The sequence below is a fragment of the Bidens hawaiensis genome, unplaced genomic scaffold, assembly GCF_021521415.1.
Source record: "Bidens hawaiensis isolate Kalapana, Puna unplaced genomic scaffold, B.hawaiensis_p1.1 tig00005851_1, whole genome shotgun sequence".
NCBI lineage: Eukaryota > Viridiplantae > Streptophyta > Magnoliopsida > Asterales > Asteraceae > Bidens > Bidens hawaiensis.
Genome location: NW_027491385.1, coordinates 1 through 62,849, shown reverse-complemented (window position 1 = coordinate 62,849; position 62,849 = coordinate 1). Strand labels below are relative to the sequence as shown.

Sequence of the window (62,849 nt, the reverse complement as noted above, 5' to 3'; positions counted from 1 at the left end):
ACTAAATTATAGAGGTTCTACTATAATACTTAATGCATAAACGAACTCTTAGATCTGAACAATTTAACCGCAAATTTCTAATAAGTCACAAGTGTATACATAAATTAAATTTAACCATCAAATATATGTGATAGTGTATATGGTTATAAAAGCATATACAGTGCTATTCCAAACAAGAAAAAACATCGGTTTATGAATAATAGATATATTGCTTAATAAATGACCGGACTCTAATCAGATTCGTACACTCTGACCACAATTTTTGTTTTTTGAGTTTTAGTTCATTTAATTTACCGGAAAACATAACTAAACACTTGAAATACATGCTTCATCTTAACTTTTTTTTTTAACAGCAAAATTCCACAAATATCTTGCATTTGCTAAGATTTAAACCAAAAATCGTACATTTGTAAGGAGGATACCATACCACTAGACCATTATTGGTTTTTTTATTGTTAAAAACGTCAATACTAGCTATTAAACTGAATATCTTAATTTGTTTGAAACGAATTATTCAATTTTATGAGTGTACAATTATATCTAGCATTTATTGTTGTTCAAAAAAAACACACTATCGAGCATTTATTATTAAGATATTTTTTATATATAGAAAATGATCATTTAATTATATTTAATGTAATTTAATGCATAGAAAAGTGTAATATTGTGAACATCCATTATAAATATGGTTCGAGAGGAATACCCTTACAAGGAAATTCATGTCACAACTGTTGTATCCTTCAAAATCATCTTCTTCTCTTATATCAGTTTTGCTACTTGTGTAGATCTTGATACATTTGTTCTTATTAGATCGGCATTCTTTTTCAGAAATGATATATGATGTCTGATTTGTTTTATTTATCAACTTCCACAAACCGTATTCCCAAATCTAGCCATAACATGTTGATTGGTCAAAGCATTACAACCACGAGTTCATAACCTTCCAACGAGGGTCACTGGGTGAGGTCTTCGCCACACTACACGTTGGCCGACCTCAAACTAAACCATGGCTTGAGTGTGAAAATCTCATCAGCTCACAGTTTAGAGAGAAACTGTTCACATGGTTCAGTTTAAGGTCGGACGAGTAGCAGCGTAGAGTGCTCAACTGTTTCATCCATACACACTGGGATGACTCTAGTAACTTGGCAAAACAACTGTTTTGCCCATCTACTTATGTCATATACGCCTACAAAAAGCCTAGAACCGGATAGTGATTGTAATATGCTATCTAGGATAAGTTCAAGCAACACAAGAAGCTGAAGAAACCCTCATAAGCAAACTCTGTTGGTGTAGAGAATGAAGGTTCTTTCTTGTGGGTTTAATTTGACACATTTTCACTGATTTGTCAATTTAGTTGTATGTTTTGGCTTGTAAAATCTTAGTATTTTTTTTTGTTACAGTAGAAAATTCTAGAAAGGTGGTTTTGTGAAAGTATGTGGATTTAATTTTGAAAATGAAGGTTCTTTTGATTGTGCATATGATTTGATTTTCCTTTATATAGTGACAGAAAATATAAAAAGACTCAATTTCGAAGATTCTATGTGTGGAGCCACTGACCGGTAGGTCAAAATCCCAGAAATTAAAATTTAATGAATTGTTTTTGTTCTAGTCACAACCATTATGAGCATTAAATGAATAAAAAGGACTTGGGGGGTACACCAAAATTTCAAGAGCGGACTTGGGCCATTTTGATGTAAAAAAGAAAACACTAATCGTACCAAAGTCAATGTTTCTAATATATAATTTTATAGTGGCAATCGATACATGATACCTCTATAGTCTATACAAAAGCTAGTAGACGTTTTAAGGTTGGTCAACCTAGGATGTTACAAATACAACATAGTTCAAAAGGAATTCACTTTTCTAACAGTAAATTCAAAATGTTGGATACTGCACCACTTTTTAATTCTTTGCCACACTGCAGTCGCGACATAACAAGATGTAAAAGTATGATCCACCAAGTCCATTGCCGCAAAATCAATTACTACACATATCCGGACCAAAAAAAGATCTTTCTTTTTATCAAATTATCGCTTGTTGGAAAGCACATTTGAAGGGTCCGCCAAACAATTGCGTTCACCTTCATCGGAACCCAATTATTCCATTTTTAAGATGCTTTTCGAGCAAGGAGGATCAACCCTATATAGTAACTTCTTCATCGAAGTAACAGAGAAAGACCCCGAAGCATCACCACCCCACACCCAATTGTTTTCCCCACCCTTAAAACTGAAATAATAAAGAAAATCTAACAATGCGATTAGTTCAGTTACCGCTTCCCCAAACACGGAGTGAGTTTTCAGTTTCACTTGATCAAATAATTCTCGTCATTAACTTTAACAAGATCGGCCACCACACATGACTTCGCCACTTCTAACGAGGACAAAGTACTTCAAACTATAATCGGTTAACCCAACATCCAAAACCGAATATTAGACCCATTACCCACCCGCCCTTTGATGGATCTAGTTAACGAAGGCTGGACGGTTGCCAACAATTTTTCAATCTTGACAATTCTATCCCATGTGCCATTTAATTGTTTGTTGTGGGAAATAGTCGGCCAAGATCTAGACGAGTGATGAATAGCCATTATAACCTTTTCCATTTTAAAGCATCACCACCATTTTGACAAAAAGGCTAAATTTGACTCTTTGAGATGACACAATCCCCCCCCCCCCCCCCCCCCAAATCTTATTTAGCATAAGTTACTCTATTCCAAGCAACCCAGCACGTTTTCGCCTTGTCCATATTTACTCCTCAAAGAAATCTCCTTCGTTTAGCCTCTAAGATCTTAACTGGGTATCTAGCTTTTATCATTAAGGTATTTTTTATATAAAAAGAAAAAAATAATCATTAAATTAAATAATAATAAAATTCATTTAATGCAGGAAAAAGTGTGATATTTCGTACAATAACAGGGGTGTATTTCAAATATGTGGGATCGCATAGGGTTAGATACGACGTACGTCGACTATAAATCGGGTTTGAGAGGGATGCACTTACAAGCCAATTAATTCATTTCACAACAGTTGTGGTTTGTTACATGTACCTTTCAATTATCATTTTTCTTCTTAAATCAGATTTGCTCTTTGCCCATACCTCAATACATGCTTTCTTCTTATTAGATCGGCAATCTATTTCATAACTGATATATGATGCCTGATTTGGGTTATTTATCAATTTCCTCACCATGTATACAGAACTCTAGTCATAACATATTGATTGATCATAGCATTACAACCACAAACCTCCATCGGGGTCATTGGGTGAGGTCTTTGCCACGCTGGGCAACCTCAAACTAAACTAAACCACGTTAATAGTTCTCTCTAAATTGTGAGGTGATGTGCTTTACACAAGCGAGCCATTTTGAGTAATATGTATATTCAAATCAGGAAGGATGATTTTTATGAAAAAAGGGATAGATGTAAAAAATCATGTTAATTTCCTGATATAAATGAAGATGTTACACTAAATGGCTCAAGTGCGAAAAGCATATCATAAGTTAATAAGTGTGCTTTTATCTTAAGTTACTTGTGTCATTATAACATTATAAACTACCAGTTCAATGACGGGTATAAAACTAGTTGTTACTTGTTGAAGCTTAAAACACGTAAATAATTGCTTGAAATAATTACATGAATAGTCTTTGTGTTATATTCATAATGTGGGTTTAGTAAACTAGCATTACAAGATGGTATGATTGGGAAATAAATGGTGTTGAAAGGTGAAGTAAGGGCTTAGGGCCACCCAAATAACTAAGGGCTCCGTTTCAAAATTTATATATTTATATACTAGCTTTAGAACCTTTGTGATGTACGGAAAGCTCAAAAGAAATATAATTAACTATAGAAATTAAATGATTAAATTAAAAAAAAAAAAACTATGTTTTATCAAATTAAATAGTTTACTAAGTCCAAATTATATTTTCTAACGGAATATGTATACGAATACGAGGTGCATTCTCACGCAATTCCTTTATAATCATGAAAAATATGCATTTAGTGATTTTATAAGATGTAATGATATTTTTAATAGAAACGAATTTTAACAAAAGATGATAAGATGTTTCATTATAAAAAAAAGAGAACATCATATATAAAATTAGCATGACTAAAATACGTTTTTGTATTAAAGATTTGAAAGAGATGGATAAGAACCCATGGGATCCATGGAGATTAAATAAATATGTAAGAATAAAATTTATCTTCTTAGAACTATTCATCTCCTACATTTATAAATTAATTTAATAAAAAAAAGTAAATATGATTTTATTAAAGATATAAATATTTTAGTATAGCGACATAAATATCCTCATATTTTAATCTATATTATTTAGGTAATTAGTTATTAGATTAAATAATTGATTGAAATGTTTTGTACACTGACATAAATATATATTCATTTAAATTAGGACAATAATTTGAGCGAGAAGTTTTGGCTAAAAATAAATATTCAAGTGACATGTGTCTCAGTTATTTTACTTTATTAGAATATAGGAGGATAGATATTGAAAAACAAATAATCTATACTAATAAAAGAATACCACTTTGTGCCACTTCTCACTCTCTCATCCCTCCTCACAATTTTAAACCCATTTTCAATATATGTTTCATTTTCGGGTCCCGCATGGGTCTTACCCGACTCAACTATTCATTTCTGGTCTATATATTGTAATAACCTTATTTGTTTTTATTCAACATAATCGCAACCCTCCCTGATTAGAAACCCTAGGTCCGCCTTTCTTTCCAAAATGTCTTCTTTGTATGATAAATTTTAGGGTTTCTTACATACTAATTAAACACAAAGAATCTTGACGTACCTTACATAATTCAATGCTACATGAAGTTAGGCCTTCAAGTGTGTTCTACGTATCTCGCTACAAGAATTTAGGGCTTGAGGTGTGTTCCTCAACGCTGGATTTGTTAAGATTTTTGGTATATACTTTTATAAAATTCGGTGATCGATAGTTGTTTAGAATATTTAGTATCTGATTTCATTTTTTATTAGTCTAATTCACTGATGGAGTTACACTGTTTTGGTTATAAGTTTGTTATAATAAACAATATAGGGTTAATCCATTTTACTCTATTATGTTGCTAGATCACGTGTAGAGATAAACCCATTTTACTCTATTAGCATATTTGATGGAGTTCATAATCTTATGTTTTTGGATTATATGCTCAAATACTTATATAATCTTATGTTTTTGGATTATATGCTCAAATACTTAATAGCTTCACTTTATAAGTATTGCTTACTTAAGAAGGTGTCACAAGTTATCTACTTATACTTTGCATTGAAAAAACATGTAGTACTTGGATGTTGAATATTAACCTTTTACTTCTATTGATACGATTTTGAGTATTGTTTATTTATTTAAGTTTATGTTGATTAATAGGGATTTGGTGGCAGTCTTAGAACCAAAACTTGAGGTGGTTTTCCTCCAACAATATGGAAAATCTGAAGATCAATTTAACTCAGCCAGATGCAAACCCACCCTAGCTCCGCCTCTACAGTTCGGAAGCTCTGTTGATTTCCAAGGTAAAACTCATGAATAACATACTTTCGATTGTTTTTGTTTGGCGATTCGCTTGATTTACAAACATTTTAGTACGAACGAACCATAACTTTTGAAATATTAGGGTTTTTGAATGGTTCGTTTTGATTTACGTAACATATCGATTTAGTACCTTATGTTTTTTTACTTCAATGGTAGGTAGTAAATTAATTTGATTTTGTCTTTCTTTCAAGATACGTAAACCCTAAATATATTTGTTTGTAGCTTCCTTCAGTGATTGATGTGGTTGCATTGGATCTATGTGAGGATGTTTTTGGCATTTCGTTTAAAAGGTTCTTATTGGCCCATGTTATGTAAACCCTCAATCTTGAATTTTTGGTATATTTCGTCAATCTTAATGCATAATTTTGAGTTCATTGTAAACTATAAGCCAAGATTTTGATTTAATATTTAGTGATTACATAAAAATATGTATAATTAATTGGATTTATTCTTATTTTTTAAAAGTTATACAATTTATGGGAAAAAAGAACTCTCAATGTCAAAAGCATAAAGAAAGATATACAGTTTCTTGGCCTTAATGGGTTATGTTGGGTCGGATTTTTGATAAAGAAGATTGGAATCTTCTCAACCTCCTCAGAAACGGCTAAGTATGGAATTCGAGCAAGCCCAGACGATCGAGCATGGTTTTTACTACTTCGAGCAAGGTTCTGAACCTTAAATGGTTGATTTTTCTAAGTGTTAAAGGCTTCGAGCAAGCTACACTTCAACGAACAAGAGTATTCTTCTATCTAGCATGGATTGCCAATCGAGCCAACAGCTTGATCATACAAGTTCCAGCCAAGTGTTACGAGCATAGGATGATCGAGCACATGGGGACGAGCATGGATGCAATAAGAGGATGTCACGTGAATCAAAACAAAGACTTCGAGCACAGTTCAGTTACCGAGCAAGATTTACATCCGAGCATGCTAAAGATTGCTGAATAAGAAAAGCTGAAGACATCAAGAAGAATGAGCTTGCTCGATGGACTTATTCGAGCAAAGTTTGAACAAGTCAAGAGGAATGAAGCTTACTCAAAGGGAATATGTATTCTTCGAAAGAGAATATATTCCAAGTAAAGTCTGCTCGAGGATACTCACCGAACACACCTAGTATAGGAAGTTTGCTCGAGCAAGGTATGTACCTTGCTCGAGGACTGTAACACTTGTATTAGATTTATCTTTCATTATGTAATAACTAGGACTTATAGAAGGAAAGTCAGAGTCTATAAATAGACGTCCTAGGGTACCTTTAGGGCACGGATTTCGAGGTACGGATTTTGAGAGCCGCCGCCGTTACACAAAACCCTAGACATTCCATTCACTGTTCCTTTGACGTATCATTAAATATAGTGAATCTTTGTCTTTGAATAAGCCTTTACTGATTATCATTTACTGTTTTGTGTTTGATATCTGTTCACAATACTTCATTCTCAATCATTGGATATACTGATTCCGTCGGGATATTCAATCGGTCTTTTGAGTATTCGAGTCGGTGTGTTCTTGTCAAACATTTGCTAAGGTTTCACCCGACGGACGGTCCTGACAAGTGGTATCAGAGCTCGAGTAAGCTCACTGAAGACCACGGGACTGAGGGTATGTGAAGAAGCTTGAAGATTCACTGTGCTCTGCTGCTGAAAAAACTCAGATCTGGTGAAATGGAAGACCAGGAAGTGTCAACCAACAAGATTCCGAGGTTGCTTGGACAAGAGAACTTCATAAAATGGAAAGTGCTATTTGAAGCTGCAGTGAACTATAACGACTCGGAACTTTGGATGGCTATCACTGAAGGGAACTATGCTCCTTCAGCAGCTCCAACCAACAACGCTGCGGTTGATTTGAGAATGAAAAAGAGGGATGATAAAGCACTGTCAATACTGAAGTTGGGGCTTTCATGGGAAATTTTAACCACTGTAAATCATCATAAAAACGCAAAGGATATGTATGATGTAGTGATTGAAATGTTTGAAGGAAACACTGAATTGAGAGATATTAAGAAAGACCGACTGAAGCAGCAGTTGGACAGATTTAAGTTTAAAGAAGGAGAAAGGTTGAAGTCAGTGTTACAAAGGTTCATGACCATTGTGAATGAAATTAGGACCACTGATTTGCAGATTTTCGATTTTGAGCTTAACAAGAAGCTTCTGTCATCTCTGTCTGGCGAATGGTATACTGCAAGCAAGTTTATAAAGGAAAAGGCAAGTTTTCCTAGCTTCAAACTGGATGATGTGATTGCCTTTCTTAAGGCTGCTGAGCATGAAATGATTGAGAATCATATGATTCGAGAGGACAAGCCAAGCTTTCAAATGAACAATGCTCTTGTGGCACCAATGGGTAATCTCTCAATCAAGAATCAACAGCCTATCATTGAGGAACCATCATAAGCAAACTCATCTTGTAACAGTCAATTAAGATTCAATGTGCAGCTGATGGAAGATGACAATCAATCTACTGGAAATGGGCAGTCTACTTTTGCACAACACAATCCAACTCAAGGAACAGATTACCAGGCATTATTCTCAATGTTCACTGAGTCTTACCATGCCTTTGTGGCCAAGAATCTGATAAACACAAGCATCGTGCAAGAAGACTTAGAACAGATAGATGCTGATGATTTGGAAGATATGGACATCAAATAGCAAGCGGCTATGTTGGCAGTAAGAAGCAAAAGGTTGTGTAACAGAACTGGCAGAACCAGTTTCAATGGACCAAATGAAAGGATTGGATTTGACAAATCCAAAGCCATCTGTTATAACTGTGAACAACCGGGACACTTTGCGAGGGAATGCAACATGCCAAGGCAGTCTGGCAATCAAGTTAACCAGAATCAGTTCTATCGGAATCAGAACCAAAACTTTCAGCAGCAAAGGAATCAAATGCCCAACCAAAATCCCTATCAAAATCAGAATAGAACCCAGCAACAAAGATTTCAACCTCAGAGAAATAATCATATGCAGGTTCACACAAATCAAAACAGACCATCTCAAAATGGTGTGAACCAGCAAAGGGATCAAGGGAATGTAGCTGTTACAAGGGTGGCTCAGGATGGAGAGTTTGACTAGAGTAATCATGCTGCTGAGATGGAAAGAGCAAATGTTGCATTCATGGCCAAAATAAATGACAAGGCTGAATCTTCCAACACTCAGGTACATTCTGATACTTCTATTTCTGATCTTCTTGCTACAATTGATGAATTAAATCAGGAGGTTGGAAAATGGAAAACTGAATGTGGAAGGAAGGATGTCTTTCTGAATGTGTATGCGGATAGTGAGGCTACATATGAAAGTCAAATCAAGGGATTGGAGGATGATTGTATGGTATCATATCAAGCTCAATCCAAAATGAGAATTGAGATAGAAGGACTAAAGAAGATGTTTGCTGAAGAAAAACTCAAGAATGCAGAGTTGTTGATTGAAATGGAGTTTTTGAAAAACCTTGTCTCTACAGGAAACATTATTGGTCATTTTGACAAAATGACAGAGGAAGAGAAGTACAAGAAGGTACCACCACCTTTTTGTGACAGTTGCCCTTTGAAAGTTGATAAAGAGAGCAGAAGTGAGTATCTCAAACAATTCAAAAATGTGTTTGATGATAAGTCTGAATTTATTAAGCAGTATGATGATGTGATTGTAGATCAGGATGGAGAATTTGTGATGAAACAGACTGATAAGTCAGAAACGGTGATTGATGAACAACCTCAAGGAGAGAAAGAGAAGTGGAGTGAATACCCCAATGAAGAAAGCAACTGTAGCTGTGGAAGCTCTAAGTCATCAAAGGAGAAGAAAAGTGACAAAATTCCTCTTCTACCTCCTATGACATCAAAGGGAAGAAAGCACCAAGAGAGAATGAGAAGAGAGCATGTTCCATTTGATATATGTGCTAGACCACAGCCAGTTATCAAGAAGAGATCAGAATCACAGCCAGTCATCAAGAAGAAAAGAGAACAATCAATTAAATCCTCTTATGATCAGAGTCATCCATCAATCTACCCAGTCTTTTCTAGTCATGAATTATTTGATGTTGGTGATGTGGATAATGCTCCAAGAAAAAGATATCCAAAAGAACAAGAGGGAGGTTCTTCAAGAATGCCATCCAAGCTGAAGAAAATTGTTTTTGTCAAAGAAAAATATCCACAAGCAATTGATCTCAGCAAGCCAAGTAAGATGAATTTCTCCAACACTTTGAATCCAAAGACATCTTTAGGATTTGACTTCCCTAAACCAAGTGACAAGATCAAGGACAAGAAACTTCTTGAAGATTTGGGAAGCTTTGCTAAAGTGTTCTGCATGAAATGTGATGCATATGGGCATCACACTGACACTTGTTGGGTTCTTGAGGATATTTTTGAAATTCCAGATGTGGTTAGTGGCTATGACATGAAAAGCTACAAAGAAATGTATGAGAGATACTTGAATGGAAATAAAAACCCATCTGAAGATAGGCACCATCAGCCTATGTTGGAACAAAGGCTCAAAACAACTTTGAAGATCAAAGAAGATGACCAAATCCTGACAACAACAGACAAGAGGTCACCAAATGAAGAGAAAGCAAAGAGGAGACCAGGTGTTCTAATGGTGATGAGAAGTTTCTGTTGAAACAAGGATTTGAACCAAGAGGATTCAAGTGGAAGGCAAAGAAGGAAGTAGAAGAAGGGAAGGATAAGGTGATTGAGGAAGTTGATAGTAACATTAAAGTGTCTGCAGTGCACTTTGGATCAGAGTCCGACACTGATGAAGATTGTGAAGTCGTGTATGAAGATCCACCACCTGTCCCAATCCCAACTTCTGATGCATCCTCCACTATCTCTGAATTACAAACTGATGGAGTTTGTAACTCAGAATCAAACTGATTCCTTTTGTGTGTGTGCAGGAACAGTCCATGAGTAGCAATGATCTATGGTATGTGGACAGTGGATGTTCAAGGCACATGACATGTGACAAGTCTGCATTGATTAATTATGTGAAGAAATATAAGGGACCAGTTGCATTTGGGAGTGATGAAAATGGAGGAAAAATTGTTGGAAAGGGAACACTCACAAATGGCAAAGTATCCTTTAAGAATGTTCTACACGTTGAAGGACTACAGTACAATTTGCTGAGCATTTCTCAAGTGTGTGACAAGGGATACAAAGTTGCCTTCAATGATGAACATTGCCTGATTTTGAAGCCAGAGTTTGTGATTCCAACCGAAATGATTATGATGATGGCTCCAAGAAACGGCAACCTCTATGAACTGAGAATGAATACTGCAACTTCAAGAGGTGGTTCATGCTTTGTATCAAAGGCAACTGAGAATAAAATTGTGCTATGGCATAGGAAGATGTGTCATGTAAATTTGAAGAACATGAACAAACTAGTGAAAGTTGAACATGTTGTTGGCCTTCCCATAAGAGAGTTCAAGCTAGAAGAAAAATGCACATCTTGCCTAAAAGGAAAACAACACAAATCCTCACATAAGAGCAAACTGATAAACACAATAGATGAGGTCTTGGAATTACTTCACATGGACTTGTTTGGTCCAGTGAGTGTTCCAAGTGTTGGGAAGAAGAGATACCGCCTAGTGATAACTAATGATTTTTTAAGATTCACTTGGGTATATTTCATGGGCACCAAGGATGAAACCCCAAATTTGATCAAATCCTGTGTACTCAAGATGGAAAATCAACTTGACAGGAAAGTGAAGGTAATTAGAAGTGACAATGGGTCAGAATTCAAGAATGATACTATGAGTGAATTCTGCACTTCTAAGTGTATTTTTCCAGCAGTATAGTGCTCCTAGAACCCCTGAACAAAATGGTGTTGCAGAAAGGAGAAATAGAACTTTAATTGAAGCTGCAAGAACCATGATTGCTGATGCCAACCTTCCTGTTACCTTCTGGGCAGAAGCAATAAATACTGCATGTTATGTGCAGAACAGGGTTCTACTTAACAAGGCTCAAAACAAGACTCCACATGAAATTCTCTACCAGAGAAAGCCTTATGTGAAGTTCTTGAAGCCTTTTGGATGTAAATGCTAACTCTTGAACACAAAGGACTACTTGAACAAATTCCAGTCCAAATCACTGGAATGTTTCTTTGTGGGCTATTCATCTCATTCAAAAGCTTATAGAGTCTATGTGAAAGAGCACATGGTGGTCATTGAATCATCTGACATCATCTTCAATGAAAACCAGTTCAACAATACTGATGGTCCAAAATGGCTGTTTGATCTTGAGAAAATGATCAAATCATTTAAAATCTATAGTGAAGACATGGATGATAGTATGTGCAGAACCAGCTTTGAAGAAAAAGAAAAAGCAAAACAAGTTGATCTGAACAAACTATGGACCTCAGTTGCTCCTTAAGCAAATGGTTTTGACTTTGGTAGAAACATCCAAGAAGAAGATGAAGTAGAGAGAGTTGGACAAGAGGCTGCAGTTGAAATCTCAAATGAAGTTCCAAGTGTTATTGAAAGTGAGCCCATCTAAAGTCAACAACCCTCTCAGACTGAAGAAATGTCTCAGTTGCAGACCCTGTTTGATTCATTGCAGCTAGGAGGAAATGAGGCATCTACATCAGGACTCAATCATGTTCAAACCTCTGCTGAAAATTAAGACAGATCTGAAGATGAATCTGCTGAGATGAATATGACAAATCTAGAAGTAGAAGTGTTTGTATCACCAGTTGTTCAAACTACCTCTGTAGAAAGAAATCACCCTGCAGAGAACATCATTGGAGACCTACATGAAAGAGTTACCAGAAGTGTATCTGAAAGAGAAAATATCTGTCTGTATGCCTGTTTTCTATCCCAAGTTGAACCAAAGAATATCAATCAAGCTTTAAAGGACAACAGCTGGGTGGAAGCTATGCAGGAGGAATTAGCTAAGTTCAGAGACTTACATGTGTGGGACTTAGTGGACAAGCCCAGAGGCAAGTATGCAATTGGTACAAAATGGGTCTTTAGAAACAAGAAGGATGAAAAGGGGGATAGTGATTAAGAACAAAGCTAGATTGGTGGCTCTAGGGTGTCTACAAGAAGAATGAGTAGACTTTGAAGAGGTATTTGCTCCTGTTGCAAGGCTAGAGGCTATCAGGATTTTTCTAGCATATGCAGCATCAATGAACATTAAAGTCTATCAACTTGATGTAAAATCTGCATTTCTGAATGGGAAGATAGATGAAGAAGTTTATGTCACTCAACCTCCATGATTTGAAGATCCAATTCATCCAAACAAAGTCTACAAGCTCAGCAAGGCACTTTATGGACTACATCAGGCACCAAGAGCCTGGTATGATGAGCTTTCTAACCATCTGTTAGAACATGGTTTCTGTAGAGGGACCATTGACAAGACTTTGTTTTACAAAAGAAAGGGAAAAGATTTACTACTGCTGCAAGTGTATGTGGATGACATCATTTTTGGCTCAACAAATGAACAAATGTGCAAGGAATTTGAGCAAGTAATGAAGTTCAAATACCAAATGAGCTCAATGGGAGAAATGAATTTCTTCCTTGGACTGCAAGTGCAACAGAAAAACGATGGAATTTTCATCAATCAATCCAAATATGTTCAAGAGATTCTCACCAAGTTCAAGTGCCAAGACTTCAAGACAGTGTCAACACCAATGGACACACATGAGAAAATGGTACCTGATGAAAAGGGGGAGCCAGTAGACCAGCATGAATATAGGGCCAAGATAGGATTATTGATGTATCTCACAGCATCTAGGCCAGATATTATGTTTGCTGTGTGTGTCTGTGCAAGGTTTCAAGCAAACCCCAAGGTGTCACATATGCTAGCAGTGAAAAGAATATTCAGATACTTGAAAGGAAAACCAGACTTAGGAATTTGGTATCCAAAGAACTCTTCCTTTGATTTGATGGCTTATACTGACAGTGACTATGATGGTTGCAACATGAGTCGAAAATCAACTTCAGGAGAATGTCAGTTTCTTGGGAACAGACTCGTGTCATGGCAATGCAAGTAACAAACCACAGTGTCAATCTCTACTGCTGAAGCGGAGTACATTGCTGCATCTGCTTGCTGTGCACAGGTTCTGTGGATTCAAAACCAACTGCTGGATTATGGTCTGAATTTCTTACTCACACCTATTTTAATTGATAATACTGCTGCTATGTTCATTGTTAAGAATCCAGTCCAACATTCTAAGACTAAGCACATTGAAATTAGACATCATTTCATTAGGGATTGTCAGGAAAAAGGGCTTATAGAAATGAAAAGGGTAGACACATCTGATAATTTGGCTGATTTGTTCACCAAACCTTTAGATAAGACCAGGTTTCACTTTCTGTTAAAATGCCTAGGAATGATAAATGCTGATGAGGTTTAATTTAGGATGTGTGCTTAAGTGAGGTGCTTACTGATGATTTATGTTTCTCACTGTGAATGTTTGCATGATTGACTGTTGTGCTAAACTGACTATTCTGCTTGCATTAATCATGTTTGTGACTGTTCTTGTGTGGAATTTCTGTTAACTCTGATAACTACAGCTGTTTGTACTTTGATCTGGCTTGCATGATGAATTTTTATGATTCTAAGTACTTCGAGCATGAATCTGTGCTTGATGATGTGCTTATTGCTCTTCGAGCACAAGCTTAGGGTTCTGAAAGACTATTCTAAATGATTCGAGCACAGATGTCATTGCTCAGTTGCTCGAGCATAGACTTGCTTTGGAAAACTTTTCAAGTATTCCGAGCATTGTTCTGTACTTTATGGTGTGTTTGCTGTACTTTGAGCACAAACAAATCACACTTGAGGACTCTCTGAGCACAAATGATATGTTTTGATGTTCGAGCATGGACATGTGCTATGGAAAACTTTCTAAGTATTCCTAGCACAATTCTATTGCTCGAGCACAATGATAAGTCTTTCGAGCACAAACTCTGTACTGCTACATCTTAAGGTTGCTCGATAGACTTCCGAGTATGCTTGATGGATTTCTAAGTATGCTCGAATGTATTGTGTGCTTTGCTGAATGAAATGTGCTATGTGAGTATTATGTGTGTGATACTAGTGAAGTGTCTGCTTGTCAAATGTGCTTAAAAGACTACACGGTTTTCAGAATCTAAGCTTAACTAATGACCTGTCAAAAGAAATGATTTTACAAATGTACCATGTTTTATGATAAGCAACACTGTTTTGGTGATCATACAAGAGAGATGATAACATTATCCAAGTTCCTAATCAGAAGTGAAAATTGTTTTTGAAGTGGAGATTGAATCCAACTAATATTAGGAAATGATAGTATATTGTCTAATCTCCTAACTCATGGATTACAGGCTTAAAAGATTTCTGTTCAGTAAACTGGCAATTGGTGTAGCTTCTTCTCATGAGTGTAGTGATCTATGTGATACAAATACTATAATCATGCTAAGTTTGACGTGGTGATTCATTTGAAAACTAAGGTATGTTTCCTTGCACATCTCTCCAAATGATAGGCAGAAAGGCAACTATCCAATCATACACGAGCCTGTTGATGTTTTGGTCTACCAAAACAGTTTATCAAATTATGAGCAGCTACTAAATAGCTATATATATATATATATATATATATATATATATATTTGACAGTTTATAAACAGAAAATGAAGCAAATGAAAAAGCGTGAAAAAGAAAATGAAATATGCTTCACAATCATTAATGATAAATAAATATATCATGACCTTAAGGGGCACTAACAGAACTACAAGAGTGGGGCATTCAAATAAGTCCTAAACACTCTGAATGAAAGGCATGTAAGTCCGGATGGCTTGTAAGTCCAACGTTCAACCTTATGGTCTGATATCTATGTATCTTATTATTAAATAAACTGCTCGGACATATAAAAAAAAATTATTTTTGACCAACGCATCAGGGGGTCGAAGTCAATTCGGGGTGATTTGGAGAAAGCTAAATAAGCTTTGAGAAGAGATAAGGAACAACTAAAGTCTAAAATGTGACCATTCTTACTCAAGCAACTAATTGAACCTTATGAATATCACAAAAAGTCATAAGAATCATGCTAAGAGTATACACCTAATGTCAACCTGACTTAAGTCATAATACGGCTGAAAATGAAGTGGTGTGACAGTTATTGGACAATCTGATCCCATGTTGAGATCTTTCCAATGAATTGACATAACTTTTGAACTGGATTTTAATCTCTTGTTCACCTCAAACCCAAGCTTGAGCAAACGGAATGATTTCATTAAACTTGTAATCTTAATTATTGCAAAGTTTGAGTTTGATTTTTGTCTTAACTTCTATGAAAATGATATTGACTTCACCAATGTTATCTGTGTTTGTTCTCAGTATTTTCGAGTATGATCTAGGAATTAGACTGTACTTCAAGCTTACTTTTGATGTGTTGTTATCTTTGATCTTCGAGCACGAAGATATACTTTGTTATTTTACTAAGTATCTTCGAGCATGATTGCATGAGTAAGTATGATTTCAAGTCTACGAGCACGAGAACTGAATGATAGGAACATCTAAGTGTTTCGAGCAAGGTCTGTGCTAGGTGTCTTAGTGAGCGTTTAGAGATGATTGAGTCAAAATTTCGAGATGAGGAAAGATGATTCTATTGCTAAGAAATTTTCGAGCACACTAGGGTACCAGATTTCTGTACTCGAGTGCAGGATTAGGAAAGATTGATTTAAGGCTTTCGAGCACACTGTACTTCGAGCACACAGGAATGCATCTCGAGCATAGGGTATTGACATGATATATTTCTAAGTATACTCGAGCAAGCATTCTACCATGTCCTTGTGTACAGGGGGAGCCAGCTCTTATTTTGGCTGTTTACTCGAGCAAGGGAGGTACATGTAAATTTGAAATTAAATGACAACTGTCGTGTGCTAGACGACAAACCAAGGTACTGTACCACCCAATCGTTAGGTATAAAAAGAGGACTTAGAAAGTTTTTCACACATTTTTCTCTAATTAAACCTAAACGAAATCCCTCTTGCTCGTGCTCTTTCCCTCTTGCTCGCTGGTCTATTATTTCTTAATTTCACATCGATAATAGCCATTAGCTCTGTTTCGACTTTAGTAAGACATCGTTGTTCGATAATCGTCACACTGATTTTGAAATTAGGGTTTCCAATTGAACAAATTGACTAACTGTTTACTTGTTTTGCAGGTACGCATATTACTACGGAACAGGTTCATTGAAGACGACATTAATCATCTATCTATTCTCATATATTAGTTCTGCAACTTTGTGTACTGACAACTCTTGTTTTTGCAGAACTGATGGCTTTCAAATTCGAAAAGCGGCATATTATGTGTGCTCGGTTGGAGATAGATGATGACAACAGAGAGTTGGAGCCAATGATAAATTTTTTGAGTTACTCCAATCTGAGGGTGGCTTTAACTACCGACCCCACACTATACAGAAATCATATTTAGGATTTTTGGGGGTCTGCAACATATGTCAATGACGTCAATGGGGAAAGAATTGAGGCCTCGATTCTAAATCATGACATTGAGATAACAGAAGCCTCAATCAGAGCTGCACTGGACCTTAATGACAATTTTGAGGATCAGCCGTCCTACTCAGTCCCAAGGTTACTAAGAGTCTTTCAAGAGACGATGGGCTATCAGGGAGGAGTTAAGGAAGGTCAATTTCAGAAGGGGAGTTTTCCTTTGGTCTATCGATTTTTGATTCATCATGTAATTCAGTCCCCATCTCCTCGGAAAGGGACTTGGACGTTACTTAGTAGAGAGCTTGCGTCTCTCACTGTCACCATTCTTTACCAGCAACCCTTCAACATTTTAAGACTCATCTTTCAAGGGTTGATTTCAAATGCAGAGAGGCTAGGTCATCAAAGATTCATAATGTATCCACATTTTCTGCAGATCTTAATAAACAGAGCCTTACCAGACATTCACAGGACAGGGCAGATTTTGAGGTTGCAAGACCCAAATATATGCAAACGTATGAAGGATGCTCAAAGTAAGTTCATCGACAATGATGACTGGGATGTACTCCCATGGTTACTCGTACCTGCACTGGGTGCTATTGATGTACCAAGGACCCTTGGCAACAGTGATGAGGAAGATGATGATGGTGATGATAATGATAATGATGATGATGATGATGGTGCCGATGGAGGAGATGCGATGGTTATTGACAATGCTGCTGATGCACAGGTTGTAGTTGACGAGACTGTGTATGAATTGGTCAAGAAGCTCATGAGCCAACTGATAATGCTGATATTCGTTCTTCACCTACCACAACTGAGCCAACTGAACAAGACATACCTATCCATCCTCAACCTACTACAGAACCAACTGAACCTACTCTCCCAACCCAAATCCCAGAACCATACAACGTTCCATCCCCTGAAACCGCAGAATCTGAACCATTCTCTGAACCAGCTCCAAAACCTACTGCTGAAACCCCACCATCAAGTCCCAATCTTTATGATGTTGTGTGTGAAAATGCCAAACTTGAGTTTGAAAACATCATGTTAAGAGAACGTAATGCCATTTTGGCCAAACGGAACTCGGCATTGGAAGCTGCTCTGAATGAAGCTTTAATGAAGATTCGAACCCTTGAGGGGCAGTCTGAGGTTGAGAAGACCTCAGATGCATCAAACATGGGGAGAATATTGATGTTGAAGAGGAGGTTGGACCATCTGATGCTTTGAACATGCTAAACCAAGCATATGATGATGGAGAATCGGAGGATGAGGGGGAGGATAAAGAAGAAGATGAAACTGAAGAAGAGAGACTAAAAAGAAAAACAAAAGGCAAAGGGGTTGCAATTACTGAAGAAGATCTACATCCCCTGCCTAAGCATCCAGTCCAATCAGAAGATATTTTGTTTAAAGAAAATGTTGTTGATCCGGACGTAGCTGAAGCTGAGTCAGTGAAAACAGCAATCAATCTAATGAATGAAGAGTTGGAGGCCCTTGAAAGGGAAGTAATGGTTGAAGAAGAAAAGGAGATTCCTCAAGAGGTAATTGAAGCATTGATAAACATGAAAGACAAAGATGAAGAAGATGAGAGGAGGTTAAGGGAAGCTGATGCAGCAATCAAGGCTACAATTGATGCCTTCAATGAAAGTCTGAATAATGATCAAGACAAGGTTGCAGAACCTATGATAATTGAGCCTGAAGAGCCTGAAGTGGCTGAACAGTCTGAAGTGAATGAAGAAGAACGGGGATTGGGTCCTGTAATAAATGAAGAAGATGAAACAGTTGAGGTTTCAGCACTTACAATGGTCAAATTGGTGATAATGAAAGATATAACACTCATACTGAACAACCCAGAAAAACATCACCCAGACATTGTAAAAGCAGCAAGAAAAGCACAACAGGAATACATCAATATAGGCAGAGAAAGGGAACAAAGATTTGAAAAGCATAATGAACCAAATGAGCCTATCATTGAAGAATTCACTGAAGAACATATAGAGACTCACACAGTTGAAACTGAAAATGACAAATCTAAGTCAGTTGATAAAGAGATTATTTTAGAAGGACCAGAAGTTGAACTGTACCAACCTTACTCTCCCACTCAATCTCAATCATCTTTGAAAAGAAAAGACACTGATGAAATTGAGACTCCAAAGCCAAAGAGACAAAAATCTGTGAAGAAAATGGTCTACAAACTTAGGTCAGAGATGCTTGAACAAAGAAGAAGAGATCAATCCAAGCAAAATGAAGAACCAATGATTGATGCTCTTCAGGATATTGAAGAAGAAGCTGACCTTGAAGTTGAGGATGAGAAAGAAGAAAGTGTGGAGGAGACTGAAAAGACAAATGAAGATACTGAGTATCTGATCAGCTTGGGTTATGATCCTTTATGTTCAAAGACTATCAAAAGAGGATGTGGCAAAAGAAGCTGATGGTTGGAAGGCAAGGAAAAGAAAAAGGGAAGTCCTGCTAAAGGCTGGCCACAAGCCAGCATTCCTCAACTTACAACCCTTTGACAAGATTGATAATTTATATAAAATGGCTCTCATGGAGGATCTATCTGCGTATGTGAGAAAGGTGTCTAAGAGAAAGGAAGAGAAAGAAAAGAAATTTACAGAATCTGACAGCAGCAAGAGAAGAACAGAGAATAAGGCAAATGATGAAACAGAGTATGAATCCTTGAAAGCAAAACACTAAGATATAAAATTTCTCCAGTTGTACGGATACAGCTACAACTTTTTAATAAACCTTTCTCATGAAGAAATTAAAAGAAAAATTGAACTTGTAAAAGCCTCTCATAAAGACAAGAAAAGTCAGGAAGAATATCAAAGACAACAAGAGTTAAAAATGAGACTGGCAAAAGAAATGGAGGAGACTAAGAAGAAGGAAGAAGAGGTGAAGAAATGGTTTGAAGACCCTCAAAGGGTAGATTTGTTAAAAAGAATTGTGATGGAAAAGGGAGTGTCAGAAGAACAGTTTCAAAACATGCCTCTTGAACAATTAATGGAAATATATAATAGAGAGCAGAAACTGTATATTGAAACACAACGAAAGTTACAAGAGGATAGGAGGAGAGTTGAAGAAGAGGTCCATGCTGAAATGATCAATGCTCTCTACAAAAAGGGAGTAAAAATGTTAAGACTGGTAATGCAAATAGAAGATACAATAAAGAGATGGTATGTTGAAGAGGGCCTTGATAAGATAAAGAAGGTTGAAATTGGGAGCTCAAGCAGAACCCTTAGGTCAGAGAGTGTGAGGCCTGTGCAGCCAAGAAACTTGAATCTGCCCACACGTCTCTATTTTGACAGAAGATCGAAGACTTTAAGGGTGGTGACTAAATATGAAGCAGAACACCTCATCATCTTCAAAGATGATTTGAGAAATTTTACAACAGAACAACTGACCAAGATGGCTGAGCTGACTTATATGACAATCAAGTAAGGAGTCAACCATCCGGTCAACTGAGGAATGATCTCTCCAAGTTTTTGAAGGAACAAGCAGAAAAGGGATTCCCATTTCTGCAGCAGAAGAAGAGAGAGATCAGGAGCTAAGCAGAAAAAGAGAAGAAGAGGAAGAGAATCAGTGAAGTTCACATATCTGAGCTTTCCCTCTTTGAATCAAAGAAACAAAGAACTCTAGCAAGCAGCTCTCACCAGAAAAGGAAGACCTTAAAAGAATGCTTTGCTACGAGAGAAGTGATGAAGGAACCCAACTCAAGAGTACAACAATTTGGAAGAATCACATACATAACGTACAATCAACAGGACGATTCAACCACTTTGAGAAATGAGTCTGGGATACCTATTGCAGTAATAAGGGAGGATGGAGATCTGCATTATATGCATCCACAAGACTTACAAGATTTGATTAATGCAAGATTCCCAAGTGATGCCTCTGACTCCTCAGAACTTGACATGCTGAAGCAAAGAGCTGCATATGTGAAGAAACTAAAAGAAAGAGCTGAAGCCAAGAACAGAGGAAGATGATAACATAATGGAGCTAATGAATGATTGATTCTTATTTCTGTTTATCTTTATATTTTGTTTGATTTATAAAAAAATTTAGTTTGTAATGCCCATGTGGCAGAATTCCAATTATGTAATGAAATGACATGTTCTTAAATGATTTATCTAGATATCTGATACATGTGTAACTCTATGCAGGTATGTTTTGGTGCATCTGAGCTTGTTCCAATCTAGGGGGAGATTGTTGGGTCGGATTTTTGATAAGGAAGATTGGAATCTTCTCAACCTCCTCAGAAACGGCTAAGTATGGAATTCGAGCAAGCCCGGACGATTGAGCATGGTTTTTACTACTTCGAGCAAGATTCTGAACCTTAAATGGTTGATTCTTCTAAGTGTTAAAGGCTTCGAGCAAGCTACACTTCAACGAGCAAGAGTATTCTTCTATCGAGCATGGATTGCCAATCGAGCAAACAACTTGATCATACAAGTTCCAGCCAAGTGTTACGAGCACAGGATGATCGAGCACATGGGGACGAGCATGGATGCAATAAGAGGATGTCACGTGAATCAAAGCAAAGACTTCGAGCACAATTCAGTTACCGAGCAAGATTTACATCCGAGCATGCTAAAGATTGCTGAATAAGAAAAGCTGAAGACATCAAGAAGAATGAGCTTGCTCAATGGACTTATTCAAGCAAAGTTTGAACAAGTCAAGAGGAATGAAGCTTACTCAAAGGGAATATGTATTCTTCAAAAGTTGACATGTTCTTAAATGATTTATCTAGATATCTGATACATGTGTAACTCTATGCAGGTATGTTTTGGTGCATCTGAGCTTGTTCCAATCTAGGGGGAGATTGTTGGGTCGGATTTTTGATAAGGAAGATTGGAATCTTCTCAACCTCCTCAGAAACGGCTAAGTATGGAATTCGAGCAAGCCCGGACGATTGAGCATGGTTTTTACTACTTCGAGCAAGATTCTGAACCTTAAATGGTTGATTCTTCTAAGTGTTAAAGGCTTCGAGCAAGCTACACTTCAACGAGCAAGAGTATTCTTCTATCGAGCATGGATTGCCAATCGAGCAAACAACTTGATCATACAAGTTCCAGCCAAGTGTTACGAGCACAGGATGATCGAGCACATGGGGACGAGCATGGATGCAATAAGAGGATGTCACGTGAATCAAAGCAAAGACTTCGAGCACAATTCAGTTACCGAGCAAGATTTACATCCGAGCATGCTAAAGATTGCTGAATAAGAAAAGCTGAAGACATCAAGAAGAATGAGCTTGCTCAATGGACTTATTCAAGCAAAGTTTGAACAAGTCAAGAGGAATGAAGCTTACTCAAAGGGAATATGTATTCTTCAAAAGAGAATATATTCCAAGTAAAGTCTGCTCGAGGATACTCACCGAGCACACCTAGTATAGGAAGTCTGCTCGAGGATACTCACCGAGCACACCTAGTATAAGAAACCATCATAAGCAAACTCTGTTCGTGTAGGGAATGAAGAAGATTCATCCTTGTGGGTTTAATTTGACACATTTTCACTGCTTTGTCAATTTAGTTGTATGTTTTGGCTTGTAAAATCTTTGTATTTTTTTTACAGTAGAAAATTCTAGAAAGGTGGTTTTGTAAAAGTATATGGATTTAATTTTGAAAATGAAGGTTCTTTTGATTGTGCATATGATTTGATTTTCCTTTATATAAGTGACAGAATTTATAAAATGACTCCATCTTGAAGATTCTATATGTGGAGCCGCTGATCGGTAGGTCAAAATCCCAGAAATTAGAAATTAAATGATTAGTTTTTGTTCTAGTCATAACCATTATGAACATTAAATAAATAAAAAGGACTTAGGGGTACACCAAAATTTCAAGAGCGGACTAACACCATTTTAATGTAAAAAAGAAAACACTAATTGTACCAAAGTCAATGTTTATATATATAATAATTTTATAAAGGCCAACGATACATGATTCCTTTATAGTCTATACAAGGTTGCAAAAGGTAGCTACTAGACGTTTTCAGGTCGATCGATTAGGATGTTACAAATACAACAATAGTTGAAAAGGAATTCACTTTTTTAACTACTAACTTCAAACCTTTATAAACATTAGCTTGACCAAATATATTGTGTTTTTCTAGATTTAGCTGTAAGAATTTAAGAAAATAAATAGTTCAAGTTAGAACCAGAGTAAGCTACTAATTCAATAAAATTTCAAATAAGCCGTCATATATATATATATATATATATATATATATATATATATATATAAATATAATATTAATAAAAATATTTTAAAAAGTTTAAATTTTTAGTTAATTTCACAGTCCGGACCAGCTTTATATGGTTGGCTTTTGGTATAACCCGTAAACCAATCCGTTTACTATGGTTTGAAAATTCTGAAACCGACCGAAAGTAACAAAAACAACCAACCATGGAACCAAACCAATGGCCAATCTGAACGATTTCACGATTTTAAACCAAGTTATGAACACCCCTAATTAATAGTTATAAATCTGTATATCGTAATTATTTGTTCGAAAACGAATATTCAATTTTATGATTGCACAGATTTTTTTTGTTTTTTGTTTTTTTTTTGTAACAGCAATTTTCATTAAAACTACGCAAAAACCAGTCCTACCGAGATGGCAGCAATGGCCTGCACAAAGAACAAATCCGGAAACGATTTACATTACCAAAAATTTTCACACATCCCAATCCAAATTGATATATCTCGCCCTATTTTTAATCCACTAGAAACACAAAACCTTTATGTCTTCAAGCACTTTAACAATCTTCACCTGCTTGTTTTCGATAATGTACTCGTTTCTAACCTTCCATAAGCACCAAATGGCCACTATGCGATGGAATAGACCAATTTTCTTTTATGCCCGCATCCGGAATCTATTTTACAACCTCAATTAAGTCTTGGATTCTTGAATACTTCACCACTTTCTAATTCTTTGCCACATCACAGTCATGACCTAGTAAGATATCAAAATATAATCCACCAAGTCCCTTGCAGCAAAACAATTACTACACATATCCAGACCAAAAAATGATCTTTCTTTTTATCAAATTATCGCTTGTTGGAAGGCACGTCTAAAGGGCCTGCCAAACAATCGCGTTCACCTTCATCGAAACCCAATTATTACATTTTAAGATGCTCTTCGGGCAAGGAGGATCAACTCTATATAGTAACTTCTTCATCGAAGCAACAGAGAAAACACCCCGAAGTATCACCACCCCACACCCAATTGTTTTCCCCACTCTTAAAACTGAAATAATGAAGCAAATCTAAAAATGCGATTAGTTCGGTTACCACTTCCCCAAAACACGAACTGAGTTTTTCAATTCCACTTTATCGAATAATTCCCATCATTAACTTTAACATGATCGGCCACCACGCATGACTTCGCCACTTCTAAAGAGAACAAGGTAGCGTTTGGTAGAAGGGAATGAGAGGCGGAATGAAATGGGTCATTCCAAAGGAATAAAAAAATCCATGTTTGGTTGTCATGTGATAATAGAATGAACCATTCCATAATGAATTAAATTCCTTCTAAATATAGGATTTTCATTCTTTAAGAAGTATGTGTTTTTTTTTTATTCCTTCAAGGAATGGAATCAACAACACCACCAATAATAATAATAATAATAAAATATTATGATAATTATTATATTATAATTATTATTTATTATAATTATTATTACATTATTAGATTATTATATTATTGTTATTAATTTATTATTATATTCTTATTATATAACAATTATTATATTAGAGTTATTATCGTATTATCAATATTATTAAAATTATTTGACAAGTCAACGCTTCATAACACGCATGTGTTATTCAACATTATCGCTTTAGTCATCTCGTTGACGCGCGCAGGTCTTAAAATGAGTTATTACGAATATTCATATTATTAATATTATTTATTATTATTATTATTACTACTAGTAGTAGTAGTAGTAGCAATAATAATAATAATAAAGTGGTGATCATTCCATTCCTATATGGTAACCAAATATGTCAATAAAATGGTAATGGTCCATTACATTCCCTCACCCATTCCATTATGTCATACCAAACATACCCCAAATAGTTCCCTCACCCATTCCATTATGGATCCAGTTAACAAAGCCTGGACGATTGCCAACAATTTTTCAATCTTGACAATTCAATCCCATGTGCCATTTAATCGTTTGTTGTGGGGAATAGTCGGCCAAGATCTAGGCGAGTGATGAATAGCCATTATAACATTTTTCATTTTAAAGGGGCATCACCATTTTGACAGGGGGTAAATTTAACAGGGTTGTATTTGAAATGTGTGGGTCTACATATGGGTGTAATATTGCATACAATAATAGGGGTGTATTTGAAATGTGTGTGCCCACATAAGGTTAGATACGACATACGTCGACTATAAATAGGGTTTGAGAGAGATGCACTTACAAGCTAATTAATTTATTTCACAACGGCAGTGGTTTGTTACATGTATCTTTCAATTATCATTTTTTTTTCTTAAATAAGATTTGCTTTTAGTATATACCTTAATACATGCTTTGTTCTTATTAGATTGGCAATCTATTTTAGAATTGATATATGATGCCAGATTTGGGTTATTTATCAATTGCCTCACCATGTATACTGAAATCTGGTCATATTGATTGATCATAGTATTACAACCACAAACCTGCATCAGGGTCACTGGGTGAGGTCTCTGCCGTTTGCCAAACTCAAACTAAACCACGTTAATAGTTTCTCTCTAAATTGTGAGATGACGTGTTTTACACAAGCGAGCCATTTTGAGTAATATCTATATTAAAATCAGGGAGGATGATTTTTACGTAAAAAGGGATAGATGTAAAATTCACGTTAATTTCCTTATATGAATGAAGATGTTAAGATATATGGCTCAAGTGTGACAAAGCATATCAAAGTTAAATAAGTTGTGCTTTTATCTTAAGTTACGTGTGTCATTATAACATTAAACTATCCATTCACTGGACGAGTATAAAACTAGTTGCTTGTTGAAGCTTAAAATATGTAATTAACTACTTGAAATAGTTACATGAATAGTCTTGTGTTATATTCATAATAATGTGGGTTTAGTAAGCTAGCAGAACAAGATGGTATGATTGGGTAATAGATGAGTTTGAACTAAGTTTGACCAAATAGGTTGGGACAGATGACTTGTAGTAGAAGGGTCACTTTGATTTTCGTTAAAAGCGAGTTCTGATCAAATTGAGTTTGAGTTAAAATGAGTTGTTTCTAAAAAATGAAACAGTTAAAAATTAAAATGGCTTAGAGTTGCGGCAGGACCGAATGACCGATAGTGAGACCAACGGAGGTGGCAATAGCCGTGTAGGTGTTGGAGACAATGAGGAAAAGGATGTGGCGTTGTGATGTTGTTAACATGCAACCTTAGACGTTTTGGTGACAATGGCTGTGTAGGTGGCAACGGTTGTAACCGTGGTGAAGTCAACACGACAGAGGCAGTGCCTATCGCCAATGGTGATGGGAGTGGCGTCATGGTGATAGTGGTGTCAATGACGATGGCTTGATAGCCTCAATGTAGAATATAGCTTTGCAATATGTTTACTAGTGTAACAACCCCAATTATTATAAGCAATATGATAAAAGGGTACTAATATCATTCATGATTCCTGCTAGGGATGAGCTCGGTACCGTATCGGTATCGGTCAGTACCGGTACTGAAAATTCCGATTCCACAAATTGCAAAAAAAATTTACCGGTATCGAAATGTTCGGTTCGGTACCGGTATTTAAGGTAAAATTCGGGACCTACCTGTACCGTACCGTCCCGATCCCGATCCCGAAAACTCAAAACCTTGATACCAACGGTACCAAATCGGTACCAATTTCGATACCTATAGCAATTGGTACCAATACCGAATTTAATTGGTCGTCCCTAATTCCTGCCATCATATGTGTAGTGTATGTGAAAATATCAAAACAAATAGTCCAAGGTGTGCATGCCCATCATAAATCATACTTCTTTTTATAGTAACTGACATTAAACTAGGAGTTTACCCGTCCAGTGGACGGGAATATAAACGCTGTAATGTGATACTAACATTAAGTCAATAACATATGCAACGGTTTGGTTGTGGTACAATACATTTTGAGATATACGGATTCACAGGACTTTCAAATAAAAGTGTATTACTTCATGCCTATGTATATATTTATGTGTTGGAACAAAAGAGCGCCCACATTTTTTGATACACCGATTTAATTAGACATTTGTCAACCTATGTTTCACATTAAGAGATTCATGTAAATACGCATAAATATATTTTACATTAGTATATGACACGAAATTAATACACTCATTTAACTACTCGTAACATGTTTAAACCTATATATATATATATATATATATATATCAAAACAATTGTAACACACATTTAGATAAAACTTGAAATAACAAACATAAAAAGCGTAACATAGACTTGAAATAAAAAAACTTAAAAAGCGTAGCATAGACTTAATCAAAACATGCATGCGTTCTATGACTTATTATAAAAACCAGTCAAACCCGAACAACCCGGTTGCGGCTGAGGACATTAATTCTTGAAATATTGGAATTTGGAGGGGAACTTGAATCTGAGTCTCCGGTATCATCTTCTTCATTCTCCTCGTCATCCTAGGCACTTCAATTATCTCGTGCTGGTTTTCATCCTCGGAACTCGAAACATCAATTACCTCATCCCATTTCCATTGAATAAGTGCTCTTCTCCTTTTGCTTTGTTTTTCAAATTCGCGATCCTATTAAAAAAATATGTTAGTCTAGTGAAGAACATTAAATTTAAGACAAAAATACGAACGTACCTCTTCGCTGACTTCACGTTGAAGTTGAAATTTGTATGGACTAAAGTGTTGACTGAAGTCAATAATCTGAACACTGTCACTATTTTCCTGCTATTAACAAATGTAATAGGATTAGTGTATTTTTAACTAACAAACAATTGATTTGATTGAAATTGACTTAAGTTATAGATACCTTGCTGTCATCAAGAGAAGGTGGTGTTTTCTCATACTCAGTTTCATCATGTTTGGTATTTAAGTTCACCGTCTAAGTTGTAAGTACAAAATTTAAAATATTAGCTATGATTTGGTAATAAAAGTTTGTAGTGACGAATTTAGGATAATGTATAGATGAAAAAACCTGTGGTTTATCAGTAGCTGGCGTAATTTTCGGTTGAACCTGTTATATAGTTAAAGATATTGATATCTTTTACTAAGAATGGTAGTATAGAAACTATAAGGGAAAAATGAAACATTCATACATTTACATTGTCATGAAGGAAATCTCTTGAGATTAAGATGTCTTTCATGGTTTTCTGTATGTTTGTTTGTGTTGAAAATTTGTGTAAAAGAATAGTTTACTATCTTATATATAAATGAAAATAAAGCAATTATAAGTAATATAAATTTTGAAAATGTTGTTTAAAAACCTGTTGTCTCTCATAAACCACAACCCCACTAACCAACATCCTCAAGTGTTATATATTTAGTGGACAATAACCATCCCTTAACTTTGCAACATAGTTTTGAAACAAATTTAGATTAAATCTTCACAATAAATAAAATGTGTTAATACGAATATTACTTGCAAATGAACCAAAAATTTTGAGTTACTATACCCTAAGTCACCTTACTATTCATTAAATAATTATTAGTTGCAGCATAACTTATCATATAATTAATGGTAATGCATATATTTAGGATTTTACCGGATCCATATGATTATAAAATAACATAAAATTATAAAAGCTAGTAACTACTTCGTTTGACTAACCGTTTCAAATTAAGACCAAATCCATAATTAAACCATACTGTTAAAAAAATATTATTATCGTTATTCATATTATTATTATTATTATATATTTAAATTTCATAACCATTGAAAATTATGTATCTCATAACCATTTATAAAAAAAGGTTTAAATTTCTCTCCTAAATGCGAATAATGAAAGTAAAACTATAAAATTAAATCAAAATGAACCACCTAAAAAAGGGTATTCAACTAAGTTAGTGGTAACTTACCACTACCCATGATCACCTTATGTTTCTCACTAACCATTTATAAAGCACGTTACTAATAAACATCTTCAAAACCAAATGTTTTTAATTAAAACTTAAATAAGAATAAGCATATTTAAATATTATTCAATCAGTCTATGTTTATTATTTCTGTTTTCACAATAATACAAAAGCTTGTTTGACTTTAAGCAAAGCCTCACTGCAGTCATCAAAAAGGTAATTGACCTTTTTTGAGTTAATCCTAACCACACCGAACAAAAGACGACTAGACAACTGCAGTGCAATAGGCATCTCAGGAAATAAGTTTGAATTTGTCAAAAGCAACTGAATAAATTAACATGTGAAACACTTTAATTTTTTTTAAAACATGTATCTAATAAGCCCTTAATTTCATGTTTTTCTTAAAAGTCCAATCAAGGCAAGTGTAATATAAGATTTAAACACAATTCTACCATATACTTATCAACACTATGTGTTTGTTCTCCAAATTATGAAAAATAATTTTTTTTAGTATACACCTCACTTCAGCCCAGTCAATCTCCAAATTATAAATTTATGATACCTGTTCACTTATGTAAAGGCACACTTCATATGATTTAGGGGCATTTGTATTACTAATTTGTATACAGGACATGTAAACTGCACACTTTCATGCATAATTTCCTTTTTGTCTTTTCAAGACTTCGATTGAAAGTGCATGTCCTGATTTTTTTTTTTTTTTTGAGGATCCAGTGCCTTACAGGGTCTTTTAAACTTACAGAAATTGCTATGTATAACTATTTTCACATAAATCACAAGATCCAAAGTCACCGTAATTTCACAATCAAGGGTACAAAACCTTTGGGATAGCAGTCTTCGTATATCATGATCATCAGTAAGTAAGAGAGAAATCTTTATGCCATAGGGATTCTTCGTATCTTTATGCATGTAAATTCCTTAAATGCCCCCATTTCGGTTCGTTTAGTAACTCTGTTGCTCTTGTCCATGAAGACGCGTTTGAGCTACAAATTTAAGATAATAAATAAATAAATGAATAATCCTCAAAGACTCAAACTACCATAGTTAAAGGATAGTGACAGCAGTTAGTTACCTGTCATAGACAAAGACTGTAATGTCACATGCTGCCAAAGCATCCTTATTGACGAGCAATTTTCCAATAGCATCTTCGGGTATTTCCCTCAAAATCAAAGTTTTCTTTGTTCCCTGACACTAAGTTAATGAGAAATAAAGCACAATGAAAACACATATTAACAAACAAAAAATGTAAAAATGGCAAAAATGGATTGAATTTTACTAATAACTTAGGATAGCAGGTCAAAACAGCTATGTAGCCAGATTGAAACGTGCTAGATTGGGTTGACCAGAACAACTTTTTATCAAAATTATTTAAATTTTACAGAAAACCAGTTAGCTCTAATTTCCTCAACACATATTCAAACCAAATTCACACAAATCAATCACCCAAATCAAACATAAACAAGTCAAATTAACAACTTACCGGTTGTTATTAACCGTGAGAAGCGAGATGTCATCCATCTCAGGCCGACACACCGCGAGCTGTGAGCCGGATGGCGTAAGTGAAATGAAATTAAGGGGGCTCAGATTAGGGGAAAGTTCTGGTTCGTCGTCCTTGCGAATTGTGATATCAATGTTTGGGTTCGTCGTCCTTGCGATAACAATTTTTGGTGTTTTGGTTTAGTATGCTACAATTAAGGAAGAAGAAGAAGAGGATGAAACGGTTTTGTATACAACAAATGAACATGTGTGGAAAAGAGTTGGTTTTTAATCCTTATCAAACGGTCAATATTCAATCTTCTTATTGGACGGTTAATATTCAATCTTGAATGCCCTTATCAGACGGTTAATATTAAATCTTGGATTTTGATCCAAGGGTCAGTTTCAAATCCCACTCTATAGTAACTATATATATAATTAATGATTCTATGTGAGCAGTATATGCCTAATGGTAGAAAAAAATATATGCAAAACAAAGTAGGGACAATGAAGACAACTAATTAAACTCCCTAGCTTTATTCATCATATCTTAGGTTGAATTAGGGATTTGGTGACACCAGAGTTTCTACGTATATGGCTCGTACTAAATTATAAAACGTACCATGACTATAGGTATATGTATGCACAGGTCCATAGTCGTTAGTCGTCACATCTAGATTCCTAAGTGCTTTATGAAACACCCAACTCACATCCCATATCCCATTCCTTACCACGAATTTGGTGTCAATGAGAACGGAACATTCTCATTACTAGAATAACCCGCTACCTTCATCCACCCATCACCGTACATCCTCTAAAGATCGATATCCATCGACGGGATATAGAATTCGCTATTAAATTTATTATTACGAGCTACACATAATTGAACACACCTATTCATAACCACTAAACTTCCATTAAACCCATTCACCAACCAAAACTTCTTTAGGAAATTTTATTTCCCTAAAAGTTTCCAACACCACATCAAAACCAATTATGCAACTTTGTTCACTACTTGCCACAGTAAAATAAAGATTTTGGCCGCAGAAAGTACCCGGTGACCACGGATACTTCGACCAACGCAAGTACCGAGGGTAGTTAAATGACATAATCTTTCTCCATGAATCTAGTCTCCTGGAATATATGTAACCCGCCCGTGGACCCTCAAGAATGTCACGTCCCTGATGGTGAACTATACGTAGAAGCTTGTAATCGTTAGAAGAGTCGATATAGAAACCGAAAGAATCCCTAAAGATACCACTATAATGATGGGATTTAAGCAACCTATAGACACCCGTCAACGGATTCCAAAACATTATCTTAAAGGGACTCCCTGTGGCTAAACATACCAAACCATCAAAAATGCCTAGAATAATAATACCCTCACTACTTGACCCGAACGGAAGAGAACGAGCAGTGCCTGATCCGTCAGTTGGGGTGGATCCACAATGTAGGGTAGTAAAGGTATCTGCTGGTGCATCAAGAACGACAAGTTTCTGGTTGGTACGAGGTTGCTTGGTGGCTATGTGATGACGGTTCTTGTTGCGGAAACCTTGTGTAGATAACAAGGATTGCCATTGTTTGCAAACACATATGAATCTACCTATGGGTTTTGGCTGGGAGTACGTCTTGGTAGTATTTCAGATTCTAGTATATCAATTGGTAGCTTCTTCACCATGGTTTCGATATTTAAGTGAGTATTGCCGGCGTATGAATATATGCATGTATATGAGGAGATATTTAACGTAAGCAAATCGTATCACGAATTAACTCAGCAAAAAAATTAGGAGTTAGTTTTTTATAAAACAGAACTGGGATTTTTCAAAATCATGAAAACAAATAGCAAAAATTTGTCTAGGAGATAATTACTTTCTTTTTGTATTAGTTAAGTCTATTATATTTACTTACAAAATTCACATAATAACTTTTTATGTGACCGGCATCACTTTTACTTTGGTAATAAATACTTAATGAGTCTCTACTAACCATTACAAAAGGTTACCAATGGGTCTTTGTCGTAATGCTACTAATCATGTGTTGCATAAAGTTTTATATATCTTTTTAAATGACGAGGGACCAGATCCTATGAATAACGGAAAAAAAAAAAGGTTGCGTAAAAAGGTTGACCAAATGTTATAAAAAAATAATAAATTAAGGGTTGGAAGAATACCGAATATATTATGATGCAAAACAACATAGTCTATATTCTGGCTAAACTAGGGCAACGAGGCTCTTCAAAATTAGGAAGTACGATGGCCTAACACATAAAAAAATTGTCATTCCAATTGAAAAAAAAATCTAAAATTAATGGGGTGACTTTTATAACTTGTAAGTCAGGGCCGGCTCCGAGAAAGCAAAAAATTTTTTGGGCCGAAGGCGAAAATTTTTTTGGGCCTTAAGTAAAAGAAATATTTTGTTGGGTTTACACAGTCTAATTTTTATATGGGCTTACTTGGTTATAATTCGGGTTTTGTAAAAAAAATTTTATATAAAAAAAAGATTAAACATGTCTTAAGTGAGGGTAGAACCAACAACCTCTTTATTGTGAGTAATACCCATTTGCCACCAGACCAAACAGTTGTTTTTAAACATTAAATATACATATTGTTTTTAATAAAAATACATATATTTTTTTTCAAAAAAAAAAATTTCGGACCTAACGGGGTGTCAGGCCTGTGGCCATCGACCACCCGGCCACACTCATGGGCCGGCCCTGTTGTAAGTGCATAAAATGATTAGGTAACCTTCAACAACTTTATCATATGAGAAAACGCATTCGTTAATACTTTTTAATTGCGCACATCTGATCCCACGATTAAGATAAAAGAAAATAAAAAAAATTGATGCAACTAAGCAGAAAAATCGAAGGGAAAATTAGGTTATTCATTCAATTTGTTTTTTAATCTTTTAATTAAAATTATTAATCTCACAAAGGATAAAGACCTTATTATTTGCTAGCTTGTCAAAGGACCAAAAATTCAGTTTTGACTAAAATGTCATGTCTGACCATAAACACAATATTGAGCTTAAGAATTCCTGCAAATAAAAAAATAAAATAGCATAAACTGGATCACAACTGCTGTTTGCTAGTAATATCAATAGATTAGAGAATATGACTTCCCTTTTGTATGCTCATTTATAATTCAATCAAAACAAACAAGCAAGCCAAGGTGAGCATATGCTCATCTTGAATCTGCAAATAACTTAGCATTCGAAAGCGAATTAACCTAAGAATGAAGATAATAATGTAAACATATGATAAAAAATACGAAAAAACAACCTTGTACCTAACATAGAACATAATGAAAGTCTCTGGCAAGATTAATCATTCTATCTTCGGTTAAGAAATTAGGGACTTGGTGACACGAGAGTTTCCACGTATATCGCTCATACTAAATCATAAAACCTAAATCATAAAACGTATCGCCACCATACGTATGCTCAGTTTCACCACTTGTTACATCTACTTTCTTAAGTGCTTTATAAAACACCCAAGTCACATCCTTCACTTTACAACTTGGTGTTACATCCCATCTCCTATTCCGCACTTTGCAATTCGGTGTCAATGAGAACGGGATAATATTATTGCAGCAACAAGCTGCCACCTTCATCCACCCATCACCATCCATCCTCCAAAGATCAATATCCGCCGACGGGACATAGAACCTCCTATTAATATTATACACGCTACACGCAAGTAAACGCACCCATTTATAACCACTAAATTCCCATTAAACTCTTTACCACCCAAAACTTCACTAGGAAATTGTATTTCCCTAAAGGTTTCCAACACCACATCGAAACCTATTATGCAACTATGTTCTTCGCTTACCACGGTGAAATAAAGATTTCGGCCGCAGAAAGTAGCTGGAGACCACTGATACTTCGGCCAACGCAGGTACCAAGGGTAATTAAATGACACAATCTGTCTCCATGAATCCAGCCTCCAAGAATAGATGTAAGCCGCATGTGGACCCTCATCAACGTCATATCCCCGATGGCGTACCACGTGTAGAAGCTTGTAATCGTTAGAAGAGTCGACATACAAACCGAAAGCATCCTTAAAGATACCACTATGACCATGGGATTTAAGCAACTTGTAGGCACCCGTCAATGGGTTCCAAAACATTAACTGTAACGGACTTCTTGTGGCTACACATACCAAACCATCAAAACTGGCTAGAATAATCATACTCCCACGACCCGGCCTGAATGGAAGACGACGAATGGTGCCTGATCCATCAATTGGGGTGGTTCCACAATCGAGGGTAGCAAAGGTACCTGCTGGAGAATCAAGAACGACAAGTTTCTGGTTGGTACGAGGTTGCTTCGTGGTTATGCGATGGCGGTTCTTCTGTCGGAAATCTTGGGTGGATAACAAAGATTGCCATTGTTTGCAAACACACATGAATCTACCTATGGATTTTGCTGGGAGTCTTGGTAGTATTTCAGATTCTAGTATATCAATTGGTAGCTTTTGGTTTGGTTTCTGTTGCTTCTTAGCCATGTTTTTGATATTCAATTGAATAAACAAAAATAACTGATATAACTCAAAAAACTAATTACAATTAATTTCGTGATATCTAACCCTAACTCTGTAATATATTTACACCAGACGCCCAACTTAGCCACCAAGGATTTGGAAGGAAGTTTCAATATGCCCCTTAAACTTTAAGCGGCTTGTTAAAACCTCTTGGGGTGTTGAGCCAGAATAGAAATTAAGCCAATAGTATCATTGTTGGTGTATGTATTTATAATGTATGGAAGGAGATATATAAGGTAAGCAAATCGTATCTAGGAATATCAGCCCAAAAAAATTAAGTTACGAGATTTTTATTATTATAACAACACTAGGATTTCAAATCCAGAAGATATTAACAAACTTTTTTATGAATGTTCTAAAATATATTTAGTTAGCATCCCAAAATTCTAATGTATTAAATTTGAATTTGAATATTTTAAGTCTTCTTGTATCACTAAACATCCTTTTTTGTAGCATATTTGTATAAGCCTTTACTTGCCATTATAAAATATCAGCCAAAATGTTATAATAAATAAATTAGGGGGTTGGAATATTAGAAAATATATTATTGGGTTATTATTATTTTTATAATTACAGGGGTAAGTGTCGTCATGATTTAATCTTAAACTTTAGAGATTTTGATAAGTTTAAGAATGATCATATTAATAATTCTAGAAACTTGAATATGATATAAAAACTGTAATATCTTTCGTAAACAATTTGATTTGCTAGAAGTTATATGCTCAATGAAACGGGAAAAGTAGGATTTGGGGGAATTGGATTCTTGGTTTAACTTTGTGATAGAAACATTATTTATATGATGATTCATAAAGTTAATGGAATTCTTGCATCTCAAATACATAGCCAAGTTCGGCGAATGGCTATGTGTGTTCTTGTTAATTATAAACGTTTTATTATTATTATTAGTTTTATCGTTATATTTTGTTTTTCTTTCTTATAATCTCTCTATATAGAAAAGATTTTATCAAAATGTTACATTTATTTTGAATTCTTTCAGTTAGAACACTCTCTCTTCGTTATTTCTTTTCTCTTCTCTTCGCAACGATATTAAGCTTAGTAAATGTGCATATATCCCTCACTGACTCACGGACGATACATGTACGAGTATACGCATATGTGTGTGTAACCACAATTGACGATATATACAATGCCTAGTAATACATAACACATGTATCAAAGTCTACACAAATTGTACATTCCATTGTATGTATTTTATAGCAAAACTAGTTTTGAACAACTATATTAATAATCTTCATCATCATAATCATTCCTGGATCTAAAGAACCTTCTGACCACAGCAGCTGCAGCACCAAGAAGCATAAACAAAACCAATGTATCAAACCCACCACCTACTCCGACCGCCACGCTTGGGCCAGGCGCGTAGAATGAAAATGGAGACCAGCCCCAGCCGCCATACCCATAACCATAGCCGCCAATTAGGGGAGGCGCGACAGGGGGGTTTATGTAAATGTTAGTCCTGCAAACAGATACTAACATCGATTAATGATATGGTTCGAACTTCCAACTAGGGGTGTGCAAAGCAGGTTCAGTTATAGAGGCTTATCCATAACTATAACGGAGCTTCGTTATGGAAAATTGCATAACCATAACCGAATGGTCCGTTAACAATAGGTTGGTTAACCGTCGGTTATGTGCTAATCTCGGTCAAGTTCGGCTAGTTTTTCAATGCATTTGTTTTTAATTATTTATTTTCCGGTTAAAAATGTTAGGTGGTAACATGGAAAGTGACAACACAAAACACACAAACGCTAAATCAAACAGAACTAGAAAATATAAACGACCCAAGAACTTTAACGTTGTTTGAACGCAACAGGAAAGTTGCATCCACAGGTTGTAACTAAGGTTATTTCATCATACACTGAACAAAATATTACAATTACAATAGGGGTATTTATATATTAATAACCAGGGCTAATTACTCGGTAAACATGAAACATAATGAGGCCCCTTAACTATTAATTAAATCCAGCCCAAGCCTGTTGTTTCTTCCAAGCCCATAAAGCCTTCATAATCCTAAAGAAAATGGTTCGGTTATGGTGGTCTACGGCTCTAAGCTTAATTATGAAGTTTCGAAACTGAAATACATTGGTTTTAAACTTGGTTATGGTGTTCCAAGCTCGGTTATACATAGACAGTTGCATCATGTATTCAAATGTTCGAATCTAGAAATGGAGGCATAAAAGATAAACATAGAGGTGTAAAATTTGAAAAAACACAAGCTTACAGAGTTTGGTTCGGTTTTGGTTAAAGTAAGTTAAACCGAATGGGCGGTTAACCAGATTCACTTAACCATAACCGATCGATTTTGTTGGTCATGGTTAACAACTTGGTTTTCAGTTATGGTTTGGTTTTTGCTCACCACTAGACATCCAACACTTGGGTTATTTTCGAGAATACGGACATGAATTTACCTTGAATTGTTGATTCTCGGTGACAATGAACGAGGGGCCGAGTTCGGGGCAGACCGAAAAGCTTGACCGCCAACACGACCACCAGATTTCGCTGCGAAAGCCGGATCAATTGATCCAAATGTCAAGACCCCAGCTGCCATTGCAACCAAAGCAAGCTTTGCTAGGTGACTATTCTCATTAACACTATATATGTAAATCCAAACCAATTTAAAACTTTAAAACCAATCAAACCAACCAAATTAAACTAAATTAAGGTAACTGTTTATACCTGGATGAATCCTTGTGGATATTATTATTATTACAAGAGATGATGAATGGTTTTTTGGGTATTTTGGTTGATTTGTGAGGTGTGGAGATGAGGGTGTTGATGAAGAAGCTTTGGTGAGATGAAGATAAAGACATGTTGATTGAACTGAATGTTGAACAGTTTGAAGCTTCGGGGTTCAATTGTGTTTAACAAGATTGATATTTGCAGGCTAGATTAACTTATGATTGTGTTGGTGCCACGTGGAAATATTGTTGTGGCTACTTCAGATTTAGCATCACCTCAAATAAAATTTCTTCTAGTAGCTACTTATAATAAACATATTTTTCTCATCTCAATTAAAATTCCTTTTACATGAGTTTGCCGTTTTTTTTTTTAACGGTGACTTTCTTATATTTCAGCTACCGCACTCTTCAAATTTGGAGAGCTCTGATGCCCCACTCTGGCCAGACTATGTTGTCTTAACCGGGTCCACGCTGGCTTCAGAGTTTGGCTTGGGCGTTCCCCCGGGAAACCATACCGCCGACTACCACTTGACAGCCGTTGTGCCACCACAAGAGCAGAACTCTCTGGCGTAACACATGGTTGGACGAAAACCCAGGTGAACTTAGGAGTCAAACTGACAACCTTTGCACAAGGCCTAGCTCAAATGCTTCATTGCCAATATCCACCCAAATATGACACAAGTGGGATTCGAACTTGAGTCTCCACTGGAGAACCCAAGCCTCTTACCATTACGCCACAAGTTGGGGATACATGACTTTGCTAACACATCATATCGACCAATAATTTGAACAAACACTAGCTTAAATATCTCGTATAAACATTAGCTTAAAGTCCCGTATAAACATTAGGTTCTCTATGACATGTCAGTTTAACATGTCATATTTTACTTGTCTTATCGCATGTATGGTCGTATTTTTTGGTCATACGATCCAAATTAAGCCGTTTTGTTTTTAGAGTATACGGCAACTTTGTGTACGTTAGGTATTTAATATATCAACAAAAAAGATTAATTATTTATTTATATGTAATATAAACTTGTTAGTTTTCAATCACTAAAAGGTAATATATTAATTTACCTAAATAAAAGGAGAAGAAGAAAACAAGCACTAGATGCAACCTTAAGTAGCCATGTACAACTAAAAGAAGTAAGGCCATTCTTGGTTAGGGTTGAAAACACCCACAAACATTATTTATAATTAAGAAATAAATTGTTGATAAAATAAATAAAATACATTATAATACTGTGTCAAAAATTAAAAATGATGTAAAAGTATGTCTGTAAAATGTTATCAAAATTAAAGCATTACAAGTTTGCATTAGAATTTACTAATTTTTAAATTCCATTTGTGTGGTACACGAGTTATTAACCTAGTAAATATAATATAAAAGTCGTTAAAGCAAATGATTATATATTATTAGCGAATTGGAGAAAGTTAACAAATAAATTGAAAAGGTTTTTATGACAAGGGGTTACACCTTACCATCAATGCCTATGCCTCAAAGACGGACAAATCGAGTCCTTATGGCGGGCATGGCCACATAAGCAACACGCGAAAAGGCTGGATGAGTCACAAGCCACAATCAGGTCATTAACCTATAATATAAAATTTTGTTTTATAGTTATTCCCCAAGTATCCAACATAAATTAAGCGACAAAAACAAAATTTTCCAGTAAAACTTAACTTGTAGATTACAAGCACATTATCATTGATTTGTTCATTACATTGATGCATTCATACAAACAAAGGAAAAAAGGAAACTATGTCATAAGAGAAAATGTTCACAACTTTTGCTTCACTGCTAAGAAGAAGCGACCAAACACGAACCCCGTACAAGGGGAATTAAATTCACAACAAAACACCAACTTTAACGACTCGTGGCTGCCTCGCAGCACACAACACTTCTCCCAACACGATCTTTCACTTGACCTTCATTTTGTAATAAGTTAAAAGGTAAAAAAAAACCGATTAGTTTCCCTTATCAAAAGTTCCTCATACTGTATAATGTTGTTGAATGGTGTCAATATCAAGCCCCTTCAGTTTCACCACCGACTCAACGTGACCCTTGAGTGTAAGCACCTCTCGAAGCCTATATAACATAACATAACCACGTGTTTATTAAACGTTATCGACTATGATAAACACATACTCAAAATGTGAAAAATTGGTATTAGTTTTAAACAAGTACCTTGCAACTTCAGCACGTCTTTTGGCTTGTTCAGCGATTTCAGACAGTTCTCGGTAGCTGCTCTTTTCGTTAAAGAGGTTAGATGTATCGGGTGCTTGAAGCCCGTGTAGGGTCCGTTGAGCATGGGCCCATTGAGCCTCTCTTTCTCCTCTTCCATAATCCTTCTTTGTGGTGAAAGCAGTCTATACAACAAAGTAACAAAACATGACCAAAATTATATTTAAGTTTTAAAACTTATACAACATTTGTTATTTGAACATTTATACGCACCCTGTTGTCGATCATGTTGAGCCACGCCTTCCCACTTAGGATGTATCGAATGGCAAACTTCATGATATCGAGAGGGAAATAAAACACGATACTGTAAAGCCAGATAACACCAGCCCATTTCCACCCGACTCCCTTGATTCTTGCGAATCCCCAGTTTGCGTATACGGCGATTAAAGTTGCTACCTGAAATATTAACAAGTTTAAATTAACATGTTAAAAACTGAAAATAATTTTAATAATAATAATGAGATAATAAATTTAATAAAAAAACACTTACCAGTTGTGCAGCTAGGAAAGCACCCATGAGTAAGAACCCGGGTCGCTCCACAAACGACCAGCTTCGTGAGCGAGTGACAAAGATTAAAGCTTGGCTCACTATACTGACTTGTAAATATAAAGCAGCCATCATCTCAGGCTCACTAGTTCTCAAAGATTTAACACTAAATTTATCCTGCATAAGCCAAACAATAAAATATAAGCAACATTGTAAAGAAATATTAATTTATGAACTTATGTTTTATTATTACCGAGAAGAAGTCGGTATCTTTCATGATCCAGAAGAAGATAACTGTCATTAAAGCTAAGTAGCCACCGAGAACAACTCCAGTAGCAAAGATCTCTTTTAGCTTCCAGCTGTCGGGTAGAGGAGACGGTTTCACTCTGTCCTTTGAGATTGTCATGATTGTACCATCATTAAGGATGGCAATAATAAGGACCATGAATGGTGAGAAGTCAAACTTCCAGATCAAAGCAATGAACAAGAATCCGAACACGATACGAATGGTGATAGAAACCGCATAAATCTGTAAAACAGAAACAATTTAGTAACTTAAAAGTTAAAACAGTTTGTGTTTTTATTTAATAATGTTTTGAAATCTTGTATACGAACCGTGTAATTCTTCATTCTTTGGAAAATAGCGCGACTGGTCAACACAGCACTGATAATGACACTAAGACCGGGCTCGGTAAGCACAATATCAGATGCACTTCGTGCAGCATCGGTAGCGTCAGCGACAGCGATACCAATATCAGCCTTCTTTAACGCGGGTGCATCGTTTACACCGTCACCAGTCATTCCACAAATGTGCTTCCTCTCTTGTAACTTCTTCACAATTTCATACTTGTGTTCTGTATGGTCAAAGTACATGTCCAACTTTAGTCTTCAAATAATAATAAAAAAGATATTAGCAAATGCAACAGTAGTTGAATATAAATACTCACCAGGGAAAACTCCGGCAAACCCGTCGGCTTTCTCAATTAACTCATCGATCGGGAGTCCAGCAATTGACTCGTCCTTGTGTCCACCGAGTAGTGAAGAAGACGGGTACATGTTTGTTCCCATACCGAGCCTTCTACCAGTTTCCTTAGCAATAGCAAGTTGATCACCTATATAAAATATATCAAATCAGTATTAACTTAACTTAATATTAATATTAAATTATTAATACATATGTATATATGCATGTATACATGATAATTACCAGTAATCATCTTAACATTGACACCAAGATTGAGAGCTCTTCGGATGGTTTCAGCACTGTCGTGCCTCGGTGGATCAAAGAGAGACAACAATCCAACAAACTCCCATGGACCGCCCGGGCTGTCTTTCGACTTTTGTGGTACTTCCTATAAGTTTGACACTAATTAGTTATTTAACTAACAAAACATGTTACTTGTGCTACATTAACTATATTAATGATGTAATATTAACCTGTCTGGCAACACCCAAAGATCGCAGTCCACGTTCGGCGAATTTATCAATCATGGCATGAACTTTCTTCTTCAAGTCCTCTTTGCATCCACAAAGAGTCAAAATCTGTTTCAACATTCAAGAACAATGAGTGCTTTTTACTTTTTCACTTTCAATAAATAAATTAAGTTAACCGAAACTCCGCTTAAAAGCTGCAAATTTGGAGTTTGAGGTATCAACTTTGTAACAAGTTTGGGGTCTAAAGCTAACTTCCGTTTAGGTAAAAATGACCAAAATACCCTTTTACGTTGGTTTACTGTTAACTTCAGAAATAATGACCGAAATACCCTTTTACCTTGGTTTAGTGCTAACTTTAAGAAAATGACCAAAATACCCTTTTCTTTGGTTTGCTGTCACTTAAAAAATTGTAAATAGCCAAATAACAACGGCATTACCTGTTCAGGTGCACCTTTGCTAGCTCTAAACCAGTTGCCATTATTGTCAATGTAAGTCAAAGCAGTCCTCTTGTCCACTGGGTTGAACGGGAAGAAATGGACCTCTCTGATTCCAGCTCGCGCCTACACAAACATACCAGTCAATAATACTCAAAACAATATTAACAATGTAGTCTAGTTTTATTAATTTTTTAGATATTAACAAAACCAATATTAATAATAATAATATACCTCTTTGGGGTCAGCAAGGGTCCCAACAATAGCAGCATCAATAGCATCTTGGTTCTCCATCCTAGAAGCTCTAGCAGCATAAAGCAAAACTTGTTCCTTATCCAAGCCTTTACCAAACACCTCAATCAAATTCTTATCAACCGTAAGCTTGTTCAACGTCAAAGTCCCGGTTTTATCACTGCACAAAACATCCATTCCCGCCATTTCTTCGATAGCAGTCATTCTCTTAGTAATAGCACCTTGTTGTGAAAGTCTATGTGAACCAATAGCCATTGTGACCGAAAGAACCGTAGGCATAGCAATGGGAATCCCACCAATAAGCAAGACCAAAAGATTGTCAATCCCTTTCCTATACTCTCGGTGTTGGATCGGATACATGACAATGATCTCAACTACCATTCCAACTGCAATGGAACAAATGCAGAAGTTTCCTATGGCTGTTAGAACCTTCTGGAAGTGTCCGACTTGGTTCGTGCTGTCGACAAGATGTGCAGCCTTGCCAAAGAACGTGTGGACCCCGGTTGCGATGACAACTGCTTCTAGTTCACCTTGTTTGCATGTTGAACCCGAAAACACTTCATCGTACGGGTTCTTGGTGACTGGGAGTGATTCTCCAGTGAGTGCAGATTGGTCAATCTTTAACGGGTCGCCTTCTAGCAGACGAGCGTCAGCTGGTACAATGTCACCGAGTTTGATACTTATGATATCTCCTGGAACTAATATAGCAGCTTCTTGTTCACTCCAACTTCCATCTCTTAAAACCTGAAGAAAGATTATGAGATTAATATTATTTAGAGTGGTTGAAGGTTAACTTCCGTTGATTGTCCGTTAACTTTAGGTAAAATGACCAAAATACCCTTTTACGTTGTTTTACCGTTAAATTTAGGTAAATGTCCAAAGTGCCCTTTTACCATGTTTTACTGTTAACTTTAGCTAAGATGACGAAAACAACCTTTTTACCTTTTACCTTGGTTTATCGTTAACTTCAGGTCGAATCACCAAAATAACCTTTTTACCTTGTTTTATCGTTAACTTTAGGCCAAATGACCAAAATACCCTTATACCTTGTTTAACTGTTAGCGTTAGGTGAAATGTCAAAAATACACTTTTACCTTTTTTACCATTAACTTTAGGCCAAATGACCAAAATACCCTTTTACCTTGTTTAACCATTAACTTTAGGTAAAATGACAAAAAATACACTTTTACCTTGCTTTGAAGTAACTTTAGGTACACGACCAAAATAACTTTTACCTTGTTTTACCGTTAACTTTAGATCAAATGACCAAAATACCGTTTTACCTTGTTTAACCGTCAACTTTAGGTAAAATGACCAAAATACACTTTTACCTTGCTTTAGAAAATGGTAGCATACCTTGGTTTTCGGCGCAAGACCAGCCATAAGTGCCGCAGCAGCATTTCCAGCATTGTTTTCTTCAATGAAACTGATGGTGGAGTTGATAACAAGCAGGCAAACGATACCGACAAAATCTTGCCAATCCGGCGGCTTCCCACCACCATTAGCAAGCGCAATTGCCATGATGGCTGCAGCCTCCATGACCCATGATAGAGGGTTCCACATAAACCCAAGAAACTTGAGGATTTTGCTTTCCTGTTATTAACAAAAAAAATAAAATAAAAAAGTTAACCATTTGAAAATAAAGCTACTTGTAACATGTTATGAATAATTATTTAATAATTTAATACCTTTTTTTCTTCCAATTTGTTGGGTCCAAAAATTTCAAGCCTTTGAGCTCCTTCATCTGAGCTTAAACCTTCACGGTTACACTTCAACTGCTCAAACACCTCTTCAATAGGAACTTTTTCCTGTATTAATAATCACATAATAAATAATAAGCTAAACCAGGTCGTCTTCAAGAATAGTAAAAAATTCCAGGCCACTAAGTAAAATATGAACTCGATAACTCATACATAAAAGATGAATAATTCTTAAAATGGGCTATTGTGCTTGAGTGACGTAGTGAACCGGGTGGTAAATATGTGATTGTTGATTATTCTTTTAAATATGCAGATTTTATATATATAACGGACTCAAGGAAGTCGCCCACCTTGCTCCTCTAGCTAAACCGGATTGTAATTTATTAACACGAAAACATATTAATTTTGTTAAACAAAAGTTCAAAGAATTATGAAACTAACTTATTACAAAGATTTAATCATGATTATGATAATTAACAAATGAATAATTCAATACAAGTGGTACAAAGCTATTTACTAAAAAAATAAATAAGTTAATAACAATAATAATAATAATTTGAAACACTTGAACATGCGTTACTAGTTGACTTTGCCACTAACGCAAATGGGTCGGGCCCACACACGACGAAGGTGCTAATCTAGGGAGAAATTTCTATTTATTAATTATATTTATTTGAAATTATAAACCAACCAACAACGGCACGTTGCCCAACAAGAGAAAAATCCAAAAAGATTTATTAGTTATGCAAAAAAAACAGTTACTTGACAGAATTCTATGTCAAGTACATAATACTACATATTAAATATTATAATTATACGAGATAATATTTTTTTTAAACCCATAAAGTTTTTTTCATCTTTTTTTAAATGATTTTTCAAGTGAGACTAGATACCATAATCATTTGGCTCTTTGTTACTAGACCAAGCTAGATCATATTCTCTTATTATTCAATTAATTTAGTTTTAATTCATATTTTCAAAAACCTTATATTATTACTTGTATAGGTAGTTATTTATTTACAAAGCAGGCCAGCAGTAACAAATAAATCTAAAAATATGCGTCAGATTCCATTAGTCATAGCTCTTAACAAAAGCAGAGATATAGACAAGTTTCATTTTTTTATTATATTGTTTTTTGGTAAATTTGGTTTGCATGTAATTTAATAGATGATATTTGTAAAAAGTTTTAATAACTATAAAAGTGTAAAAAAGAATGGAAACATTAAACGGATAAATATAAGGGTCTGTTTGCTTCAAGGATTTGAAGGGAATTCTAAGAAATGAGATTTTAAATCCCATGAATTGATATGTTCGTTTCATTAAATGAAATAATAGGAATGAAAACTAAATCACATCAAATCCCACATTTCATGGGATTTTAAAATCCCACCTATTTTAAATGATTGTTAAGGATTTTCTTATTAACAATAAAAAACACTTCAAAAAAAATTCAAAAAAATTAATAAAAAAATCATAACTCAAAATATAAATAAAAAACGAAAAATGTAAAAAAACTAAAACGTTTCCGCATTTGCCCTCGTTCTTAAAAAAAAAACGAAAGTAGACCAAAACTGAACCGAATTGATGGAAACCAAAAAAATCGATCAAACAGAAATAAAAAAAATTGAAATCGAACAGAAATGAAAATGAAAAAACGACCACAACGAAACAAAAAAACTGAAACCGAACAGAAATGAAACTGAAAAAACCGACCACAACGAAACAAAATGCTGAAAACGAATCCGTAACCGACCAAAAGCAAACAAAAGAAACCGAAACCCAACCCATCCAGTGCTCCGAAACCGACCAAAAAGAAACAAAGGAAACCGAAACCCGACCCGTCCAGTGCAAAAACTCTTGTCAGCTCGAAACCAATTCCAATTCCAATACATATTAACCAACCAAACACATGATAGGGATTCCCAAACATTCCATTCCATTCCATTCCAATTCCAATTCCAATTTCAATTCTAAATCCTTTAAAAAAAGTCCTTGAAACGAACGCACACTAAGAGTTTAAGTGTGTCTTTTGTACTTTTGATCAGTACAAGGGCTAAATTGGTAATAAGATAATCACAAAATAATATCTAAAGATATTTTGAAAATGATATATATCAAAACTTTATTTGCATTAAATGCTATTCAAAACATTACCCTATGATGTTCAATGAATACTAAAAACACTAATATTACATCTTGAAGATGCATTAAATAATTTTAATACTATAAAAATTGTAAAACCTAAAACTATTGTGATTGATACGTAAAATAAATCATCTGCTTTCCAAGGAAGAATCTTATTTGTAGTTGTACTTTAAGCAGCACAAGATGTACGTTTTTACGTTATATCGATACCATAAATGGTCAACTAATAATTAATGGATAATAATTAATAAATAAAATGTTAATCCCCAAAAAATACTAATCTCAATTTTCAAGATAAGAATACAAAACGTTACACCTAAAATCCCAAATCAAGGAGATAATAACGGACTAAACGTAACATCAAATCCAAATAAAAAATATATATATATATAATAATTTGCACCAATCGAGACGTACGGAACTAAAATGTTTCTAGCAGAAACAAAATTATGAGACGTGATTTTCATGAACATGAGAGAATATTATAATTAGTTAATTACTAAAAGAAGTTATAAGTATTAAAAATATTCACAGGAGACAGCTAGTTTGTCATTTAGTAGTATTAAATTAATACAATATTCAAATCGATCTGTAACCGGCAAAAACAGCTTGATTGTTTGTGAGGAAAAGTTGTCACATGAGATCTGAGTACTCAAAATGTTCATATTATCATTATTATTAATATTAATATACTTAAATCAAAATTATTATAGCTCATGAAAAAAGAATGATCACAAACGAAAATGTTTGCAAAGTTGGCTAGCTTGGTAGAGGCTTTTAACTTTTAACTGGACGTCTAGGCGGGACGTCTAGTTTGGTGTATTAATATAAAAGTTTTGAAGAGTATTTTTGGAGTATTAGGAGTACTCTAACTTTACCAGATCAACGGTTTCATTTTTGATCCCTTCGAGACTGAGAGCATCACCACCCATCTTAACCAGCAGGAGCACCCGAAAGCGAAATCAACGGCTAAATATCGATTCGATAACAATGGAGTTTGATTGAATTCAAACTCCAATGCTAATAATATTATGTAGAGAAAGAGAGAGAGAAGATGTGTGAGGAAGACCTGAAATGAGGAAGAACAAGGGAGTCTCTTTATACTTCACCACACCCAACCCACCCCCTACGCCTCTTCACCAAGTGGCCCTTGTGTTATTCAACTCTAATTATTTATTATTATTTTAATTGGTGACAATATTATTAGTTATGTTTTAAATGTAGGAAATGGTTGTATTAAATGGGAGGTGATATCTTCTATTTGTGTGCAAATTGGGATAAAACTAAATCAACTTATTTTAGGAATTGTAATGAATGTAGAATCAGTAACGTAAAAGAAGTTATTTAATACTTTTTTTAATATAAAGTATAAAGATAAACTAGTTTTGTGATTAATAGGAAGAAAATTTATTATCATTGTACAAAAAAGTATATACATATGTTACTTTATTGCTTGGCTATAACATTGTAATAGCATACTATAATATAACATTTGCTTGGCTATAACATTGTAAAAGTATATACATGTGTTACTTTATTGCTTGGCTATCAAGTTTGAGATTAACTCGTTCACTATTTATTATCTACTAATTAAATATAATATATATCTATATATGTATTTGTATATGTATCTTTACTTCTGTGTGCGTTATATAATAAATCAAAATTCACTGTGGCACGTGTCGTCTTCACATTCGTTTTCACCGTCTTTTTTCCCCTGATATATCCCTCTCTTATTAAATAATCCTCTCTTTTTTTTATTATCATATATTTAAAAAAAACAATTATTAAAATCGTTAGTATGCATAATATATTTGTCCACCTATAAAATGTACATTAAGATTTAAAATTTCATATAGTATACCCTAGCTCGATATATGTATCTTAGAATTTGGCTCGTTTAATAAATTATATAGTGGGTCAAAGACATATCATACTAGATAAACTTACTAATGTAAATAAGTCCAAATGTGTCACCACCATCGGCAACCATTGTTTTATCGCCATTGTGTGCTCAATGTCAATGGCAACATCACTAGCACAACCACTACGACCACCACCACTGTCAGTCTGTCATATGCCACATCTGCCGGCACGACGCTACTACAATTTTTAGTGTTTGCCTTCACACCTTCAACACTCATCACAGCTATCTGAACCACCTCATCATCACCAGTTCACCACCACCGACACCACCATGACGCCACCCCATTTTCATCGCTTCCACCACCACTTGTTGTTGCCACTAGAAACACTACCTTGTTACCATCACCGCCATCACGAACACCCCCCTCATTCGACTCTATGAATTTCCCCACCACCACCACTTCAATGCCACTACCATCATCACCAACTTTGTGGCACCACCATCACTATCATCTCCACCACCATCGTCATAACTAGCCATATAAAACTATACAACCAGTAAACTCATTTTAGTATTATTTTCTAAAACAACTCATTTCAACACTATTTCATTTTTCAATAACTCGTTTTGACTCTAACCAAATCAATATCTTTTTAAAACAGTTTGTTTTGACTCAACTCGTTTTGCTAAAACCATGTTTAAACTCGAATCCTTTTGACTCTTAGCCTACCCGACCCGTCCATCTTGTCATGGTTAATGTATTCCTTTCCATCCTTTCTAGATATAAAACCTTTTCTTATGTTCTCTTCTTGTCATGCTTATTTATGTTCTATAAACATCTAACACAAGAGTTGTCCCAGTAGAGATGTATTGTCTTGGGCGTCAACTATCACCAAAACGGGTCCCCACCATAAACAAATAACTCCTCTTAGCCTGTCAACACGTGAACCATAATTTATCCTAGAATATACAACCAACCTCCATGTGGTTTATCCATAATTATAATATCTACCCATCACACACCCAATTATATCTATTAGAATTTTGTTCAACTATTGTCAAAGTTTATTAACAAAATAAATGTTTTTGTTGAGGGGCTAATGCGCTAAGGTTTCATTTAAGTGAGGCGGGTTATGCAGCTAAAGTTGACTCCAATTAGAAGCGTGGTTAAAGTAGCTCATGCGTCATTGTATAAGTCTTATATTCGTAATCAAATGTGCCTCCCACTGTCACCATTAAAATCGTAGGGCATTTTTCAATGTTATCTTAGTCAAGTCTTGTTGTATAATCTCTTGTATAATTTTTGTCTTTATTGTCAAAATTTATTTAACAAAATAAATGATTTTATTGAGGGGTTAATTGCTAAGGTTTCATTTAAGTGAGGCGGGATATGTATCTAAAGTTGACTCCAATTAGAAGGATGGCGCCGTGGTTAAATTAGCTCTTACGTTATTGTATAAGTCTTATATTCGTAATCAAATGTGCCTCCCACCGTCACCATTATAACCGTAGGACATTTTTCAATGTTTTCATAGTCAAGTATTGTTGTATAATCTCTTAAGTTATATAATTTTTGTCTGGCATATAATAGCCAACTAGCACTAAGTGATCATATGGTTCAGTCAAAACTTCAATATAAGAATCAAAGAGCAATTATACAATAGTATGACTTATGAAGATATTTAACCAACAATATTCAATTCAAGTAATTGTCATGTTTAATTAATATAATGTTTTTTTACACTAATTAGATAAAATAAAAAAATAGACCCAAATTCAAGGTTACTTGTTATGACATAGTTTGTCCCAAAAAGAGGCAGTTACACATTAAAGGGGGGGGTGTAATTCGTGTTTACAGAAACATGAGGGACTAGTTTTAAACTTGCCCCATGAGACACATGAAAGGCTCCGTATCACATGTACGTTTTATATTTCAGGTCGTTAACTGTATTTATATTTTGCTGAAAAAAGAAACTACAGTATTTGTGTATATATATAATATTTTAGTTTTTAATTCAAGTTGACTGCTATTCGTATCATTTAGTTCTACTATTTAATTTTTGAGATATTTTTCATCATTTTTCTAATACTAATCAGACTCATATTTCAACGCTTTTAACTTTATGCTAACTTTATATGTCTAGTAAATGAAGCGCCTGTGTATTCTAGTTTCTTGCTATCATTTTATCTCATAAAATAAAAGTTCATTTTAACTATTGGTTACTAGATACATGATTAAAATGAATTTTGCAAATTTCTCATCAAATATGAGGTTTTTTTTGTTTTTTTTTTCTTTTTTTGTTTTGTTTTAGAAAAGTTAATATTATATATACAAAAAAATAAAAAGCAAACAAACGGGAACCTCATGCGAGAAGAAGAGCCCTTGACAAAACAAACGACTTTTGGTAAATTGTCGATAGGCAAATTTGGTTTGGACTTTGATTTGGTCATGGTTGAAGTTACCATGTGTAGGGGTATGGTATTAAACCCGGTTTACAATCCTAAATTTATTATATTTGGTTTGTTTTATTATATGGGCTAATACATTTGTTATTGGGCTGAGGAGGTTTGTGGAGGTAGCCCTAATTGGGCTAGGCCCATTAGGGTATCATGATGGTAGCCATGAGACTCTATATAAGGAGGTCTTCACCTCCTTATCATGGGGTCATGCTCAGTAGGTGCCACCACCAGTTTTTGTGTCTGTGAACAAGAGATCTTGAAGATCTCTTAGCGGTCACCTCCACACCCCCAAAACGCCACTGCAGATCGCGAGCAGCCGGAGGAGAGGATCAGCAGACCAGGATGCGGTTCATTCATCTCGAAATCCGTGGAAGCTCCGTCATGAGTCAGGTCAGATTCCATTTCGTGCTTCGACACCATGTGATTGCATGCCTTGGTTGTTTAAAGACATGTTGGAAACATCGGTTCATCTACAACTGGCAAGGAAAAAAAGCGAGATTGCACAAGCTATCGTGGCAATAACATGTTGGTTGATTTGTATGTCACGAAATGAGTTAGATGCTGTTTGTTTTTTTAAGATAAAAACTGTCTGCAATATGATTTCATCTAATTTCACGTCTGCAACTAAAGATGTGATCTGAAGGTCTGCAATCTGAAAAATATAATACTGTTTGTTTTATAAACCGAATATCGTTTGCATAAGCTGAATATTAGTAACCTATCATACATATCACCGTGGATAGAAACCATTTAATGTCTATAGATTGTTAAAATAATTGTCATGGTGTACAAAGTGTGGAAGCGGATGGTAGTGGACGATTGGTAGCAGACGATTGTGGTAGGCGGTGAACGGTGACGGTGGACGGTGGGTGGTGGTGATGAACGTGGTGGACGGTGGTGGTAGTGGACGGTAGTGTGGTGGTGGTGGTGATGGACGATGGTGGTGTGTGGTGGACGGTGGGCGGCGGCGGTGGGGGTGGGTGGTGGTGGCGGGGGACGGTGGGTGGTGGTGGTGGACGGTGGTGGTGGCGGCGCACGATGGGTGGTGGACATTGGTGGTGGTGGCGCACGGTGGGTGGTGGTGGTGTTGGACATTTGGGCGTTGGTAGGATGTTAAAAAGTGTGAAAAAGTTGAACAATAACTTATTTTTTAAGACAATAAAAGCATTTAAAAAACAAACAGTCTTTAGAAGCTTACATCTGCGCATCCGCTGACACAGGTCCCTTGCAGACTTTTTAAGCAAAAATAAACAGCGCATTAGTCTTCAACAACAAGAATAGCTCGATTACAAGGTTTGTCAATGACAACAAAACTACCTCCTGGTTGAAGTATATGAACAAAAGGTATGGATTAATTTTATAAATAGTAAAATGTCATTTTCATTATTGTGATTTGGCAAATAATCTGAATTTAGTCTAACAATTTTATTTTTTGCATATGGACTATCCACGTTTTTCAATTTTTGCCAATTACATCCAAATCAGTAACCTCGTTAAATTGAATCGTTAAGTCAGGAGTAAACATGTCTTTTCACTCTTTCTTTATTATATAAGTAAAATGCCAAATCGTCCCTGGGGTTTGGTCACATTTGCGAATTTCATCCAAAAATATATTTTTTTTCTCAATTAGCCCCTTGATTTTTTCCAACCGTTGTCAATTTCGTCCAAATTGTTAACTCGGTCTAAATTCAATGTTAACTCAGGGGTGTTACTGTTCCTTTAGTTATATAAAGGGTTTAGTTCAGTGTAATAATAATAATAATAATAATAATAATGTAAACAAACATGTAAAAGGACAGTAACACCCCTAAGTTAATGTTAAATTTATACCGAGTTAACAATTTGGACGAAATTGGCAACGATTGAGAAACATCGTGGATCTAATTGCGAAAAAAATATTTTTGGACGAAATACGCCAAATGTGACCAAACCTCATGAATGATTTTGGCACTATACTTATGTAATAAAGAAAGAGTGAAAAGACATGTCTACCCCTGACTTAACGATTCAATTTAACGGGGTTATTGATTTGGATGTAATTGGCAAGAATTGGGAAACGTGAATGGTCCATATGCAAAAAAATAAACTTTTTGGACTAAATTCACATTATTTTTCAAACTACGGGGACGAAAATAACACTTTACTCTTTTATAAATTTTACATTCTAATGTGGTTTTTTTATGAGCTCTTTTTATTTTCACTTTTTTTTTCCCAAAAGATGGTAAGCAAAAAGAGTTTATGCCTCACCTTGATAACACATTAACTAACCTGTCCTGCAACAAATAGTTATATTATTTCTTGATTTTTATTTTTTTTTAATTAATCGCACAATCATAGTGGGTGTTTCACGAGTCAAACCCACACATGCTCACCATGTGAATTTTACTAAAACAATGTTTTCGCTTCATGTTCCTTTTTCACTAACACTTCTTAAATTAAATTTCAAATGATTAAAATATCAAATTATATCTATTACCTTTATCTATTTTAAAAAAATTATGTATATTATAATTGTAGCATATTTTATATCGGGAATGTCCTTAAAGTCTACACCACTTTTTTCTTTTTTGAAATATAGTCTACACCACTTATTGACTGAAGATTTCAATTAATTACGTTTCTTTTTATAAAAGCTTTATTGAATTGGTTGATTATTATATAAATAAATTTCCCAAAAAAATAATAAATAAATCTCAGTTTTTATTTATAGTATTCTAAGGATGCTGTGAAATATATTTAACAATTGAGAATAATCCACTGACTTTTTATTTATTATTTTATATGCTATTCAAACGTTTCCAAAGGTTTATCTGAGCTTGAGTCGTTGTTGGCTCACATTTTTTTCATTATTTTACAGTTAGTTTCCCACACGAAACAAATTTCTAAAGCTTTCCTTTTTTATATCATTCTAGGTACCATGTCTAAATAGAGATCAAATTCATTAAAATATGAAGGGAAAAAAAAACCCAAACTAGACCCTAGTGGCATGGCTAAAAATTTAAACACGTTACTTATCATGAAGAGGCATTTTAATTTTCAACGAATTTGAACAACACATAAATACAAACTCATGAAAGTTGTTGATAATTTACGTCACACAAGTCGATCCCTCACATCCAAATTCAGCAAACAATGCCGCAGTCACTAGAGACGAAACTCAACAAGTCACCTCTAAATACCTGTGTACATGGTGAAACATCTCCCGAGATTAATATTGTATGTTTTGATCAACTTGTTTGATTAGTGACAAACATGCCCACCAATTTATACCCCATGTCTATACTTAAAGAGGGGAATTGGCACCCACCACTCAACCATCACAGTTTCCTTTGAGGGCCCCTTAACTTATAACTTATTGTTTGTATCATGAGAGGAATGAACGGTAATAAGATACATGGGATGTCTCCATCTTAATATATGTACTTTCCATTTATAGTGGAAAGAAGAATAACAATACAAACAACTATAAAATAACAAAAAGAAACAGTAGTTTATACCCTCTTCATATGTATATCAAACACTTGTTATTCAAGGGCTCATAGGCTAAGCATGAAGAGTGACAACAACAATCTAATTACAATCTTGCGAATTAACTATGAAGCTACTAAAAAATTATCTAATTACATGGATTATGACAAACGGGCGATGAGACAAATAATCAACTCATTACATAATACATAATTACAGATCGAAGTCATAAAACCAGAAAGTGAAACGCGACTCCATACAATAGAGACTTACATAAATAAAGTCTGGTTATTTAGAATCAAAAAAGAGACCAGTGTAAGCATATGTAGGAAATTGTTCGTATATTGCATAAATAAAAACACATAAAACTAAAATTACAATACAAAAATAGGAAATAAAGTAGTAAGCTACAATACGAAAATAACTTAAAAACATAAAATACAAGAAGAGAAGAGGTGAGACAAAATTAGTAGGTTGAATGTTCGTGTTAAACACAGGTCCCTGGAAAGTTGAAACAAATTTTGAGTATCGATCCAAAAGAATTTGTTTACACAACACCCGTTATAGTTTATCGCTGGGAAAAACTTTAGCACCCGAATGCTTACCTTGAAGATTATGTATAGTAGAGAAGAATGATTTGCTGGAAACTTTGTACATCAAGTGTTGTTTCTACGGGTGTTTTGCAACTAACTTAGTACACACATATATATATATATAGATGAACTGAATAGAATGCAACATTTGAATATCTATTTGGAGAAAATAAATTATTTCAGTTTGTGTTTCAGGAGGAGGTTGTTTGTTCATATAGGAGAATGCAAGATTGAAAAATCCATTTAAGGCTGGTAAACATCGGAATCTTTTGGATTATATCAATTAATTAATTTAATTTATATAAACTAGTAGGGTGCCCGCGTGATGCAGCGAGAACGACACTTAAAGGTTGTTAACGAATCGAGTTGAGCCGAGCCAAGGCTAGCTCAAACTTGACCTGAACTTCATTTTCCAAGCTGGCTCGGCTAGGTTCCAAATTTAACTTGAGCTGAGCCGAGCCAATGACATTAGACGTGTTACCAATGTTAATACGCACGCAACCTGACTTCGAACGCATAACCAATGTCAGTAAGCAAGTAACAAGGCATCTAACTTGTGTAGAGCTTATACGCGTGTAACTGACGATTTAACACACGTAACCAGCACTGGAATGCACGAAACCAACATTAAACACGCGTCACCAACACCACGTGTGTAGCTCACGCAATTACTCATGCGAGACACTTGGTTCAGCGTATCAAGGTTTGGGTTACACGTGTTACGTGACGCTGGACACGCGTTTGTCGACCCAAAACCTATTCTTACTTGGCCCATTTCGACCCGAAAGCCTTTTTTTGTATCGACCCGTTTTGACTCATGACCCAAACCCGTCTGATCCGTTTCCACTCCTAACCTTTAATCACGTAGCATTTTAAATTTTTAAAAATTAAAACTAATGCAATATCATACTCAAGTTAAAGAGAATGAGCATGCTTGTTTTTATGGTGTTATTTTTTTTAAAAAAATATTAATGTATGAAAAAATTATAGTCAGTTTAAATATTGCAGGGGTTGTTGGTTAAAATAAGGGGTGAATATGTAAATATTCATTAAATTAACAAAAGCATATTAAAGTTGAGTGAACAATGACGTAGCTATTTTAAAATAATCAAAGTTTACATTGATAACTAAAAAACAATATTACCCTAAAATCCTTTAACCATATGCATTATGTGTTGTACATGTAGCATTGTTTTTTATATATTTTAAAATTTAAGAGGTCAATCACTCATGTATTATATATAGTTAGTATAGATATAAATATTAATAAAAAAGTAGGAGAGTATTGGTAAAAAATATATATAAAAAAACAATTATTTACAAGGTTATTTTAATGTTAAATATTTTAATTAATAAACTCGTTGCAAATTCCAGCTTTGGTGGAGTGATAGAGCGGCTTAGATATAAAATAAGTGGTTATGGGTTTAAACTTTAAACCCTATAAAAAAAAATAAAAAAAAATTAGTCGTTAAAAAAATATAAAATTGTTATCAATAGCTTTTTCTCTCCTCGTTTCCCACACCCCGATATCACCTTTTCCTTTTCACATAAAAATGAGTTCACTAACGAAATACCCATCCACATCTACACCATGGACACTCTGCAAGGTGTATCGTATCATGGTATATTACGAACGGTCCAAGTGTTCATCAATTCAACGTATGGCTCAAAAGTCCAAACTGACTACAGTGAAAACATGCATAACTCAACATACTAATTGTGTGTTTAGATGCTACAAGGATAATATCTTTTTCCAAATGTCAAAATGTTTAAAAATCGTTATAATAAATGAAGTGCTAATAATATCTTAACCCTAGGAGTGTTTTATGTTCAAATATCCACAAATTCAAAAATCCGAATAGAAAATCACCGATGTTTGAATATTCAAAATCTCTTATTTGGATTCGGATAAAGAAACAGATATCAACGTATAAACTTAAGTTATATATATTATAATATGTCTAATAAAATATAATTAGTATTTTAAAAAGCTGGATTAATTCTAAAATATCCTGTTTTTCTAATACTAATATCCGAATCCGAAAATTCTAGCATCCGAAATTTCTGATATTCGATTTTCCAGACTTATAATTTCATATTCAGAATTTTTTCACACTCCTCTTTAACCCTTTAAAAAGTTCTACTCCTTTTTTTTAATATATATACTCATATGTTATCACTAATTAAACCCTATAGCAATGCCACATGTGTTGTTTTCAATTAATATATTATATTCCATTTCAACTTCATTTTTAGTGAAAGAGTACGTAAGCATTATAAAATTGGCTGTTAAGCTTATTTTTACACATTAATGAAAAGGCATTTAGAAACACTTGTCTATTTGTCTTATAGATTAATATAGTTTTTTTCTCTTTATCAAATACGTCACCAATTTTATAGAATAAAGAAAGTTAAGAAAATAATATTTATATGTTTAACTTAATTTTGTAAAATAAAGTTTTTTAATTAAGTGACAAAATTAATAACATTATCAATTAGACTTTTAATAATATTTTGTCCGATGACTTGATAACAATGATGTCGTATTTTGATACTTTGGAATCCAATAATACTCTTATTTTTATGTATATGTGTATATAATCATAAATACCAATATGCAATTCAAAATGAATATGAATACATATATGTATTAAAAAAACGAAAAGTTAAGTACATATTAGTGCTAAGTGCTAACGTGTTATTGGTCATCTCAAATTCTCAATGGTTGTGAGTTGTGACTTATATTAAAAGCTAAAGGTCAAAAACTTAAAGGTCAACTATAAAGAAACTTGGAAGGCCAAGATCACACAAAAAAGACGTGGTTTGTGGCCTTCATTGCTAATCACACCTTACAAACTATTCAATTCGGTTTGTGGCTTTCCAATTTTCCAAACAACTTTTATTTTTATATAATTAAAGTATTTTAACAATCACCTAAAAGTAAAGGACCATTTTTACTATTTACATCTTTTTCTGAAAAAAAATGTTAACAAGCATCCTTATTGTTTTATTCTTTTTAAAAATATTCAGCTGCACACAATGAAGAGTGTACGTGATCGAACACCATATATGAGTTAGATGAGCTAAAAACGTTGTTATGATTTGGTGATGCTAAAATCATTATTGTTTTCTTATACAAAACTAAAGAGTTAGTTGATATTAGTGTTAATCGTATATAATTAAGCATGTCGATGACACAATACTTAGTAGAGTAAGCGTATAATGGTTAAAGGGAATATAGTAGTGTTTTCTAAGGCTTTCTGGTTCGGCGAATGTTATAAAAAAAGTTAAATGTTTTTAAAGGAAGTGTAACTAAATTAAAAGAAGATGTACATCAAGTTACAATTTTTAAAAGTTATGATATTATTAGATGAATGAAAAATGCATGCACACGTGGTTTAGAACAGGGATGAGTTCGGTACCGTACCGGTACCGCAACCGAAAATACCGATCCCGAAAATCGTCAAATCTTGGTATCGGTACCGGTACCGAAATATTCGGTTCGGTACCGGGACGGTACCGGGATTGAAGGTAAAAATTCGGAAAATACCGATACCGGTACTGTACCGATCCTAAAACTCAAAACTTTGGTACCAATTCGGTACCGACGGTACCAAATCGGTACCGATTTCGGTACCGGTAGCAAATACCAAATGTTCATCCCTAGTTTAGAATGAAAACAACAACTTCGATAAGTCTTCCATTTTAACCTACTATAGTACTATGTAATTTAATAATGAAAACATAATGTTGTAACAAGTGCTATGACCTCATAATACAAATAGCATAGAAAAAACAGTTTAAATAAAACAAAATGATAACATAAGTAAAAATATCTCCAAACATCAACATCCGTTAAAATCCAACCTAATTAACGTCAAATAATAAATCACTTTGAAATTTTAAAAAAAAAAGGCTGCAAAAGATTTCTTAAAGACACGCATGCTCGAGAATAGGGATGAAATTAGTTGATCTATATGTTGGAAACGATTTAAACAGACTTCTTGTCACGCCTACTTCCTACCATATGTTAACTGAAAGATTAGGATTGTCGGAGATGGCTAATAATCTTGAAGCAAGTGTCTTGTAAGTTGTAATACTGAACAAGATCATTGGAAGCAAGTGTTCTCGTAGTGTTTGGTATGCATGTAAGACTATTTCCATTTACAATCTAACCCAACTCAATCTAACATTAAAAAAAATACTTTCTCTTTCTTCTACTCATACAACCAAACCAAACATAATATTTTACTCTCATTCACAACCCAATTCAACCCAACAAAATTTTTATTAAATATAAATATGGTTTAAAATTTGTTAAAATATAAATAAAAATAAAATTTTAACATAATAAGTCTATGAACCAATAGTATTATACCGGAATTTATTATAAAAAAAATACATATTTTTTAAAGAAACTTTGTTTTTTATAAAATTTGTATCAAAATGTTCATAATTTTTTTAAATAAGACTGTGTTTTTAGTTTTTTTTAGAAAATTAAATAACTTAAGTTATTAGACATAACTAAATTTTTTTGTTTTAAACTAATTATTGAAACAAAAAAGGAAAAAATATATACACACCAATGATTAGTTGGCATTTGGCATGAAAATTAGATTGCAAACTGGTTTGCTAGGAAGAACAGTTCGTGAAGATTTACCAAGCAAAAGTGATTTTTTATTGTTTTTTTCTTACACCTGGCAACCCAAACTAGCATTGGGTTTGGCGATGGAAATGGTCTAAGCATGCTTATAGACAAGAACAAAGGAAGTTATAATAATACTATTAACTGATTAATATGGTAAATAGGTTTATACTTTAGATAATTAAAATGGTGTACTACTCTATATTTCATTTTGATCCCTGTTCGAAGCAAATTCAATCCTTTTAATTTATTGAAATTTTGTTGGAAAATTTCTGACCTAATTAATTTATCTATATTTGTTACTTATAAATAAATTATTAATGTGTCCAAAGAGTAAAGATGAATGCGATAGCAATACTCTAAAATGTGTACTTAAAAACTTGAACATTGGTGAAATAGACAAGTAAGTTTGTCATACATTGGTAGAATGATAAACTTACGAGTGCCTCATAAAATTACATTATTGTATGACAAGATACATTAAGTGACTATCAAGGGTGTGGAGCACTCGACGCGCAAAGCCACGGGCTCAGACAAAGGGCGATTGGCGCAATATCGCACCTTGATGGTGCGCTTAGCACTTGAGAGCCACTATAGCATTTTTGATTGGTCGGTTGAGGATAATCATCAACATGCATGTGCGCCAAGTGTCGAAGATATGCCATAACCAAACTTGTGTGCATGATACCAAGTGTCGACTACATGCAGAAATGCATGTGTTAGATGTGGTGAGTTGCAAGTGCATGTGAGCTGCTATATATATCAAATGTTGAGATGGGTTCTACACACCATGACATCCAGCTCATAACACACACAACTCACCAGCAAGCCACATTCGGTTCCAACTTTCGATCTCGTACTCTCTCGTTCGAGGTATAGTTCGGGTGCTAAGTTAAACATGGAAGTGCACACTACTTCGGCTGTTACACCCTGGGAGACAGATGGGTTTGCCGAGGTAGTCTAAAATCTGTTTTAAGAGACCCGTGTTGAACACGAATCCTCAGCCACCACCTGATTAGCCGTGTTTTTTTTTTTCATTTTCGTTAGTTCATTTTATTAGTTATTATTTATAATTTGCTGTTCTATTTCATTTCAATTTTGTTTAACTTGTTTAAATACTTATAACGTATCCTTCCTTGTATTGTAATGTAGCGCGTTATTTATTTCATGTATTATAATTCTTATTAATAAATTATATTTTATTTTATTCCACCGACGGCTTTCCCATAAATTGTTATAGATTATAAATAAATTACATGGCATGATATAAACCTTACTCGCGACATAGGCACGAGTCATACTTGATTAAGACATATCGGTCATATTTTCTTAAAACAACATTTATGCACCAATCATGTTTGTTTTAGGTGTTGCCATGCTTTAGTATGGCATGACTGTTGTTTTTCATTCATTAATAACATATACAGACATACTATAGTTATTTTGAGAATATTTTGTATTTTTCTTTTCGTTGGTATAGCAAGTAGGAATCGAAAATGTAATATATTTAAAATCGAGTGAATTAATAATTCTTTATTGTATATGTACTGTTGCTTTTTAAAGTCCCAACATTTTGCTATGACGGTTTTTTATAAAATGTCACCTTTCCAAAAGAAAAAAAAAACTATAGTTCTTTTACCTGTATAATAATAATTATAATCATTATTATTATTATTATTATTATTATTATTATTATTATTATTATTATTATTTAGATAAGTTTGAACGTTTATCTTAACAAATGTGAAAATAATAGTACTCTTGATTCTTTTAGCCATTAAAAAACTAATAATTAAAAAAAGTATCTCAAATAGTTATATACGACTCATTTATATTTCTAAGTATTTCACTTATACAAACAACTTATTTGATTATTGAGCTCGGTGGTCGGAGGTATTAGTTGGTGTTCTTGGTAAAAAAGAAAAAGTTAATAATAATAATTATAATAACTGTAAATAAAACAACTAATTTGATATATTGAGCTCGATGGTCGGAGTTATTTGCTGGTTATCGTTAATTTCATATTCGATTAACATTAACTAAGCATCATCAGGAGAAAAGGGTGATTATTGGAAGCTAGCCGATTTTCGTTTCATTCTTTTTAACTAATTTTAATTAGAATTCATTTAACTCGTTCCTTTTTTACGTACATGCTATCTATCAACAATATAAGTTTACCTGTGTCGTACAAACCTCGTTAGCACACTATCCAGATACCCCTTATATGTCATATGAGCTATATGTAATGGTCATACGAGGTTGTGTGTGTAACACCCCGGCTTTAAGCGGAATACGCCCAGGTGCAACGTACAGATCACTCATAAGCTCGTAACACTATTAATAGTGACAGTATATTTATTTTATTCCATAATATCGCAAGTACACAAATAGTTTGATAACGAGACAATCAACATTACATCTAAATGAAACAAATATTATTCATTAAAATAATCCTAAGGTATAACTAGTTTTCTTGTCCTGGCACTTCATCGTATCAACCTGCAGCACGTTTAAAATAATATATTTTGTCAACAACACATGTTGGTGAGTTTTCATAAGTTTTTGCCTATATAAATATATATAAAATGCGCGATTCAACGATCTTCATGCAATAAATATTCAAGCATAATATAAATGAAATCAAATAGTGTCGTCCTCCCGTTCATTTAGCCGAAGCCGTAGAAGTCGGGAAATGAGAACCACTTTACGTAAACAACCGAAGTCGTAACGTTAGACAGCGCAGGTACGTCCCGTCGGACCCTCCCACTATGTGTATGCGTTTGTGTAACTTCCACCAATAAAACAATAAAAACTTGTAACGTGCTACACCCAAAACATTATAAAGCATTAAAAATGGGGTTATGAAGAACTCACATGTTAAATAAGCAAGAATGAGTAAATAAGCGAAGATGTCTTTAAGCGAGTGAACCGACAGGGTTCGGTTCAATAAGTGACCCTAGATAAATAGATAACTATGATCAAAATAAGGTTAAGGAAAGATAAGAAATAGATGACCGACATGTTCGGTTTATAATTCTTAAACGAAAAGTTTGTTAAAAATCTATTTTTGTTCTATTTTTATAAGTTAAATGAAATAGGTTAGTTATTTGATTTTTAATCAATTTTATTTTAGTTTAGAAAAAATAAATAAAAATAAAGGTTATAATAATTATTAGTTAATTTTAATGATTTCGGTTCGTTTCCGGGCAGAATATTATTTAATAAAACAAGTTTAACGAGTGGCTCATGTTTTTGGTTGGACATGAACTCGGTTTGATTCGGGTTTATATTTTACATGCTTGAAATGATAAAATGACGTGACATGTTGGAAATTCGTAGTCTTGTTTATTAGTTTTGCAAAAGTTACTTTTTAAC

At 34.6% G+C, this 62,849-nt stretch overlaps 2 protein-coding genes across 2 annotated transcripts; both read right to left on the bottom strand.

Moving 5' to 3' along the window:
- Positions 1-36,284: 36,284 nt before the first annotated feature.
- Positions 36,285-37,876, bottom strand: LOC143630829 (uncharacterized). Its single transcript, XM_077099734.1, has 3 exons — positions 37,743-37,876; positions 37,475-37,657; positions 36,285-36,519 (listed from the first exon to the last, which is right to left on the bottom strand). Exons 1-3 carry the CDS (start codon positions 37,874-37,876, stop codon positions 36,285-36,287), a joined length of 552 nt encoding a protein of 183 aa, XP_076955849.1.
- Positions 37,877-39,409: 1,533 nt separating this feature from the next.
- LOC143630938 (plasma membrane ATPase 4-like) lies at positions 39,410-47,538 on the bottom strand. The gene is made up of 14 exons (XM_077099816.1): positions 47,320-47,538; positions 44,285-44,404; positions 43,953-44,189; positions 42,579-43,340; positions 42,348-42,470; positions 41,914-42,018; positions 41,684-41,828; positions 41,424-41,588; positions 41,092-41,330; positions 40,730-41,005; positions 40,480-40,653; positions 40,203-40,385; positions 39,933-40,114; positions 39,410-39,833 (listed from the first exon to the last, which is right to left on the bottom strand). Exons 1-14 carry the CDS (start codon positions 47,371-47,373, stop codon positions 39,737-39,739), a joined length of 2,862 nt encoding a protein of 953 aa, XP_076955931.1. The 5' UTR covers positions 47,374-47,538; the 3' UTR covers positions 39,410-39,736.
- Positions 47,539-62,849: the final 15,311 nt, after the last annotated feature.

Bases quoted from the DNA above. Each gene is read 5' to 3' on its own strand.
- LOC143630829 (XM_077099734.1), bottom strand. From the start codon at position 37,876: ATGTCTTTATCTTCATCTCACCAAAGCTTCTTCATCAACACCCTCATC. The intron at 37,658-37,742 runs GTATAAACAGTT...TTACATATATAG, and splicing joins ATCCACAAGGATTCATCCAG to TGTTAATGAGAATAGTCACC. The intron at 36,520-37,474 runs GTAAATTCATGT...ATCTGTTTGCAG, and splicing joins CCGAGAATCAACAATTCAAG to GACTAACATTTACATAAACC.
- LOC143630938 (XM_077099816.1), bottom strand. From the start codon at position 47,373: ATGGGTGGTGATGCTCTCAGTCTCGAAGGGATCAAAAATGAAACCGTT. The intron at 42,019-42,347 runs GTAATGCCGTTG...ATGTTGAAACAG, and splicing joins GCAAAGGTGCACCTGAACAG to ATTTTGACTCTTTGTGGATG. The intron at 40,115-40,202 runs GTGCGTATAAAT...TTTGTTGTATAG, and splicing joins TCAACATGATCGACAACAGG to ACTGCTTTCACCACAAAGAA.